The sequence below is a fragment of the Chenopodium quinoa genome, unplaced genomic scaffold (assembly GCF_001683475.1).
Source record: "Chenopodium quinoa cultivar QQ74 unplaced genomic scaffold, ASM168347v1, whole genome shotgun sequence".
Classification (NCBI taxonomy): domain Eukaryota; kingdom Viridiplantae; phylum Streptophyta; class Magnoliopsida; order Caryophyllales; family Amaranthaceae; genus Chenopodium; species Chenopodium quinoa.
Genome location: NW_018742651.1, coordinates 2,489,757 through 2,561,845, shown reverse-complemented (window position 1 = coordinate 2,561,845; position 72,089 = coordinate 2,489,757). Strand labels below are relative to the sequence as shown.

The 72,089-nt window shown below is 38.0% G+C and overlaps 2 protein-coding genes across 2 annotated transcripts; both read left to right on the top strand.

The window, feature by feature from the left end:
• Positions 1 to 50,039: 50,039 nt before the first annotated feature.
• On the top strand, positions 50,040 to 51,041 carry LOC110722030. The gene has a single exon (XM_021901251.1). It carries the CDS (start codon positions 50,040 to 50,042, stop codon positions 51,039 to 51,041), a length of 1,002 nt encoding a protein of 333 aa, XP_021756943.1.
• A 6,910-nt stretch (positions 51,042 to 57,951) lies between these two features.
• On the top strand, positions 57,952 to 58,953 carry LOC110722028. Its single transcript, XM_021901250.1, has one exon. The coding sequence runs from the start codon at positions 57,952 to 57,954 to the stop codon at positions 58,951 to 58,953; it is 1,002 nt and encodes a 333-aa protein (XP_021756942.1).
• The last annotated feature ends 13,136 nt before the right edge of the window (positions 58,954 to 72,089 follow it).

The following is a 72,089-nucleotide window of genomic DNA, read 5'->3' as shown; positions in this document are numbered from 1 at the left end:
ATATATCCTCAATAAATATGGAATTATGGACCCAGACCGTGATTACTACAAAAGTCGCCTGTTCTTGGGAACCTTTACACCAAGGCTTTCGAACAGATTGTAAAATCGTTGAGCCTCCTCGTCGGCTCTCTTTTTCAACTGTCGAGCCCGCTCGTCGGTCTCCTTCTTCAACCGTTGAGCCTCCTCTAAGCTTATAATGATACCCGATGCTGCAGCCAATGGTCCACCAAGCCCTGCTCCGTAATCAAGCACATAAGCATTAGTCAAATCATCTTGTCTGACAGGAAAGGCGGCCGAGAAGGAAAAGGCCATGAATAACATAACCATAACCATCTTGGCTATCAACCCTAAACAATTGCTAAGCTTTCTCATTTTAGGCTCCAACTAGATGGATACAGTTGACTCTATGTCTCGATTGGTTGGATCAATAACCCTCCCACATATAAAGTACATGTGTGGATTAAGTCGTACGCGGTAGTATACGTTAATAAGAGATTGTGGGAGGGCACTTCCTATAAAATAATACTTTGTAAGTTAAGAAATGTGAAAATATTTTATCAACTTAGCTAAAGTCAAACCATGCACTAGGCAGAAAGATAGAAAAATAATACTCCTTCTATTTTACAATGTTAGTTCCATTTAGAATATTTGATTATTAAAGTGAGAGGGAATTTTTTAAATTTTTCTTAACATATAAGAACAACTATAGTCATATAAGATCACGGATCGGATTCGGTCGGACCCTACTATGTCCGAATCCGATCCGATTAACAAACGAATCCTATATTTACATCCGAGTCCGCCTCCGAATCCGGATCATCTGCATCCGAATCCACTCCAATCGGAGTCTTGAAACTCCAAATCCAAATTCGAATTCGGGAAATTTCAAGGCATTTTGGTATTTTTTTTTTATGCTTTCATTCAACACAAGAAAATGGTGCTTAATTAAACATGAAGAAAAAAAAAATAAAAACTTTGACTGAAATTATTTATGATCGAATTTGTTAAATTTACAAACAAATATACTTCCTCCGTAACATATATACGAAGTATGTGTTTTGTAAAGAACATACAACTATTTTATAAAGAACATCACATATAGTTGTTTGTAATGAACATATAGTTGTTTTGTAAAGAACACATAGCTATTTTGTTAAAAAACAAAAAATATCCAACTTTATGTTCATTATGTATATATCTAAAGAAGACCTGTAATATTAATAAAGAACATAATATTATAATATAATAAAATTATTTCTATTCAACCACCATAATATAATTAAAGACAAAATTCAAAGATCATTTCAAAATAAACAACTAAAATTATATCACAAATAAAAGTACATTATACTGACAATCAAAGAACATGAAGATAAAGTTTATTATTTACCAACATGTTATGTCCTTTACAATTCTATAACATGTTATTTTCACTTTAACATTTCTATAGGATGGTCTTTCCGCTTTTTTTTTTCTTTTTTTTTGGAAGGGATGCACCATGCGGATCGTGCATCCGCCTGCAAGAACCACACATTACATTTTTGATAGCTCATAACTTACAAACATGTCGACTATTTCATTAATTAAATTAAAATAACAGTTTAAAATTAAATAATATAAACATGCTAAAAAATAAATTTAATTAAAACTAGAGTTTGATTCACATTAAATTACATAAGATATTAAGATGAACAAGTTGTATCTTTATAATTATAAATCTCTTACAATATAATTTTAGTTTTATTATACGATATTACCTGTCGTTACGGTTTTATACATTATTGTACAACTTAAAAGTTATAACCACTTGAATTGTTCAAAACAACTGCCAGGGATCATTATTTACATTATAATAAGTAAATCACATTGCAAAGATCAGAATATAAAAACTGAATTCAAGATAAATTAATATCAATAGGTTTGAAATAGTTTCATTTCAATAAAAATAATTTAAATTTAGTAAAAATAATTTAAGTTCAGTAAAAATAATTTAATTTTAGTAAAGAAGAATTATAATATAAAATCAGTAAAAAAAAATTTAGTTTAGTAAAAATAATTTTAGTTCAATAAAATTAATTTAAGTTTAGTAAAAATAATTTAAATTTAGCAAAAATAACGTTAAGTGACGGAGCCTTAGAGTCCTCTAGCTAGTAAGAATACTACAAGTCCATGATTTTGACTATGATTTCGTTTCTAAGATAATCACATTTATCTTCTTTAACAACAAAATCTATTGTAATTAAGTACAATTTTATTTCCTAAAATATTTTCTTAAATAACATAATCCAGATGGATTAAGATTTACATTTTAAAAGATTATCACTTAGCTAAACAACATATTTATGGAAACTACTTGGCCATCAATTAACTCATTAGTCCTATTCTTCCCAAATTCTTCATATATTCCTATATATATATCATATCAATCATTATCATACAATTTAATTTTTTTTACTCTGCAAAAATTATTCACGTACCCTAGCCACATTCGTTCGTTCCTCGTAAGCATTTTCCTTCTTTCTTTTTCATTGATTGATCAATCTTTATAAAGTAAATTTCATATTGCGAAGCCTAAAACCCTACAAAATGCTTATCAACAAGAATGATGATTGGAAGCAAGCCGATAAACGGACTTATGCTATGGCTTTTTCCATACCAAGTACTTCTCAAGAAGAACAACCAAAAGCCAAGAAACAGTTGAGTAATAATTCTATTATCTCCACAAAATTAACCCTTTCAAAAAGCGAAAGTGAACGAGTATCTATTGATGATGATGGTATTTTATTAGCATCAATTATTGACCATATGAAGCGCGTCTTGATGTATGAAGAAGTTACTGATGCCAAGATAATTATGGAGAAGAAACTCACAAAAGACGACATTAAAGGTAATCAAGGACGATTAGCCATTCCAAGAAATAGTCTCATTGAGTCGTTTCTAACAAATCACGAGGAAGAACACATTAGTTTAAAGGTGGATGGAATTAAAAACTCGAATATAAATGTGAAGGTAATTGTTGGAAAGTCGGAGTATGAAATACTACTAACTAAATGGAATTACAATCAAAGCGAGAAGCAAAAGGCGGAATATAGGGAGCCCGGATATAAGTATGTTTTAAAGAACGGACGAAGTGGTGAGTGGTGTAAACTTAAGAATGATCATGGGCTAAAAGAAGGTGATGCCATTGTTCTTGCAACATTTCGGCATGATAACTTTGTTCACTTTGTGATTATCAAAGGAACACCCGTCAAGATGTTTGGAAAAATAATAGGGTATCGATACTCGATGGATTAAGTTTGTCTAAGATCAATTAAGCGTCTTGTGTATGGAGATTAGAGAAGTATTAAAAAGTTAATCCTAGCTAATTAATTAGATAGTGTGTTGTGCTACCTTTTAATTACTCGTATTGAGAAGTAATAATTTCAATTCTAGATGTTTTAATTTGATTATTAATTATTAGGGCATGCATGCTGTAATTTTAAGACACTGTTTTTAGTTGGCCAATTGACCATATTGGTATAAAAGTTAACACCCTTATGACAGATTGGTATAAAAGTTATTGTCGGCGACATATTGGTATAAAAATTAACATGTGGTGACATATTGGTATGCGTATGATACACGCGCTTAATTTTAGTGCTAATAACTTTTAAGATTTTTTGTAAATTACCACCCTAAAATTTAACATGTGTTGAAATAACCACCCATTTTTATTGAAATTGAAAATAACCACCCATATTTTACAAAACTGTAGGTTTTACCACCCCTACTTATACTCTGGCCAGTTTTTCGATCATGTGCCCCACAATTTCATTACGAAAAACCCTAATTTTCAAATCAAGTTAAATTGAAGGAATCAAACAACGACTACAACATTAAATTCCTAATAAAACACATTCCATACAAAAAATATCGTATAGCTTGAATTCTACTTCACTAAACATTGCAAAATAACTATAAAAATAAAAATAAAAATTAATTGCGATCTGCTGTACAAATTGGTGTAAAAAAATTTAAGTGCGTTCTTCAAAGGATTCGCTTGTCAATTTGCAAAACTTGGAGTAAAAATTGGTAGAATTTGTGGAAAAAATGAAGAATTTTAAGTTTCACTACTAAAAATTAAGGTTTTTGCGACCGCCTCTAACGGTCGCAGAAAATAGCAAAAACGGTCGCAATTCATAATTGCGACCGTCAACGGTTGTAAAGGGGGTGTCGTTATTTACTTGGTCGCAAAAAAACAAAATTGCGACCGGTTGACGGTCGCAGATTTTTTGCGACCGTTTTTAATATTTTCAACAACCGTTAGGAGAACGGTCGCAAATATTAATAATTGCGACCGTTTTAATCGACGGTCGCAAAATTGGATTTTACTGACCGCTTAAAGCCGTCGCTAAAAGTTTTCAAAAAAAAAAAGCACCCACAACCAGCATGTACTTCACAGCCAGCCTGTACTTCACAGGGAGCCCCATCACCAATGTCCACCTAAAACACTACTAGCCACCACCGATACACCACCCAACCACCTCGAAAGCACTAGCCCACCCCAACTCACCTTTCCACTCCCATAACTCCACCAGCCACCCTCATAAATCTCACCCAATAGAAAAAAAATAAAATTGAAAAAAAAACGTTCTTAGCAAAATAAATTATACCAAAAATCAAACAAAACCAAAAAAAAAATCAAACAATAGCAAACAAAAAATCAAACAAAACCCACAAAATTAACTAAATAAAAAATTCGAACATTCTTCAAAAAAAAAATAAATTCGAACAAGCAAAAAAAATCGAAGGACATTCGAACACACAAAACCCACAGAAATCCAGAAAACAAAGGGGAAAAAAAACAAGAAAATCAACCCCTAAAATATGAAATTTTTTACAAAGTATACGAAAACTAAAATCAAACTCAAAATCAACAAAATTCGAACATCAACGAAATTGAAAATCAAACCCAATATCAACGAAATTCGAACAATATATGAACAAAAGTCATGAAAATCGAAACAAATTAACAAAAAATATAATCAAACCCAAATAACAGAAAATCGAATAATATATGTAAAAATTCATGAAAATTCGAAAAAAATTAACAATAAATCAGAATCAAACCCAAATCAAAGAAATTCGAATACAAACTCCAACAAAAATCACAAAAATCGATTAAAACACGAAACAAAACCACAAAAAATAGAAAATAAACAAAAATAAACAAAAATTTCAGGAAAACCAACATACCTTTCCCAATATTTCTTCCTCTTTGGGTTTATATGTTCAAATTCGACCATAAAAACTCCAGATCTGGATCTTTTATGGGCGAATTTGACCATGAAACCCATAATTCGTTTGTTGAAGATAAACCCTTTTCCATAACTTGTTTGTTGACAAAAAATCCGAACACCCAAACTCAAGATCTGAAAAGAATGAAGAAAAAAAGTAAAAAAGAGGGTCGTGAGATCGAAGGAAAGATGAAGGAAAGAAGGAAGAAGGAAAGAGAAGGAGGAAAGAAAGAAGAAGGAGGAGGAACGTGAGATTGAGAAAGGAAAAAGTAGAAAGAGAAAGGAGAGAGAAGAAAGAGGAGGACGTGAGATGTGAGCGGCTATCAACATATTAGGGTTCGAAGTAGAGCTCTTTTATACCCTTTTTTTAAAAAAAAATAAAAAAACACTTTTGCGACCGGTATAGCGGTCGTAATTTAGCGACCGTTTGAGAAGCGGTCATAATTGTCGCATTTTGCGACCGGCATAGCGGTCATAATTTTGCGACCGTTTGAGAAATGGTCGTAATTTTGCGACCGTTTGAGAAACGGTCGTAATTGTCGAATTTTGCGACCGGTATAGCGGTCGTAATTTTGCGACCGTTTGAGAAACGGTCGTAATTGTTGCATTTTGTGATCGCCACTAACGGTCGTAACGAAATTAATTTAATTTTGAATTATTTTCACATGACTTTTATTTTTAAAATATATTTAAATACCTTTGCGATCGTTTTATAACCCAAAAACAGTCGCAAATTTGCGACCGCCTTAAAAACGGTTGCAAATTTGCGACACCTTAAAAACGGTCGCAAATAACATATTTTGCGACCGTTTTCATGACGGTCGTAGAAAAACGGCCGCAAAACGGCCGAATTTTAGTAGTGTTTTGGGAGTAGTTTATGAAACAAGAGAGGAAATAATTCGAGAAAGAACTTTTATAAAAATAAAAAACAGTCGTTATGTGGGGCCCATGCTCGAAAAACTGGTCAGAATATAGGTCGGGTGGTAAAACCTATATTTTTTGTAAAATATGGGTGGTTATTTTTAATTTCAAAAAAAAAATGGGTGGTTATTTTAATACATGATACATTTTGGAGTGGTAATTTACAAAAAATCCTTTTTTATTTGACATTTTTTCTTTTTTGTACTTTTCTCTACTTTTTATATTAATTTTAAAAAAAATTATGAAGTAAAAATCCAAAAAAAAAAAAAAAAAAAAAAGAAGTTGAAAGCCCAAAAGTGATGAGAAAGAAGTTAGGGGAAAACCAATAGGAAAGCTTGAGCAAAGGGATATAAGCTTCAATGTATTGAGGGCGTTGGTCATTGAAGCATCACAAGGGTAGATTCTTCTTTTTTAACACTCATATATATATATATATTCTTATTATATTGTTGATTATATATATATATATATATATATATATATATATATATATATATATATATATATATATATATATATATATATATATATTCTTATTATATTGTTGATTTACAAAGTTGTGGGTATAATTAAACAAATGAAGTAATAATGAAAGTTAGCGTCTACTAGTAATTGGTTTTGAAATTAAATAACTAATATTGAGATTTTGTTTATTGTTTATTAGTTCTTTGGGGTTTTATCGTTTAATTGATTTATCAAAGTTATTGTATTGGAAGAGAAGAGGGAAAAATTATTATTTGGTTATTATGATAATAAATAAGATTGCAAAAGTAATTAAAACAAAATTTTGAAGTATACAACACGCTCTATCATCCGAAGAAAAAATAGGGGTAAATGTCACAATTTGTTAATTTATATACCATCATGTCGCCACATGTTAATTTTTATACCAATATGTCGTCGGCAATAACTTATATACCAATATGTCATAAGGGTGTTAACTTATATACCAATATGATCAATTGGCCCTTTTTAGTTAATACATGAGATTGTTCACAAATTTCTTGTTATTAACCATTCATGTGATTATTTTAGTTTCCTTAACTAACCCTATTGTTTATAAAAGGATGCATGTTTTCTGTAATAAACTTGTATTTGTTTCATTCAAAAGATGTAATCACTTGTTATTACATGCATTTAGGGTGATTCACCCGATTTTCACTGATCTTAACTTATCTTAACTTACATGAACTTATATCTAAACAACTGAACTTAACTGAACTTATTAGACCTCATCAAAACTTATTTTAGTTGTAATTTGTAATTGAGTAACCATTATTTGAACTTATTAAACCTAAACCGAACTCACTTGAACTTAACTGAACTTATCAAATAAGTGAAAATAAGGTGAACAGAACATACCCTTAATTGATGAAAATTTTGAAAGAATTATTGTACCTCGATATTGTAGGTAAAATTATCAAATTGATTTGCAGGTAAAACTCAAATAATCACTTGTATTTTTAGAGAGTACTTGAACATATGGCTGTTTCTAGAGTTGTTCATAGAGTCCAATGCATCCGATCTCTACTAGGTTAAAGTAGTATTTAATATAGATTGATAATTGCTTAGTTATACTTGTACTTCGAATAATTGAATTGTTCTTTCTTGCTGTTGTCTTGATCACGTACCTTTAAAATATCGAGGCATCGATCTAAACTTTCAAATTACAAAGTTATAATAATAATGTGTGTATTACAAGGTTGTAGTCTAAAATTGAACCCTTCATTTGAGGAGGTTATCTGGTTAGAAAAGTTTCTCGATAGCCTTGTTAGTAGGATTGAGCACTATACTACATAGGTTCCAAGTATCAATTGTACACATTTAGTTAGAGTTCATCAATACAAGTATATCATTTGTTTAGGGTAAAGTTAGTTCTTACTCCATTTGGGTTTAATTATCATTGATTACGGAGTACGTAAGTTAATATAGTAAAGTGACAATTACATCAGGAAGATATAACTTAAATTGATAAAGCTTAGTTAATTACATCGTAAAGAAGTGAAAAATTGACATTTACAGCATGGAGTAAAAAATTAACCTTAAACAACCAATTGGTAATCTTGTTGTATGTCAGAATAATGACGACAAAAAATTTAGTCATAATTATAAAATTTATTTGTCATTAACATTAAATTATCAGAATCAATAATTACGACAAGTAATCTAGTCGTGTATATGTGTACAATAGCGACAAGTTTTGTACCACGTGTCCACGTCGCAAAAACTTAATTAGGATAGAAACTTCCAAAATAATACCAAAACAGTGAAACACAAAACACCACAATTATAAAAGAAAAAATTAAAACTAATAATCCCACCTTTGTCATTTTCACTTAAAATAATCCCACCTTTTCGAAATCTGGAAACAATCCCACCTTTATCTTCCATCTGCTCAAAACAGTAGAAGTAAAAAGAAGCAACTCAAGCCATCACCGCATTAGTTATTACTACTATTAAATTTGGGTCGCATACTAACATATACTATAGCTTCTACACTCAATATACAGAGTTTTCTGAGCTTTCTTGTTTTCTTGAATTTATAAAGCTTAAACCAGTCTCAAATGTTATTGAATTTCATCACCAAAACTACACAACGGAGTTGAGTATTCTAGAACCCTTTCTCTTTGTGGTATAAAAATACTACATACAACAATTACCAGAACAATATAACACAGATCAGGAAAAAATGTTGCAATCAGAAGCCAGAAGGCAATGGAACAAACAAAACAGCAACCAACAAATCAAACCACCCCCCCCCCCCAACCCCAAAAAAAAACAAAAAGAAAAATATAAATATATGTATATATGTATACAGAAGAATTTGCATACAGCCGGTGTACAATATTTTTACTGTACATCAGCCTATTTGCACGTGTGAACAGTTTTTTTTTTTTTTTTTTTCAGAATTCTAATTACTTCTCCTCACAAGCATTGAACACAACAACAATGGAGGAGAGAGAAAATGAAAAGATGAATTGCGAGAAAAAAAAATAGGAGATGATCTTACCTTCAATCTTCGATCATCAATGCCGAAAACATTTAATTTCTCAAATTGTAAATACCTAATTCAAGATTTTCTGCTATACAAATTCAACCACCATTAATTGAAAATCCGGAGAACGTGAAGAATACAACGAGTTTCGTCCTAAATCGCACAACCGTAGAAGATGAAGCAGATAATTTTGTTGATGAATTCGATCAATGAAAAACGAATACAAGGTAACTTGTATCTCAAAATTTATACGTATTCAGTTTATTTTTTATATCAATTTGGTACTATATTGGGATTTTTGCTTTGGCTTGTTTTTTTTAAGTGAAAATGTTGTATAATTTTACTATGATTCTTCCACTGCTCTTTAGTGGAGTATGGTTAATACCAAAACTCTAAGATCCCTAATGTTGACTCCTTGAAGTTTTGGTCAATTGCGTGGGCAGCTTGGGAATTCAGATTTTCAATAGTGTTTGATAGTCCTTGGAATAGCTGTGTAGTTGGGGCTATGGGTTTTTTTAGATTAGTTGAAGACTACAGGAAACATACGACCTTGTTGACAGGTAGTATACCAAGGAGGGTGGGTGTGGCTTCGCGGAGTTACTCTACTAGTTATTTTAGAATTAAATAAAAGTTATCTAAATGTAAAAGAAAGTTACTTTGATTTAAATAAAAGTGACCTTAATTAAGGATAAATTGACCATACTCAAGGCAAAAGTAACCCTAATTAAGGATAAAATGACTCTATTTTAGAGCAAAAGTGACCCTACTCAAGGGCAAAAGTGACCCTACTCAAGGGCAAAAGTGACTTTAATCAAGGACCAAAGTGACCCTACTCAAGAGCAAAAGTGACCCTAACGAAGGAAAAAAAGTGATCCTAACTCAGTACAAAAGTGACTCTAATTAAAGTGAGCTCCCTCGAATAAAAATGGTTATATGTGGTTGTTTGGGTGTACATGGTTTTTGAATGCTTGTGCAAGTGTTTGATTTCAAGGTTATTAGCTCAAATGGTAGAGCAATGTGCAATAGTTGTACTACTTATACATGATGTGGGTTCAAGTCCTACATAGCCATAAGCTAGATAACAATGACCTTATTGATTAATGATAAAGTGACTCTTATCAAGGGCAAAAGTGACCTTACTAGAGAAAAAAGGTGACCTTAACTGAATAATGTCTTTAATCAAGGCCAACGTGACTTTTTTTTTTGAAAAAAAATAAATTAAAGTGACTTTAATATAGAGAAAAAGTGACTCAAATTATAGATAAAGTGACCCTAACCAAGTAAAAAAAAGTGACCCTTTTTCGAGTGAAAAAGTGACCCTTTTTCGAGTGAAAAAGTGACCTTACTTGAAAGAAAAAGTGACCCAAAATGAGTACAAAAGTGACTTAGCTTTAATTAAGCTCAAAAGTTACCCTAACCAATAGGGCTATGCTCAATAATTAGAAGTTTTAACAACAAACAATGGTGACACAGGAAATAAACAAGTGTTAAGGATAGAGTTACCTACTCAAGGACAAAAGTAACTCTTATCAAGGGTAAAAGTGACCCTAATTAAGGATAAAGTGAGTCCAAGGACAAAAGTAACCTAATCAAGAGCAAAAATGACCATAAAAATGACCCTAACTAAGTACAAGAGTGACTCTAATTAAAATGATAGTGTTATGCCCATCAGAAATTACAACGACCAATAGTACACCAACAATGGTGATACACGACATAACCAATAATAAACAAGTGTAATGTATACTACTAGAAATAGGCTAAATAGCGACGGATCGGTTCCAACGGACTATATTTTCCATCGCAAAATTTAAAAATTCCGACGAAATATATTTCGTCGCAATATATCGATGGATTTCACTTGTTTCGACGATATTCCGTCGTAATTATTCCGACGGAAATAGTTTCCGTCGTGATTTTCTTTTCCCGACGAAATATTTCGTCGAAAATAGTTTTGCGACGGAAATTTCCGTCGGAAGATGGAATTACGACGGAAATAATTTCCGTCGGAAAATAAAAGCTTTTTTTAAAAAAATACCCAAATTGATTTAACCTAAAAAAATAAGGGGAAAGAACGTTGAAACGCACAGAAGAAAGAGAAGGAGAGAGAAAGAGAGAGGGAAAGAGAAAAAGGGGACCACACACCATCGCCGTCTGTCACGCATCCGCCGTCGTTTGTCACGCATCCGCCACCGTTTATCACGCATCCGTCGCCGACGAAGACCAAAACGCCGCAGACAATGTAATAGAGAAAGAGGACGAGAAGGAGAAAGAGAAAGACAACGACGGTCGAAGGGGCGACTTGTTTTCCATCGAGCCTTCGTTGACACTGCTAGTTGTTGTCGGCGCCGCGTCTAGGTCAGTTTACAACTTTTTTTTTTTTATTTTCGTTTTTTTAATGACATTCAAATCTGACTTTCAGCCTTGACCACCACAACCGCAGCCTCCGGCCTCCGGCCTCCTCCCTTCCCTCGCCGTGGCTGAAGTAGTATAGGAAGGCAATTTTCATCTCTTTCTGGTAAGTTGTCCTTTCCCCCACTTTTTTTTTGTTTAATAATAAACCCTTATTTATTTAATTTAATTATTTTTTTTAATATTTTGTATGTAGGATTTGTACAATTAGATGGTTTAATTGTCAAAAAGAAGTGCAGATCTAAAGGTTAGTCACATTACAAACCCTAATATAATGTATGTATGTTAGTTTGGTTTGGTTTTGTTTAACATAACTTAGTTTAGTTAAGTTTATTCTAATATAATGTGTTTTAGTTTAGTTTAGTTACTTGTTTTTGTAAGTATGTTAGTTTAGTTTAGTTTACTTTTTTGTAAGTATGTTAGTTTAGTTTAGTTTATTTTAATATAATGTGGTTTAATTTAGTTTAGTTTTACTAAAGTATATTAGATTAGTTTAATATTATGAAACTTTAGTTAGGTTTTGTTCGTTTTGTTTAATATGATGTATGTTAGATTACTTTAGTTCATTATAATCTAGTTTAGTTTTGTTTAGTTTAATATAATGTTTCTTACTTAAGTTTAATTTTATATAATGAATGTTACTAGATTTAATATTATGATATGTTAGTTTTGTATGGTTTTGTTTGGTTTGATTTGTTTATATTAATGTTATGGTTTTATGATATGTTTGTTTATGTTAAGTTTAATTATGATATATTTGTATAATATTTTGTATGTTAGTTTAGTTTTAATATCTTTAAATAAATCATTTGCATAATCATATGCCTAGATACCCGTTCAAGGCATACACATTAGGAGTATGTCTTGAATAGTCCCTGGTTGGGACTGTCCTTGTACGTTTATTCTCACTAAGGTGGTGAATGTATTCCTTTTTTTTAATCCTTGCTTGTCATTTCTCTACAATGTTCTCTAAGTACATATATAGGTGTTTCTAATCGCCTATATCGTGTACTTGGAGAACTGTAGGGAAATGCTGCCGGATTTTCCATAGAATTGAAATCCTGGCATACATTCACTAATGAGATTGAACGTCCAAGGATGGGTTAGGTTGGAGTGATAAGGACCCTTGTAAATCATTTCTCTTCTCATTTGCATTTCCATAACACTTTGATCTATAATGAATATATATTGTGCTTTGTGACTAATGTGATTAATGACATATGTGTTAGTTGTGTAGAACTTGTAATCATGAAACGAAAAGAACGTAGCTGGATGTACGAAAGGAAGGTTGGGAATTCTATTAATCCTGAGTTCTTGAAGGGGGTAAATGAATTCCTTAAATATGTGGAAGATCATCCCGAGAGTAGCAACCCGAATGAAGTTAGGTGTCCATGTTTTAAATGCAAAAACAAACGTCTTTGGGATGCGGATACGGTTAAACTTCATTTGTATCGCAGTGGTTTTTTACCTAATTACTATGAGTGGATGTGTCATGGGGAAGGGTTTCCAGGAACTCGTGGAAGGCAGTCAAATGAATATCGTGAAATGGTTTGGATGCATTTGGTCAGTCTCAAGATCAAGGGCATTCCGAAGAGGCGGTTGTTTCATTAGAGGATGAGCCTCAAGCACAAGCTAAGCCATTTTTTGATTTGTTAAGGGCTTCTGAACAACCGTTATACGAAGGGAGTTCATTGTCTGTGTTAGAGATGACTTCTAAAATCACTAGCCTAAAGTGCGAGTATAATTTGCCGCACAGATGTGTTGATGGATTTGCTTCTTTGGTTAATGAAGCAATTACTAACAACAACCACATGTCCGAGACATTCTATGAGGTTAAGAAAATTGTTAAGGGGTTAGAGCTACCCCATGAAAAGATTCATACATGCCCGAAAGGATGTATGTTGTTTTGGAAAGATGATGCTCAATTATCTACATGTAGGGTGTGTGGCAGCGACCGATACAAGAAGACTTCTAAAGGTAGCTTAGTGCCTTTGAATGTTTTATTTTATTTCCCTATCACACCTAGGTTGCAAAGGCTTTTTGCAACTAAAAACATTTCCGAGGAAATGACATGACATGCTAAAAATCCTCGAGTTCAAGTCACAATGGCACACCCTAGCGACAGTGAAGCGTGGAAACACCTTGATAGTTGCTTTCCTGAGTTTGCCTCTAATCCTCGTAATGTTCGACTTGGCCTATGTACGGATGGATTTGCTATACATGGTCAGTTTGGGGGACAATATTCTTGTTGGCCTGTCATTTTGACCCCTTATAACTTGCCTCCGTCAATGTGCATGAAAAGACAGTTCATGTTTCTTTCGTTACTCGTTCCTGGTCCTAAAAACCCTAAGGGAAACTTGGATATTTACATGCAACTGCTCATACACGAGTTGAAACAGTTGTGGGAAGTTGGGGAAAATACTTACTGTAGGGAATAATTTCAAGCCTTTAAAAATCCCACTAGCTTGAACCCCACTGTGATCATACACTAAAGTACGGTGGCGTCCAAAAGGGAAGAAGATAGAGCAAAAGAGTCGCCAACAAGTTATTAAGGAACTTGTAAACCGTTCACGAGGTGAAGGTTACACCCCTTAACTATCCAAGAGATCGTCAACTCTATAAGGTCATGAACCAAAATAGGGTTCGGGGATGATGGTACAAATCCAACCTAAAAGAGATTGAACCTGCCCTAATAATAGGCCTCTACTTTATTCTGCTCGTATTCATGTGCGCTTTCTGATTAACATGCAATCAATAGGATTAACCCTAAACTTGTTTAATCTATGTTGGTTGAACATTAATGCACAAATAAACTGTTATTGGCGATCACTTAAATTATAATCACAATTAACCTAACAAGATTATTAATTATCTTATTAAGCGTGATTGCAAATACCAATTCCCTTTAACCTGCAATAAAGGTGATCAAGCAATAACAATATAAAATAATATGCATATCAAGAAACAGTAAATAATCATAATAATAATAATCATAAACATTATAAATGTTATAAAGAACATAGGAAGCATCATACTTTTAATCATACTTAATATTAAAGATACCCTAGACATGATACTAGGAATCATAAATAACAATCTAAGCATGATATCTACATCATAAATCAATTAAACCAATAAAATACTTACTTGGATGCCTCGTACCTCTTTCTAATTACAAAATTCACAAGTTAGTAACTTCAAGGAAAATAATAATCAAAACAATTAAATTAAATAATTGAAAGAGAGATTTGGGACCAAACCCTCAGAAATTAAAACCTTTCACGTCTAAGGCGAAGGCAACTTCGAATATGGCTAGGTGTTTCTAGATCTTGTGAATGCAGAATTTTGTGTGAAAAAGTAAGGTTTAGAAAAGAAAGAGTGAATGAATGTTAAGAATTATTGATAATTGATGAAGATGATGAAAAGAATTGATGAACGGTTTGTTAATGAAGAGAGTTTATTGATGGTCAATGAATATTGATCATTGGTAATTGAAAAAGTGATTTTTGATGATTGAAACCGGAGTTTTTGATACGATATTTATAGAGAAAAACATCCAAAAAAGATAATTTATCAAAACAGAGTCTGAAGATCGCAAAACCACCTTGGCGCCAGCCTGGCTCATTGGCGCCAGGACCAGTGACTAGAGTCAGGCGCCAATGGCTGGCGTCTGGCGCCAATCCTGGTTCCAGGCGCCAAGGCCTGGGGTTGGACGCCAAACCGGATTTTAACACGTTTTCGAAAATCTGATAATTTTACCGTACTGGAAGATAAAATAATATAATTTCAGTCGAAAATGCTATTTGATCTAATTAAAACTCTAAAGAATCCTAATTGAATAAAGAATGATAAAACCTTCTAGAATGTTCTAGAAGACCAAAACCATTCATAATTACATTAGGAATGATAAATCATATTAGGCCCTCCCCTAGATCATTGGGCCGTACTTAAAGCTCAAACCGGGCCCAGTTTAATAAATTGGCCATAACTTCCTCAATATTCATCGGAATTGGGCTTATAATATATCGTTGGAAAGGTCTTTGCAAGCCTCATCCAACTACACCATTATTGGACCCATATCATGGACCAACCAAACTGGATTGGCTGTTTTCTTAAAAAAAAGTTTTCAAAAACAGGGAGAAGAGAAAAGAAAAGAAATAAAACTTTCCGCAACACTAGACCTTTCCACACTTTCGTTTCATTCGATTATGATTCGACGTGAAAGGCACTCATCACTGGGTTTGGTTTTGGGGACACAAATGGGTGTCTACAGAAGCCCCCACTTTGACTGAGTTTGGAGAAACGCAAGTTTCGAAAACGAAAGTCAAAGTATCGATAGGGACGGAGAATGATTCAGAAGGTTCTGCGATCCTAAATCACTCTTATAACGCCGATACCTGCAAACTAGCGTTAGTTAAACAGATAAAAGAGTTAAGAAACGCGTATCTTACACCGTCGAGCACACGTCTCTAAAAGTAACTGATTGTTGCTGTTGCTGTTGTTTTGACGACTTTCTGCAAGCTAGAGAATGACATCTCGCTTGAAAACCTCTATGCCCGTAACTGCTTCCAAATTAGAAGATTGCTTCGGCTGAAACTATCCCCCTCTGCATTGATAATATTCCACGTCCAAGAGAATACCATCAAAGATTATTTCTCTTGAAACAATCCTCAGTTTTTTTGTGACAACCCTCCACAATCTAGGGAACGCCGTGGATCAATGTTGCTACATCTTGAGCCTTTTCTTGAATCATAGTGGCAACCTTTCCAATCATAGCAAAAGTCGTCGAAGACTGCCCATCTCGTGCTATCTTCTCAAATCTCGGGTGACAACCTTCACAATCTTAGCGAATGCCGTCGAAGACCGCCCATCTCGTGTTATCTTCTCAATTCTTGGGTGACAACCTCCACAATCTTAGCGAATGCTGTCGAAGACCGCCCATCTCGTGCTATCTTCTCAAATCTTGGGTGACAACCTCCACAATCTTAGCGAATGCCGTCGAAGACCGCCCATCTCGTGCCATCTTCTCAAATCTTTGGTGACAACTTCCACAATCTTAGCGAACGCTGTCGAAAATAACTTTACTTGAAGTCATCCTCATTTGATGCGATAATTTCCTAAAGGAAAATACCGAAGATCCAGGCCTGTCGATCCTTAAAAGTTCGCCTGAACTTTGCTTGTGTTATGCATGTATGTCGGCGCTCTTTGCTCTTGAACCTGTATGTCGGTGCCCTATGCTCTTGAACCTATATGTCGGTGCTTTTTGCTAATGAGCCAATGCTTAGGCGCTTTAAGCTAAGTGAGACGATCTTTTCATCAGGCCGATCACTTTATGTAATCAAGCCGATTACTTAATCATGTCAAATTGCTTATAGGGGCTAACTGACGTACCAAGGAACCCGAAATATATTGCAGAAGGCTAGCACAACCCCAATAGGTGGCTGGCTGCTTTAGCGTCGCTGAAAATCAATCAACGCCAAACATATGGCATTAGCGCCAGGCGCTGGAATTGGCGTCTGGCGCCAAGCACAGAAAGTGACGCCAATGCCTAGGGACTGGCGCCATCACGGATTCTTCTTTAAATTTAATTTTCTGTTTTATTTCTTGCTCTGTTCGTTGCGAACGCAGCAATAGGGTCTTTTCTGTTCTGCTGCACCTGTATTTATTTAGACTATAGAACTTTGCCAATCTCTTTAATCATCTTAGGGTTGACCTAAGGCTTAACGTTGCTTGACTCATTGACTTGACACGACTCAAGGCATAAACTTGATTTATGTGATCGACCGACTCGAGGTTGACTCGACTCAAAGTGAAATGACACGTGTGACTCAAATCAAAGTGATATAGCACGACATGACTCAATGTGTACATGACTCGTGTGTGCATTGTAATGTGATCGTGCGACTCGAAAATGCAAAAAAGCAAAAATTTTCCGTCAATTTTGTGGAGGGTACCGACTTTCTCCCAAAAAAGAAAGACGTGAAAAAGAAAATCAAAAGTTTGAAGATGCATGTTGAATGAGCTTAGTCAAATGTCATTCGATACTATCTCTCAAGGTTCAAGGATTAATCCATCCTAGGCTATCTCAATGGTTGACTCCATGATGAAAGTATTTGGGTAACTTAGGCACGGAGGCTAAGCACTTCATACTTCGTGATGCAATGATAATTATGATTGATTTTGACGAAGCATGCTTCAACGTTAAGATTTCATGACAAAGGGCTCCTAAGGGAAAGACTATTTGGTCATGTATCTGTGCAGTGTGTGATAGTGACACTAAAGCTAGGCCGCAAGAGCTAAGTGTGTGGGAAAAATATATTGAAAAGAGTCAAATGGTGGTGACTCTTAGGCTAGGAAAGCTAAAGATGTAAGGACCAAGCCCCCAAGTCTAGCTCTAAGTGAAAAGGGATGAGCATTGGAGATTCCTTGATATGATCATGGTGCAAGTGTGTGAATGTGAGTATGAATGCATGTTTATTACGGCTGCACCTCGATGTGAAGTTGCCTACGTATCCGTTAGGAATCAGGCCGAACGTAGCTCTAGCCAAACCTCGCACAAGTGTGTGTATACCTCAAAAAGGTCTTTTAAGGGTTGTAACGTGGTTAGGCTAAAGGCTAAAGAAGAAGGGGATAAAGGCTCAAGACCCTAGATAAGCCCCCAAGGTGTGCAACCTCGCTTTTGAATCTTTGTATTTATGCTTGAGTTTCTACTCTTTTTAGCTCTTTTTGCTTTAGCATTTATTTTATTTTTATAAGTGCGGACAATCCTGATCATGCGGTCTATCACTCACTTGGCATTCATGTTTCTCAGGCACGGTACCGAGCACTCGATAAGTGACGCAATCTAAGACGTGTTCTTATCGAAGATATTTTCATATCAAAGACATTGGAACACTTGCCCTTTTGTACACTTGTTTTCGTTTTTTATTATTGCTTATTTTTTGCTATTGCTTTATTTTGAATTTGCTCAAGCTTTCTTTAGAATTGCATAAGTTTCACGCCATCCCATCCCAAGGTTAGGTAGATGTAGGTTGGAAAAAGAAGGGTCTATCGTTTGACGAGGCTCAAAGTGGTTTATGAAGAAAGGATGTGTAAATTGAAAGGTGAAATGAGATATGACGTGGCGACAAGGGGTGCCTCAAATCATTAGTATACCTTGTGCTTAATTCAACATGGATTTTTTTTTTTTGTGCAATGTAATGAAATGATCATATACAAGGAATTAAATGCTCATTTTATTAAGGGAAAAAGGAAAAATCTACAAAATTATTCTAAAGGAAAAGAAAAGGTGCCTATGCTAGACTTATTGGGGAAAGAAAAGATGAAAAAGAAATAGAAAAAAGAGGTCACGAAATCTTGTCGTTGCAACTCGCCTCTTGTCTTGTGTCATTTGCTTCATCATCACCCAGTCTTCTTGTTAACTGGAGGCATGGGAAGATTGTTATTATCAATAAAATGTTGGATAGCCTCCTTTAGCTTCCAACAGCTCTCAGTAGTATGACCCCTACCTTGATGGTACTTGCAGTGTTCGTCTGGATTCCAACTAGGCAATCTCTTTTCAAGTGCGGGATCTTGGATAGGTCCAATGGGAGTAATGAGTCCTTTGGCATGGAGTCGATCGAAGGCAGTATCGTAGCTCATCCCAATGGGGGTGAAGTCTTTCCTTAGTTGCTTCTTAGATCCTTGGTTATCTATGGCTAAAACTTCACTGAGATCAAAGGTACTAACATTGTTACTAGAGTGAGCGTTTTCGGAAGAAGAAGGATTGTCGTTCTTCTTTCCTTTCCAGCCACCGTGGTTACTATTGTTAGTAGCTTTTTGCTTTGCAAGGTCATCTTCAATTTCAATTCCGATGTCATAAACGGCCTTGAAAGTATTCAAATTGTGTTGATATTTTAGGTGCTTCGAATACTTTTCTTGGAGATTCTTGATAAACATCCTCACAGATTCCTTTTCGGTGGGGACTTCAATCATCTTAGCGGAAGTTTCCCTCCACTTATTAAAGAAAGAAGTAAAGCCTTCATGTTCGTTTTGTCTTAGCATCTCAAGTTGTCTATGATTGGTTTCAACTTGGATATTGCACTTGTACCTATCAACGAAAGCGTTTACTATCGATTCCCAGGTAGAGGTTTTCTCCTTGTCAAGGGAGAAGAACCATTGTTGGCAAACGGTTTCAAGAGATAGTGGGAACAGAGAGCGAAAAACCTTCTTATCGATACCCTTAATGGTCATTATAGTTTCAAAAGCTCTTAGATGGAAGTAAGGGTTATCTGTTGCCTTGAATTTTGGGATGTCGTTGGCATTGAACTTCTGCGGAAGAAGATCTTTGTCCACCGAGACCCCTTGTGATGTAAGCTCTTGAAACTTTTAATCGCTAGACAACTTGCTTAGGCTCTCTTGCATGAGGTCCATTCGTTGTAACTTCACGGGATCATCAACCTTGAGGGTGAGTAGCTTCAGTGTTTAAGTCATGGTAACCAATTGGTTCCTAATCTCATTGACTTCTTCTTGAGTTGCCATTATCTTCTTAGCCTTTCTCTTTTGACGAATCAGTTTATCAAAAAGCGAGACTTGAACAAAGAGGTTGTCCTTGATTAATCGCCCTTCTCTCCTTGACCAAGTATTGTGAAAAGGAATTTGGGAATATTTATTGTTAATTATTTGACTCAAACTTTATTCAACATGCAATGGATGGAGGAAGTGAAGAAAAATCGGAATAGAATGTGAAGAGGATTTAGATGGAGGGATATGAAGGGTTAGGAGTAGAATGTACCCTAACTCAAATGACGGAAAAGACCGACTTATGCATGAACCTAAGACATGGCCATGGTGATGTGTACTCAAAGTGTGTGCTAAGACTAGTGAGTGTAGGTGACGTATTAAGACTCGTGTCATGACCATGTGGCTAGACTATGTGACCAAGACTCGATTAATGACCTGACAAGGTGTTATTGACCGCGAAAACAACCGAATTAATTAGCAAACTGGTTAATTAGACATTAGGTGATGACTCGACAAATAATCCTAACTGTTGGCCAAGCAACAGAACTGGCGTCACAATATGGTGGTTGGCGCCAGACTTTTTAGTAAATGTCTGGCGCTACACACCATACAGTGGCGCTACAGCTCAGATTTTGGCACCAATATTGAAGCCTCGGTCTGGGACTGTTTTCGGTATTATTAGTCAACTTGGGTATGCCTAAAGTCGTACTAGGTCAATTCTGATTAAAAGAAAGAAAAAAAAACTTTATTGACTCAAATTAATTAATTAATTAATTAATTAGGCAAATTTCTTTAAGTCATTAATTATAATCTCAACACAAATCAACAAACGGTTAAGAGGAATATAGAATATATATGCACAACAAATAATGCACAATTAGTCAGGTAGGCACAATATGATGCAATGAGTTTGCAACCTAACCATGGCTCTAGTTCTCTAAAGTTTAGGATATGGTTTGGTCAAATAGGGTCCATGGTTAATTGTCCAGATGCACCGCGTAGAAGCCTAACCGTGAAGGGTTAATGCGTGTGGATAGAACACCGCGAGTTTTTAGAAAAAACTCGCTTCCATTGTTTGGTGAATTCAACCTCTCAGATGTACCCTTTGTTGCCAGGAGCGTTCAATCGGGTAGATAGAGCATGAGTTCCCAGAGGGTTATGTCCATATGTAGAACATATATGGGTTTCAAGCCTTTAAAAATCCCACTAGCTTGAACCCCACTGTGATCATACACTAAAGTACGGTGGCGTCCAAAAGGGAAGAAGATAGAGCAAAAGAGTCGCCAACAAGTTTTTAAGGAACTTGTAAACCATCACGAGGTGAAGGTTACACCCCTTAACGATCCAAGAGATCGTCAACTCCATAAGGTCATGAACCAAATAAGGGTCCGGGGATGAAGGTACAAATCCAACCTAAAAGAGATTGAACCTGCCCTAATAATAGGCCTTTACTTTATTCTGCTCGTATTCATGTGCGCTTTCTGACTAACATACAATCAATAGATTTAACCCTAAACCTGTTTAATCTATGTTGGTTGAATTTTAATGCACAAATAAACTATTATTGGCGATCACTTGAATTATAATCACATTAACCTAACAAGATTATTAATTATCTTATTAAGCGCGATTATAAGTACCAATTCCCTTTAACCTGCAATAAAGGTGATCAAGCAATAACAATATAAAATAATATGCATATCAAGCAACAGTAAATAATCATAATAATAATAATCATAAACATTATAAATGTTAGAAAGAACATAGGAAGCATCATACTTTTAATCATACTTAATATTAAAGATACCCTAGACATGATACTAGGAATCATAAATAACAATCTAAGCATGATATCTACATCATAAATCAATTAAACCAATAAAAATACTTACTTGGATGCCTCGTACCTCTTTCTAATTACAAAATGCACACATTAGTAACTTCAAGGAAAATAATAATCAAAACAATTAAATTAAATAATTGAAAGAGAGATTTGGGACCAAACCCTCAGAAATTAAAACCTTTCACGTCTAGGGCGAAGGCAACTTTGAATATGGCTAGGTGTTTCTAGATCTTGTGAATGCGGAATTTTGTGTGAAAAGTAAGGTTTAGAAAAGAAAGAGTGAATGAATGTTAAGAATTATTGATAATTGATGAAGATGATGAAAAGAATTGATGAACGGTTTGTTAATGAGGAGAGTTGATTAATGGTCAATGAATATTGATCATTGGTAATTGAAAAAGTGATTGTTGATGATTGAAACCGGAGTTTTTGATACGATATTTATAGAGAAAAACATCCAAAAAAGATAATTTATCAAAACAGAGTCTGAAGATCGCAAAACCACCTTGGCGCCAGCCTTGGCTCATTGGCGCCAGGACCAGCGGCTAGCGCCAGGCGCCAATGGTTGGCGTCTGGCGCCAATCCTGGTTCTAGGCGCCAAGGCCTGGGGTTGGACGCCAAACCGGATTTTAACACGTTTTTGAAAATCTGATAATTTTACCGTACTGGAAGATAAAATAATATAATTTCAATCGAAAATGTTATTTGATCTAATTAAAACTCTAAAGAATCCTAATTGAATTAAGAATTATAAAACCTTCTAGAATTTTCTAGAAGAACAAAACCATTCCTAATTACATTAGGAATGATAAATCATATTAGGCCCTCCCCTAGATCATTGGGCCGTACTTAAAGCTCAAATCGGGCCCAGTTTAATAAATTGGCCATAACTTCCTCAATATTCATCGGAATTGGGCTTATAATATATCGTTGGAAAGGTCTTTGCAATCCCCATCCAACTACACCACTATTGGACCCATATCATGGACCAACCAAACTGGATTGGCTGATTTCTTAAAATAAAGTTTTCAAAAACAGGGAGAAGAGAAAAGCAAAGAAATAAAACTTTCCGCAACACTAGACCTTTCCACACTTTCGTTTCATTCGATTATGATTCGACGTGAAAGGCACTCATCACTGGGTTTGGTTTTGGGGAGACACAAATGGGTGTCTACACTTACGATATTTCGAGAAAACTCAATTTTAATCTTCGAGCAGCCATCCTATGGACCGTTAGTGACTTCCCGGCTTATGGTATGTTATCTGGTTGGACCACAGCCGGTAAGAAGGCTTGTCCGTATTGCATGGAGAAAAGCAAAGCATTTTGGCTCGAACATGGTGGTAAGGTTTCTTGGTTTGATTGCCATCGTCAATTCCTTCCGACAAATCATCCTTTTCGAAATAGTAAAACTGCATTTTGTAAAAACAAAGTCGAAAAAGGTTCACCACCTCACATCATGTCAGGAGAGGAACTTTGGGAATGTGTGAAAAACCTCCCGAAGGCAACAGATGGCTCCGAGGCACTGAAACGTCTGAAGAATGCAAAAAAGGGTGGTTCAAGCAAAGCACTCTATGGGACCTTCCATATTGGAAACATCTGCTTGTTCGTCACAACTTAGATATCATGCACGTTGAAAAGAACTTTTTTGATCAGTTGATTCACACTATAATGGACGTGAAAAAGCTATATTGTGACACGCCATCAGCTTGGAATGACATTGCCAAGTACTGTAAACAGCCCCAGCTACATCTTCAAGAGGATGATAGAGGAAAAGAAATTCATGCCAAAGGCTCCATTTTCTCTTGACAAAGCTCAAAGAAAGATTTTGTGTGAGTGGGTCAAACAGTTGCGGTTTCCTGATGGTTACGCTTCCAATTTGAGCAGATGCGTTGATTTGCAAGCAGGTAAGTTACATGGAATGAAAAGCCACGATTGTCACGTGTTCATGGAGAGGTTGTTTCCCACTTCTTTGAGAGAATTTCTCCCTAGACATATATGGAATGCAATTATAGAGATAAGCCAATTCTTTTGTGATTTATGTTGCTACACAATTACAGTTAGCGACATTGAGCGATTGGAAAAAAACATCGCTGAGATCCTGTGCAAGCTTGAGAAGGTTTTCCCTCCATCTTTCTTCAACTCCATGGAGCATTTACCAATTCATTTGCCGTATGGGGGCAAGTTATGTGGACCTGTTCAATATCGGTGGATGTATCCTTTCAAAAGGTAAATTAAAGGCCCTTTCTCAACTCTTACTTTCATCTCTTTCATTGCTTAGGGTTACTTATACTTCTAAGGCTATATAAAAATAATTACAGGTTCCTCAATCACGTGAAACGAAAAATTGGTAATAAGGCTCGTGTTAAAGGTTCCATATGCAACACTTATCTCACTGAAGAAATATCAAACTTCTACTCCAATTACTTTCAACCCTCAGTTGACACAAAAACACGAGATCTAGGTCGAAATTTGAATGCTAATGTGGAATCCATGGCTAACAACGATGAAATCCCAGAGCTGCTCACGGTGGATAAGGATCGTGTGTCAAATGCGGGTACAACTCGGTATTTAGATGACAAGGAACTCGAAAGTGCTCATTTGTTCGTTTTAAGAAATACCGGCATTTTGGGTGAATACGAAAGGTATATATGTTTAGGATAAACTTTTGAAAAACCCTTAATGGCCTGTTTGGGAACCATAATTTCATTTGAAATTCTTGATTTGGCCCAATTACATTGTTTGGATTAACTCTAAATTTGGAAATTGGATTTGGCCCAAATCCAAGTTTATTAAAACTTAAGTTAATTTTGATTGAATTGAAATTCCAACTATAAAGCCGTCATTCCAAATTCCAACATTCAGTAAAAAAAAAATATAAAAAAAAAATAAAATAAAAAAGCCCTACTCTTTCTCCTATGCCTAATTTCCCAAATTCTCTCTCCTAAGGGCTGGGTATTCTATTTTCTCTCTCCTCCATTGATGAAGATCGTGACTTCTCTACTATCAAGAAAAATGTTCTTCCCCATTAAAGTAACTAGTGAGCTTCCTTTCCTTCGTCAACGTGTTCTGTTAATTCTCAATTGAAGCGATGTGTGAGCTTTCTCTGGCATTGATGCGTACCTTAATCCTCCATTGTAGCGGCGTTTGAGCTTTCTTCGCCATTGAAGCGTACCTTGAATCCTCCATTAAAGTGTACCTTAATCCTTCATTAAAGTGTACCTTAATCCTCCTTTGTAGTGGCTTTTGAATTTCTCTACTCTTACCCTCTTTTTTATCTGTGTGATAAGCTTTCGATTTTCTCAGAATTTTTTGTTGTTTAATTTTATCAATTTGATAAAATTAGGGTTTCGATTTTCCCCTAATTTTTGGTTTCTTAATTTTGTCAATTTGATGAAATTAGGGTTTTGATTTCCCCCTAATTTTTTATTGTTTAATTTTGTTCTTCGCTCGTCTTTATCTCGTGCTAAAATTTATATTTTGGGGAAAAAAAAAAGCAAAACAGAATTCTGGAAATTAATGGTGAAAAAAAAGAAAAAAAAAACAAAGATTAGAAAAAGGATCTGAATTTCTTTGTTTCCCCAAACAAGTTTTTGGAATTTGAAATTCCAAATTTGAAACTCTTAATTTGCCAAACAAGAAACATGGAAATAAATTCTTGAAATTGAAATTCTGGAATTGAAATCAATGATTTCAAATGAAATGCGAGTATCCAAACACAACCTAAATTTAATATAATTACTGCAATGATTAACCATGTGTCATTAATATATTAGGCAGTTTGAGGACTACATTCGTAGTACTCGAACTTATTTGCGTTGAGAAGATGTCATGGAGAAATGCGAAAGTGAATTCCCTGATTGGTTTCATCACAAGGTGATAATACTTTTCGAACATTGCATATCGATTAACTTGTGATAATACAATATATTTCATTTCAATTAGTGTGACATTTGTATTCGTAACGGTTATTGGTGAGGGAACAAAAACCAAGTTCTGATGTGTTGCGAGCATTGTCTATGAGGCCTTTCAAGCGTGTTCAAACTTGGAACCAAATATTTGTCGGTGGCTTTAATTTCCACACACAGTCCTATGGCAAACACAAATCTACGATGAATTATGGGGTGTGTGTCTTAAGTGAGGACGGTGGAGAGTACTTTGGCATTTTAAACGACATAATTGAACTTGTCTACACCGGTCCCGAATTAGAGTACAAGACTATTTTGTTTATGTAATTGGATGGATTGTGGTAAAGGAATGAACATTCATGAACAATACAAGCTTGCTGAAGTAAATCATACTAAGAAATATCCCAAGTATGATCCATTTGTCTTATCTTACCAAGTGTCTCAACTGTATTATGCATCTTACCCTAGCCTTAAACATGATCAGGTTCAATGGTGGGCTGTATTTAGAACTCAAGCAAGGTCGGTGATTGATGCTCCGGTGGATTTAGAGTTTTTGCAGGCTCCTTCACCACAAGTACATGCAACGCTTTGTCCACCAACTGACATTCCAGACTATGAACTTGATAGTGATGATGATGATGACGATGGCTTTGTTATCTCAAGAGATGATGATGAAGAAGAGGATAGCATTGACTCTAGTGATAGTGACGAAGAAGAGGACATCGATGTATTTTTAGATGACACTTGTGATAGTAATAATGATAGTGATAATGATAGTGGTAATAGTGATAAGAGTGATGAAGAGGAGAATATGTAGTTACTCCTTTAACTATTGTCTTCGAATTTTTAGTTTTTAATGACTACTCGGACTTGTAATATTGCATTACATATTTTGTCTCATTTTATTTTTTTATGTAATATGGATCTAATTTATGAAATTACAATGCGCGATCATGGTACTAACAATTTTTTCAGGTGGTCATCATGGGAGGAGGGAATAAAGGAGAAACGTCTAAGAGGAGAAAGACTAAGGGGAAATCTCAGGTTGTACGTGATGACGAGGATGAGTCAATGGAGGAAGAGGAGGCACATGATTTGGGGGGCTCTCAAGAAATCATCAATCGGAGACAGATTCACAGGCATGTACAGGGGCAACAGGAGCAACAACAACAAGAGCTACAAGACCCGCAACCTAATGACTTGCCGGAGTTGGACCCTTCCACACTTTGGTGCGTATGTATTTGTAATGAAATATCCTTAAATTCGTATTTATTTTGATAAAGTGAATTTGTATTACTTTTACCATGTTTTGTTCACTTTTTGTTGATTATATACTTACATGAATGTCTATCCTTTATTATAGGTTTGATGATAAGCCGGTGAAGAATGTGCTCTCCGACACGCTAACCGGCTACTATGTTGAGCCTTGGAAGAATTATGGAGAAGTTGATGAAGATTCGAGAGAGCACTTTTGGAGCTTGTTCTGCGTATGATAACCTTAACCTAACATAATACATGTTTTATAAATTATATTGATGGAGATGAATTTCTAATAAAGACATTTTCTTGATTTGCAGAAAAAATTCAAGTGGGCACCTGAGTTAAACAACCATGTGAAGCAAACTTTCGAATTCAAGTTTGCAAATCGCCTACGTGACACGTTCTACCACATCACAAAGAGGTTGAATGGTGTCAAACCAAAATGGCTTAATAAAGATGTCCACGAAGCCTTCGTTGCCACTGATCCAGAATATAAGAAGCGGTCGGAACAAAACAAGAAGAACATAAGGGGCGGATCCATGGAAAATGTCGTTGAACCGACCCACTTTCAAGGTTCAATGTCAGCTGTTGTAGACACTCATTTGTGTCTCCCAAAAACCAAACCCAGTGATGAGTACCTTTCACGTTGAATCATAATCGAATGAAGCGAAAGTGTGGAAAGTTTAGTGTTGCGGATAGTTTTAATTTCTTTTCTCTTCTCTCTGTTTTTGAAAACTTATTTTAAAAAAACAGTCAATCCAGTTTGGATGGTCCATCATATGGGTTCAATAGTAGTGTACTTGGATGGGGCTTGCAAAGACCTTTCCAACAATATATTATAAGCCCAATTCCGATGAATATTGAGGAAGTTATGGCCAATTTACCAAACTGGGCCCGGTTTGAACCTTATATACGGCCCAATGATCTTGGGGAGGGCCTAATATAATTTATCATTCCTAATGAAATTAGGAATGGTTTTAGTCTTCTAGATTCTTCTAAAAGGTTCTTTTCATTCCTAATTCAATTAGCATTGATAAATTGACTTTTGTTAACTTTTCAGAGTTTTAATTAAAATCAAATAACATTTTTGAGGAAATTATATGATTTTATCCTCTAGTACGGCAAACTTATCTGATTTTCGAAAACGCGTTAAAAACAGGATTGGCGCCGGACTCCAGGCATTGGCGCCTGGAACGAGGCCTGGCGCCTGGCGCTAGTGTTGGTGCCTTGCACTAGTTAGCCAGGGTTTGCGCCAACTCTGTTTTTTGTGCGTCAGACTCTGTTTTGTTAATTTTATCTTTTTGGTTGATTTTCTCTATAAATAACGTATTAAAACTCCGTTTTCATTCACCAATTCTCACGAATATTCACCAACATTCAGTTTTCATTCGCAATCATTAATTCTCTAGTTCTCTAATTCATTCATCTCTTCATCTTTCTCTTTTTCTAAACTTTTATTTTCATACAAAATTCCGCATTCATTAGATTTAGAAACACCTATACATATTCGAAGTTGCCTTCGCCCTAGACGTGAAAGGTTTAATTTCTGAGGGTTTGGTCCCAAATCTCTCTTTCAATTATTTAATTTAATTGTTTTGTTTATTATTTTCCTTGAAGTTACTAACGTGTGTATTTTGTTATTAGAAAGAGGTATGAGGCATCAAAGTAAATGCTTTAATGGTTTTTATTGATTTTATGATATAGAAATCATGTTTATATTGTTATTATGATGTTCCTAGTATCATGTTTAGGGAAAAGGTTATAATATCAAATATGCTTATTATGACTCCTGCGATGCTTCTTATGTTCTTTCTAATATTTATGATTGTTAGTATCATGTTAGGGTTAAAGATTTGATCTTGATTGCTTAGTGACGTGCTAGGGTTTGTTATTAATCTTGTTAGTATCATGCCTAGGATCTTGCTATTTTTATTATGCTTTAATATTAACATGAACATGATTATGATTATAATTGTTATAATTTATTATTTTTATATTTATTATTATTATGTTGCTTGATATTTATTGTTATTGCTTGATCACGCCTTTTATGCATGTTTAAAGGGAATTTGGTATTTGTAATCAAACTTAATAAGATAATTAATAATCTTGTTTAGGGTTAATTTGATTATAATTTTAAGTGATCGCCATAATAGATTTATTTGTGCATTAAATTCAACCAACATAGATAAACAGGTTTAGGGTTAATCCTATTGATTGCATGTTAATTAAAAAGCGCACATGAATACGATCAGAATAAAGTAGAGGCCTATTATTAGGGCAGGTTCAATCTCTTTTAGGTTGGATTTGTACCTTCATCCCCGAACCTTTATTTGGTTCAAGACCTTATGGATTGACGATCTCTTGGATCGTTAAGGGGTGTAACCTTCACCTCGTGAACGGTTTACAAGTTCCTAAAACTTGTTGACGACTCTTTTGCTCTATCTTCTTTCCTTTTGAACGCCACCGTACTTTAGTGTATGATCACAGTGGGGTTCAAGCTAGGGGTTTAACGCTTGAAATTTATTCCCTACAGTTTTTGGCGACTCCACTTGGGAGGATTTCTAATTTAATTCCTGAATTTGTTTCGGCAATGATTTAGAATGAGTGGATGAGCCTCGAAAAGTTCTATGTATTTCATGTGCGTAATTTTGATTAACATTATTGTCATATGCATAAAAAAGATCTCATTGGAAAGACCATCTGTAATGAGTTAAAAACATAGGATTTTACACGTAGGGAATTTGAGGAGTATGTTTCACAACTAGGACCGAAATAACACCGCATGAAACTGGAAAATTTTATCGAGCACAGAAAGCTGCTGAGGCATGTGGGAAGTAGCGCCAATGACCAGAGCATTGGCGCCAGCATTTAAGCCGTAGCGCCAGACGCCAGTATTGGCGCCAGGCGCTACATTTTAAAAGCTGGTGCCAGTCTCTGATTGCTGGCGCCAACCCCTCCTAATACCGAGCCAGAAATATGCGTTCTAATTTCGACCGGTTTTTCGTATTGTTTGCTCGATCCTACTTCCTGATTGAATTTTTTCTCACTTTTCTAAAACCCATATGTGTTCTACATATGGACATACCCTCTGGGAATTCATGCTCCATCTACCCGATTGAACGCTCTGTGCAACTAAACAAAGGGTACATCCGAGATGTTGAATTCACCAAACCATGGAAGCGAGTTTTTTTTCACCACCTCACATCATGTCAGGAGAGGAACTTTGGGAATGTGTTAAAAACCTCCCGAAGGCAACAGATGGCCCCGAGGCACTGAAACGTCTCAAGAATGCAAAAAAAGGGTGGTTCAAGCAAAGCACTCTATGGGTCCTTCCATATTGGAAACATCTGCTTGTTCGTCACAACTTAGATATCATGCACGTTGAAAAGAACTTTTTTGATCAGTTGATTCACACTATAATGGACGTGAAAAAGCTATCTTGTGACACGCCATCAGCTTGGAATGACATTGCCAAGTACTGTAAACTGCCCCAACTACATCTTCAAGAGGATGATAGAGGAAAAGAATTCATGCCAAAGGCTCCATTTGCTCTTGACAAGGCTCAGAGAAAGATTTTGTGTGAGTGGGTCAAACAGTTGCGGTTTCCTGATGGTTACGCTTCCAATTTGAGCAGATGCGTTGATTTGCAAGCAGGTAAGTTACATGGAATGAAAAGCCACGATTGTCACGTGTTCATGGAGAGGTTGTTGCCCACTTCTTTGAGAGAATTTCTCCCTAGCCATATATGGAATGCAATTATAGAGATAAGCCAATTCTTTCGTGATTTATGTTGCTACAGAATTACAGTTAGCGACATTGAGCGATTGGAAAAAAACATCGTTGAGATCCTGTGCAAGCTTGAGAAGGTTTTCCCTCCATCTTTCTTCAACTCCATGGAGCATTTACCAATTCATTTGCCATATGGGGGCAAGTTATGTGGTATTCTTGAGATGTTGAATTCATGCTCCATCCACTCGCGCCAACCCTTCACGGTTAGGCTTCCGCGCGGTGCATCCGGACAATTAACAATGGACCCTCTATTGACTAAACCATATCCCGAACTTTAGAGAACTAGAGCCATGGTTAGGTTGCAAACTCATTGCATCATATTGTGCCTACTTGACTAATTGTGCATTATTTATTGTGCATACTCTCTGTGATTTTTCCTAACCGTTTGTTTGACTTGTGTTAAGACTAAATAAACTGATTAATGACTAAAGGACTTTGTTTAATTAATTACTTTGAGCTAATAAATAAACATAAAATCGAGTCATGGTTCCTTTAAGTCAACCCGGATTTTTATTCCCGTATACTGCACAAACGTCAACTTGTTTTGGTCATAGCCGGAGTTCTAGGAAGAACTACGAGTCGTACACCTATGGATCTGTAGCCCTGAGCTTTATCTTTAATTTGGCGTTGGTTTCATCTAAATCAGAGTCACATATCAAAAGTTATGACTAAAGTACCACAGTCTGTCCAGTTTAATGCATATACGTGAAGTCTTAACATAGTCTTTGCTTGATTCTAGTCACATAGTCTAGCCACATTGTCATGACAAGAGTCTTAACATGTCACCTACACTCACTAGTCTTAGCACACACTTTGAGTACACATCACCATGACCATGTCTTAGGTTCATGCATGAGTCGGTTCTTTTTCCGTCATTTTAGTTGGGGGTACATTCTATTCCTAATTCTTCATATCCCTCCACCTCCATCATCTTTTTCTTTTTTCACATTCTATTCCAATCTTTCTTCACTTCCTCCATCCATTGCATGTTGAATGAAGTTTGAGTCAAATAATTAACAATAAATATCCCGAAATTCCTTTTCCGCAGTACTTGGTCGAGGAGAGAAGGGCGATTGATCAAGGAAAACCTCTTTGTTCAAGTCTCACTTTTTGATAAACCGATTCGTCAAAAGAGGAAGGCTAAAAGGATAATGGCAAGTCAAGAAGAAGTCAATGAGCTTAGGAATCAATTAGTTACCGTGACTGAGACAATGAAGCTACTCATACTCAAGATCAATGATCCCGTGAAGCAAAAACAGATGGACCTCATGCAAGAGAGTCTAAGCAAGCTATCTAGTGACTATAAATTTCAGGGCATGAGTTCACAAGGGGTCTCGCTGGACAAGAAACTTCTTCCACATAAGTTCAACGCCACTGACATCCCTAAATTCAAGGCAACAGATAACCCTTATTTCCATCTGAGAGCTTTCGAAACTATAATGAACATTAAGGGTATCGAAAAGAAGGTTTTCCCCTATCTGTTCCCACTATCTCTCGAAACCGTTTGTCAACAATGGTTCTCTTCTCTCGAGAAAGAGAAAACCTCTTCTTGGGAATCGATAGCAAACGCTTTCATAGATAGATATAAGTGCAACATCCAAGACGAGACGGACCATAGACAACTTGAGATGTTAAAACAAAAAGAAAACGAAGGGTTCATGTCTTTCTTCAATAAATGGAGAGAAACTTCTGCTAATATGGTCAAGGCTCCTACCGAAAAAGAATCCGTGAGAATGTTTATCAAGAATCTCCAAGGGAAGTATTCAAAGCACTTAAAATATCAACACAATTTGAATACTTTCAAGGCTTTGTATAATATAGGCATTGACATTGAAGATGACCTTTTGAAAGATAATAGTGCGAGAGGAAAAAAGAACGACCACCCTTCTTCTTCCTCTCCCATTAATGAAGTACATGCCACGAAGCCTCAAAACCACGAATCCAAAGATCAAAATGAGTGTTCACTCCACTTGGCATGAGTTATGAAACAACTTTCGAGAAGCTATATCACAAAGGACTAGTCATGTCCATAGAGCCCATCAAAGATCCAGTTCCAGAAGCCAGGCCACCTAAGTGGGACCCTAATAAGCACTGCAAATATCACCAAGGAAAGGGTCACGACACTAAGGAGTGTTGGAAACTCAAAGAAGCTATTCAAGAATTGATCGATAACAATGAAACTTCTGAGATTCTAGCCATCGAAGATGACCAAGCATCCTTCGATCCATCACTTCTTATCACACCTGTAGGTGAGCCCATGATCGAGACAGCTTATATGACCTCTCTCGATGAAGTGGCCATAATTGAGGAGGATGAAAGTCTTTTCTTAGATAATACCAGGGAAGACTCGCCAAGTCTAAAAGAGGACGTTCGAAAATTGCAAAATGTCGTTGCCCTGCTCTTAAATGTGGTAGAAGGACTAGAAAATCGGGTAATGGTCATCGAACAAAATTCTCGCCAAGGGATTAATGAAGAACTCAATGCTCCTAAGCCACAGGCAAAACGGACCATTGAAGAATACACACCAATAGGAATGACTTACAATAAAGCTTTTGACTGTCTTCACGATCAAGGTCAAGACCCTCCACCTGAAAAACGTTTTCCCAATTGGGATCCAAATTCCTATTGTCGATACCATGGAGGTCGCGGTCACAATACTGAAAAGTGACTCGCCCTCAAGGATCGTGTTCAAGACTTCATTGATTCAAATATCCTTCATGTTCCTCCACGCGACAAGAAGGCCAAGATTAGTAATGATAGTAACAGTGGCTATAAAGGGAAGAAGAACGACTATCCTTCTTCTTCCATAAACACCTACTCTAGTAATAGTGTTGGTACTTTCGACCTTAGTGAGATCCTAGCCATGGATAATCGACTAAGAAAGGATTTCACCCCTATTGCAGTTAGCTACGATGGGCTTTCAATCGACTCCATGCCAAGGGAATCATTACTCCCATTGGACCTATTCAAGATCCCCCACTTAAGAAAAGATTGCCTAGTTGGAATCCAAACAAACACTGCAAGTATCATCAAGGTAGGGGTCATGCTACTGAGATCTGTTGGAAGCTAAAGGAGGCTATCCAACATTTGATTGATAATAACAAGCTTCCCATGACCCCAATTAACAAGAAGAGCGAGTGATGATAAAGGGAATAACATAAGAGGCGAGCTTCAACGACGAGATTTCGTGACCTCTTTTTTCTATTTCTTTTTTATTTACTCTTTTTCCAATAAGTCTAGCATAGGCACCTTTTCTTTTCCCTTAGATGAATTTTGTAGATTCTTTTCCTTTTTTTTTAATAAAATGAGCATTTATTTCCTTATATATGATCATTTCATTGCATTGCATTAAATATATAAAAAAAAAAAAATCCATGTCGAATTAAGCACAAGGTATACCAATGATTTAAGGCACCCCTTGTAGCCACATCATATCTCCTTTCACCCTTCAAATTTACAATCCTTTCTTCATAGACCGCTATGAGCCTCGTCTAACGATAGACCCTTCATTTTTTCAACCCACATCTACCTAACCTTGGGATGTGATGGTGTGTAACTTATGCAATTCTAAAAAAGGCTTGAGTTAATTCAAAAGATTAAAATAGCAAAAATAAGAAAAAATAATAAAAGTGTACAAAAGGGTAAGTGTTCCAATGTCTTTGACAGTACATGAACATGTCTTTGATATGAACACGTCTCAGATTGTGTCTCTTATCGAGTGCTCGGTACCGTGCCTGAGAAACATGAATGCCAAGTGAGTGATAGACCGCATGATCGGGATTGCCCACACTTATAAAAATGAAATAAATGCTAAAGAAAAAAAAGAGAGCTAAAAAAAAGAGTAGAAACTCAAGAATACAAATATAAAGATTCAACAGCGAGGTTGCACACCTTGGGGGCTTATCTAGGGTCTTGAGCCTTTATCCCTTTCTTCTTCAAACCTTTAGCATAACCACGTTACAATCCTTAAAAAAGACCTTTTTGAGGTATACACACTTGTGCGAGGTTCGGCTAGAGCTACGTTCGGCCAGATTCCTAACGGATACGTAGGCAACCTCACATCGAGGTGCGACCGTAATATACATGCATTCATATTCACATTCACACACTTACACCATGATCATTTCAAGGGATTTCCTATGCTCATCCCTATTCACTTAGAGCTAGACTTGGGGGCTTGATCCCCACATCATTAGCTTACCTAGCCTAAGAGTCACCATTATTTGACTCTTTTCAATATATTTTCCCACACACTTAGCCCTTGTGGCCTAGCTTTAGTGTCACTTTCACACACCGCACAGGTACATGACTAAATATACTTTCCCTTAGGAACCCTTTGTCATGAAATCTTAACATAATGCTCAAGTATGCCTTGTCACATCACTCATCAATCATAATTGTCATTGCACATTGAAGTATGAAGTGCTTAGCCTCCGTGTCTAAGTTACCCAAAATACTTTCATTATCGAGTCAACTAGGATAGTCTAAGATGTTACAATCCTTGAGAGATAGTATCAAATGACATTTGACTAAGCTCATTCAACATGCATCTTCAAATCTTCGACTCTTTTTTCGCATCTTTCTTTTTCGGGAGAAAGTCGGTAACCTCCACAAAAATGACGGAAATTTTTTGAAATTTTTGCTTTTTTGCATTTTTCGAGTCGCATAATCATAATACTATGCACACACGGGTCATGAATCACACGTGTCATTTCACTTCGAGTCGAGTCAACCTCGAGTCAATCACAGCGAGTCAAGTTTATGCCTTGAGTCATGTCAATTCAATGTGTCAAGCGACATTAAACCTTAGGTCAACCCTAAAATGAATAAAGATATTAGCAAAGTTCTATAGTCAAAAAATAAATACAGGTGCAGCAGAATAGGGAAGACCCTACCCTAGCGCCAGACGAAAACATCTAGCGTCTGGCAATAACTTTTAGCGCCTGGCGCTAGATCACAGCGTCTGGTGACAGATTCAATTCTTGGCGCCAGATATATTTCAGCAGCGACAGAGCTTGAAGCCTCTCAGAAAGGTGATTTCGACCTCATACAGCAATTTCGGGTTGCTTGGTACGCTAGTTAGCCCCTATAAGCAATTTGACATGATTAAGTAGTCAGTTTGATTATAATCACAATAAGTGGTCGACCTGATGAAAGATCGTCTCACTTAGCTTAAAGCACCTAAGAATTTGCTCATCACGGAAACACCGACATACTGGTTTTAGCGGAAGCAAAGTTCAGGCGAGCTTTAGAGATCGACAAGTGTTGGTCTTCGAAAATTTTTCTTCGGAATATTATCGCAGCAAAACATTCAATCATCGAAGCTATTTTGTTCAGAGACGCGTGAACATCTCCATCAAAGCTCTTTGCTCTAGAGACGCGTGGGCATATCATCAAAAGCTCTTTGTTCAGAGACGCGTGGGCATATTATTCAAGCTCTATTGTCCAGAGACGCGTGGACATTCCTTTAAAAAGCTCTTTTGCTCCAAAGACGCGTGGACATATCATCAAAGCTCTTTTGTTCAGAGACGCGTGGACAACCCTTTTCAAGCTCTTTCGCTCAGAGACACGTGGGCATCCTATTATCAAACTCTTCCTTCAGAGATGCGTGGACACATCATTCAGAAGATCATATCAAAACGAAGCTCTTTGTTCAGAGGCGCGTGAACATATCAAATGGAAGCTCTTTGTTTAGAGACGAGTGAACATCGAAACAACAAGGTGGCGTTCCCTAGATTGTGGAGAGTTGTCACAAACAACTGAGGATTGTTTCGAGAGAAGCAATCTTCGATAGTATTCCCTTGGATATGGAATATTATCATAGCAGAGGAGGATCGTTTCAGGCGAAGCAGTCTTCTATATTAGAGGAGTTACAGGCGTAGCGGTTTTCAAGTGGGATGGCATTCTCTAGCTTGCAGGAGGTCATCAATACAGCAATGCGGCAACGAATTGGTTACTTTCGGAGACGTGTGCTCGACGGTGCAAGATACGCGTTTCTTAACTCTGTTATCTGTTTAACTAACGCTAGTTTTGCAGGTATCGGCGTTACAAGAGTGATTTAGGATCGCAGAACGTTCTGAATCATTCTCTGTCCCTATCCTACTTTGACTTTTGTTTTCGAAACTTACGTTTCTCCAAACTCAGTCAAAGTGGGGGCTTCTGTAGACACCCATTTGTGTCTCCCCAAAACCAAACCCAGTGATGAGTACCTTTCACGTTAAATCATAATCGAATGAAGCGAAAGTGTGGAAAGTTTAGTGTTGCGGATAGTTTTAATTTCTTTTCTCTTCTCTCTGTTTTTGAAAACTTATTTTAAAAAAACAGCCAATCCAGTTTGGATGGTCCATAATATGGGTTCAATAGTAGTGTAGTTGGATGGGGCTTGCAAAGACCTTTCCAACAATATATTATAAGCCCAATTCCGATGAATATTGAGGAAGTTATGGCCAATTTACCAAACTGGGCCTGGTTTGAACCTTATATACGGCCCAATGATCTTGGGGAGGGCCTAATATAATTTATCATTCCTAATGCAATTAGGAATGGTTTTAGTCTTCTAGATTCTTCTAAAAGGTTCTTTTCATTCCTAATTCAATTAGCATTGATAAATTGACTTTTGTTGACTTTTCAGAGTTTTAATTAAAATCAAATAGCATTTTTGATGAAATTATATGATTTTATCCTCTAGTACGGCAAACTTAACTGATTTTCAAAAACGCGTTAAAAACAGGCTTGGCGCCTGACTCCAGGCATTGGCGCCTGGAACCAGGCCTGGCGCCTGGAGCTAGCCATTAGCGCCTGGCGCTAGTGTTGGTGCCTTGCGCCAGTTAGCCAGGGTTTGCGCCAGCTCTGTTTTTTGTGCGTCAGAATCTGTTTTGTTAATTTTATCTTTTTGGTTGATTTTCTATATAAATAACGTATTAAAAACTCCGTTTTCATTTACCAATTCTCACGAATATTCACCTACAATCAGTTTTCATTCGCAATCATTAATTCTCTAGTTCTCTAATTCATTCTTCTCTTCATCTTTCTCTTTTTCTAAACTTTTCTTTTCATACAAAATTCCGCATTCATTAGATCTGGAAACACCTAGCCATATTCAAAGTTGCCTTCGCCCTAGACGTGAAATGTTTAATTTCCGAGGGTTTGGTCCCAAATCTCTCTTTCAATTATTTAATTTAATTGTTTTGTTTATTATTTTCCTTGAAGTTACTAACGTGTGTATTTTGTTATTAGAAAGAGGTACGAGGCATCAAAGTAAGTGCTTTAATGGTTTTTATTGATGTTATGATATAGAAATCATGTTTATATTGTAATTATGACATTCCTAGTATCATGTTTAGGGAAAAGGTTATAATATCAAATATGCTTATTATGATTCCTGCGATGCTTCCTATGTTCTTTCTAATATTTATGATTGTTAAATTAGTATCATGTTAGGGTTAAAGATTTGATCTTGATTGCTTAGTGACATGGTAGGGTTTGTTATTAATCTTGTTAGTATCATGCCTAGGATCTTGCTATTTTTATTATGCTTTAATATTAACATGAACATGATTATGATTATAATTGTTATAATTTATTATTTTTATGTTTATTATTATTATTATGTTGCTTGATATTTATTGTTATTGCTTGATCACGCCTTTTATGCATGTTTAAAGGGAATTTGGTACTTGTAACCACACTTAAGAAGATAATTAATAATCTTGTTTAGGGTTAATTTGATTATAATTTCAAGTGATCGCCAATAATAGATTTATTTGTGCATTAAATTCAACCAACATAGATAAACAGGTTTAGGGTTAATCCTATTGATTGCATGTTAATTAAAAAGCGCACATGAATACGATCAGAATAAAGTAGAGGCCTATTATTAGGGCAGGTTCAATCTCTTTTAGGTTGGATTTGTACCTTCATCCCCCAACCCTTATTTGGTTCAAGACCTTATGGAGTTGACGATCTCTTGGATCGTTAAGGGGTGTAACCTTCACCTCGTGAACGGTTTACAAGTTCCTAAAACTTGTTGGCGACTCTTTTGCCCTATCTTCTTCCCTTTTGGACGCCACCGTACTTTATTGTATGATCACAGTGGGGTTCAAGCAAGGGGTTTAACGCTTGAAATTTATTCCCTACAGCTGTACAGCATGCTAAAAGAATGGTAAGGTTCCTAAAATATGTCCAGTAACAATTAAGTCATTTGTGTATTAATGAACTTTTGTGGGCTAACATGTTTTCATTGATTTTCTGCATGTATATTTAAAGGCAGTACAAAACCAAGGCCAATCACCAAATGCCTATGATCTTTTCTTGAAGACACACTTCAAGGAAGTGCCTGGAAAAGGCCAAGTGGCTACCAACACCAAAGCCAAAGGATTGCGGTAAAAACTTATTATATGAGTTGATATATGGCAAATTAGCAAAGTAGAACTCATTATATGCTTATTTGAATGAATTTGGATGAATAAGGGTCGTAAAGTGACTTGTGTGCTTATTTTTCTTAATTTCTATCCATAGGCACCTAAAAGTAATTGATATTGGAATGTTAGAAGAAAGGACGAGTTCATTTGATTGAAAACATAGAAAATAGGCATGGTTTAAGCCATATAGGCCAAATTTGCTTGAATTTGGATGAATAAGGGTCATAAAGTGACTTATGTGCTTATTTTTATTAATTTCTATCCATAAGCACCTAAAAGTAATTGATATTGGAATGGTAGAAGAAAGAACGAGTTCATTTGATTGAAAACATAGAAAATAGGCATGGTTTAAGCCATATAGGCCAAATTTGCTTTAATTTGGATGAATAAGGGTCGTAAAGTGACTTATGTGCTTATTTTTCTTAATTTCTATCCATAGGAACCTAAAAGTAATTGATATTGGAATGGTAGAAGAAGGAACGAGTTCATTTGATTGAAAACATAGAAAATAGGCATGGTTTAAGCCATATAGGCCAAATTTGCTTGAATTTGGATGAATAAGGGTCATAAAGTGACTTATGTACTTATTTTTCGTGATTTCTATCCATAGGCACCTAAAATTATTTGATATTAGAATTTTAGAAGAAATAACTAGTCCATTTGATTGAAAACACCTTAAATTTCAGTCATATAGGCCAAATTAGCTTGAATAATCAAGAATAAGAAACCTTACCTCATATTGTTGATTATTTTTTTAACAATTTTTTTTATTATCTTCAATATTTTGTAGGAGACCTACCAGAAGAAGCTCGAAGAAACAAGGAGTCAGGGGATTCAGAAGAGTCCCAATGAGTTGTACTGGGAGACGGTGGGTGGGCGCAATAAGAAGGGTCGTGTGAAGGGACTTGGCCAAAGTGCAGAGCTCTACTATGGCAACCGGATGGGTCGAGTTTCCCGTTCTTTACAGCAATACACGCCGTCTAACATTTCTCAGATGCAAGACCAGATGGAACACAGGGTGCAAGCTCTCCAAACTCAAATGGAAGCCGAGATGCAAAGCCGAATTGACTCCCGAATGGCTGAAATAGAGAGGAGATACAAGGAGAGTATGGATGAGATGATGAGTCGTTTCACCAACAACGACTCATGTTCCACCATTCATCCTCAGCATCGAGACCCAAGGGACGACCTGGGTAGTGGTGGAGCAGGCCAGGGTACCCAGGCGATTGCGTAGCTTAGCTTTAGTCTAGTAAAGATTCACTCTAACATAGCTTTTTTTTGGTATGGATACCAAATTATGGACTATCTTTTGTTCTAGGACATAATTATTTTATATATATATATATATATATATATATATATATATATATATATATGTAAATAAATATAATTTCGTAGGCCGGTAATTAATTTTTTTTTAAACAACAAATTCAGGTTTTGAAATGCATTTTTTTTTTGTCGATTTATTATAAACAAAATTCAGGTTTGGAAATGCATTTTTTAACATAAACTTCTGGCGGGTTGGAAGGTCTTTCCGACGGAATATTTCCTCGCAAACTACAATTGTCGACGGAATTTTTCCTCGCAAACTACAAATTCCGACGGAATTTTTCCTCGGAAAAAAAAAAATTCCGACGGAATTTTTTCTCGCAAACTAGAAATTCCGATGGAATTTTTCCTCGGAATCCAAAGAATTCCGACGGAATTTTCCGTCGGAAAATGTATTTTGCGACGAAAAATTCCGTAGGAAAATATATTTTTCGACAGAAAATTCCGCCGGAATTTTTACTTTGCGACGGATGTTTTTGCGTCGGGAAATTGCGACGGCCTTCAGTTAGAGTCAATTTCAATTCTGACAAAGTTATTTCCGTCGTAATTTCCGTCGGAGATGAGGTTTACGACGAAAATTCCGTCGGAAAATGACTAATTTCCTACAAAGTGTTTTCCGACTGATGTTTCCAGAAACCTTATTTGCGACGGATATTGGATAAGTTCCGACGAATTTGTTCCGTCGTAATTTTGCTGTTTTCTTGTAGTGTAGGCTATGTGGGGCTTGAACCCACACCATGTACGCTATTGTACATTGCTCTACCTGTTGAGCTAATAGCCTTGAAAAGAACAATGAATAAGTTTCTTTTCCCATAAGTTGCATTTGTTTACAAATTTACAAATTAGTATGTGAATGGAATAGGTATAATTGTTGTTGTATAAGTGGGCAGTACAATCAAGCCCTCAATCTGTAGAAAATTAAGGACAACAAGTTCCAAACATTATCTGACTACAAATCAGAATTTTTTTTGGGTAAGTAATTAGTACATGTATGGAACATGTAAAAAACCCCGTCCCATAAAGAGTGTATTCAGATGCACTTCAAGCCGCAATGCATGAAATGCTACATAGCTGCTCAATAAGCTTTGTATCAACAGATAAAGTGTTCTTTAGGTCATGCAATAACTGTAAACACAACTTTCTTAAAAAGAAATTATAAGAGAACCACATATCTATAATTTATGAGCTTGGTGAGGCCTGAAACCCCATTTTCTATAGATTTAGACGCCATTTCCATCCAACAAGTAGTAATAGGATACATAAAATTCATAGAGAACAAGAAACAAATACGAGGGATAAAAGTGACTCCATAATTATTTTCTGAAGGTCATAGTCTCTTACACAAAAGATATTAAGAAGGTAAAGATGGCACAAGAGGCTTCCTGGCTTTTATATCCCCTTAGCTTTTAAATGTGTGCTCCAAGGAGAATAAGTGGGCAACATTTATGTTTTTTGATGACAAAATGCTATTGTGTTTGACTCTCTATTTGCCATCAGTTCATTTCAGGTGTCCGTGTATTACAATTGTACTGAACTTCATCCAAATGTGGGCATTATATAGTTTGGTTCAGTTTTTTTTTTTAATGTAACTCAAACCAATTCAATAAGAACCGCTTGCAAAGTTATTAGCCTCAAGCTATTGTGTTAGCTACCTGGTGGCAAGGTTTTAGAATTGTACTTACAAAAGTTACTCATATACTGACAAAAGTTACCAATAGTTTTACAAAAGTGACACTCTATTATCAAAAGAGTAGTTCTATAATCACATGTTATCCATATACTCACAAAAGTGACCCATATAATCACAAAAGTGACCCATATACTCATACAAGTTGCATATAGTCATACACAAGTAGCATAACAGTGATGAACTATAGAAACATTATCTTTATTTATCAAGTGCTCCACCATGATCAAACTATTTCAATCCTAGTCTAAACTATTCCATGACTAGAAAACAAACTATATCAGTTAACAACACAATTCATTAGCCGATCATCATTAGCAAAATTTTTTTTTAAAAAACCTACAAATTATAATTAACAAAAATAGAAAAAATATTGAAATACATCATGAAATCACAGTTAAAAAAACATGCAAAATAAAAAATAATGAAGATCAACATCAACTAAAAACAAATTTGTAAAAAAAATAAATTAGAAATCGAACCTGCGCTGAGATCAACATCATCTAACTCTAAATTTTTACTCTTCTTCACCATTGCAGAATTTACCAGTAAATAAGCACTACAAAAGATCGCAAGAACGAAATCAAAAAACCTAAAAATTGAAAATCAAATCCACTAATAACTAACAAAAATACACAAAAAGTTAAGTAACAAACCTAAATTATGCGACAAATAGATTCGCAAGTGAAAGAAAAGGTAGAAAATCAGATCTAATTGCAAAAAATTGAAGAAAAAATAAATCAGATCAAAATGGAAGAGAGAGAAAATAGAGGAAGAGAGAGAAAGTAAAGTATCAGGAAGAGAGAGAAAAATAAAAATGTGTTGTCTTAGGTTTTTGCCAATTGGCCACACGTGTAAATGAAATAACAAATTTCAGAGGAAGTACAAATGGAGGGTTGTGAGACAAATGCAAATGTCTCACAACCATTAAAATAACATAAAAGTAAAAAGAAGAGAGAGATAGGAGGAGAGAGATAGGAAGAGTGAAAAATGTGGTGTGGGCCCTACAAAAAATTTTCAGAAATGGTTTCTCGTGCAAAAACGACAAAAAAAAAACTGGGACCATAACTACTGAGAGTATATTTTGTACCACTGAGGATTTTTATAAGTACCACTAAAACCGCATTGAGTACCACTGGGAGTGTATTTTGTACCACTGAGCTGTAATGGTATTATTTGACAGTCTAATTAGACATTTGAACCTTTTTATAAATACAACTAAAATTATATTTTATACCACTGAAAGTGTATTTTGTATCACTGAATCTAAAAGGGCAAAATTTAAATCCCGCATGAAATGACCAATTTACCCCTGCGAGATACTTCTACATCTCTCTCAACCCTCCGTTTATATAACCTCCAAATTTCATTCCTTGCTGCCGCCACACAATACATTATTGTAAATCTGTTTTTTTTTAAACATTTGTGAATATAAGTTCAGAAAGATTCCGATCAAGTATGGATAATTTGACTAGCTCTCAGGTCAAAAATGACTTTTAACATGATAATCCTTCAATAATCAATAAGAAGCCTTTGTACATGATAAAAAGTCATAGTTAAGATTTACCTCTCAGATTCTCGTGTGATGCAACAAACTTCAGGCAAACAGATTTCAAACAGGAAAAGACCTTTTCAACTGCGAGTCATCAGATTCCACCTTTTGATGGAACATTTCTATTCCATATAAAAGTAGCCAATGAGCTTCAAAGAAAGAATCAAGATACTGTAAATTTTTAAAGCTATCTTACTGAAGTTTCAAAATTGAACAACTTATAGTGCACCCAAAAAGAAAGTGAAAGAAAATAGTACAATACTCAAAAATACTTCCCTTAATGTTTAGATGTAAGCAACCATAACCAACCCCCATCCCAAAAAAAGAAAAAAAAAAAAAAAAGGAAACGAAGTATATTCTAAACTCAAAATTGTAAAGTAAACAGATAACCAAAACTAAACAATAAGTGACCAAATCACCAAGCCCAGTCACCATTTTAGGAAAAAACTCAGACAATAATTGTTTTGATTGTTTTTCTTGATTTCTAGTTTTTTATAATTCTATTTTAATAGATTTTTTTTTTCTATTTCTGGGTTATTTTTTCGATTTCAATTTTGATTGTGTTTTTTTCGATTTTGATTTTGTTTTTCAATTTCATTTTGATTTATGGGTTAATTTTCTGTTAAAATAATTGATTATTTTGGGTTAATGCCTGCGGTTTTGGGGTTTTTATTTTCGTGATTTTTAGGTTTTTTTTTCCATTTCAATTCTCTTTTAATTGGTTTTTTTTTTTCTCAATCTCTGGGTTTATTTTATTTTCGATTTCAATTTGGTTTTAATCAAAATTTAATCAATTTCGATTTTGATTTTTTTTTTTTCAAATTTCAATTTTTTTTATTTCAATTTTTTTTTGTTTTCTGGGTTTTTTCGAACACCGGATTTTTTTCGATTTTAATTTTTTTCGATTTCTAATTTTTTTTCTGGGTTTTTTCGATTTCAATTTTTTTTGTTTTCCGGGTTTATTCAAATACTGGGTTTTTTTCGATTTCAAATTTTTTTTCTGGGTTTTTTCGATTTCAATTTTTTTCGTTTACTAGGTTTATTCGAATACTAGGTTTTTTCGATTTCAAGTTTTTTTCTTGGGTTTTTTCGATTTCAATTTTTTTTTTTGGGTTTGAATTTTTGGGATTAAATTTCTGGATTTTTTTTTAGAAGCTTAATTATATTAATCGATTGGAAATTTTGCATTAAACCACCTTTTATAACCACTTTTTTGCAGGTAACCACCTTATAATTTTTTTTTCGCAAAAACACACCTTAATCTGAATTTTTTTTGCAAGGCCACACCTTTCCCCGGAAAATAGAATTTGACCTTATTTTCCGGGGTTGACTCGACCACGTGATTTGCACATGACCCCCCAAAACCACTAATTCTCCCTTTTCCCCCCGGCCCAGCCCCCTCCACCTTCAAGTGGTTGGAGACCACCTCCCCCATTTGTCGCCAGCGACCGCATTCCCGTCCTTAAACCCACCCTTCAAGCCCTAAACCCAATTCCCAAACCCATTCCCGTACCTTTGTGAAGCGCAACATCTATGGAGGTTGACGAACGGAGGATGGAGTTTGGGTCTAGGTCAATAAATCGAACGACGGCGCTTTAGGTGGAAGAGGAGGAGAGAGAATTCGTGGGTGGCGGTTTAAGAAAGTGGGTAGTGGTAGGTGGAACTCAGGGTTCGAATGGTGAGAGTGAAGGATGTGATGGTGGTTATGTGGAAGAGGAGGAGAGAGAATTCGTGGGTTGGGGGAAAGGGAAGGGAGCAGGATCACCGGCACCGGGGTATGGAGGTGGTCGCCGGTGCCGGCAGCAAGCAGGGTTGGCAGCGGGTGGGGAAAATTGGTTGGCCGGGTTTTGGGTTGGCTGTGGAAAGTAGTTGGCCGCCTGAAAATTGGTTAGTGCATGGTTTTAGGGTGTCACGTGCGAGGCACGTGGTCGGGTCAACCCCGGAATACAAGGTCAAACTCTGTTTTTCGGCCAAAGGTGTGGCCTTGCAAAAAAAAAAAATTGGATTAAGGTGTGATTTTGCAAAAAAAAATTTATAAGGTGGTGTCCTGCAAAAATATGGTTATAAAAGGTGGTTTAATGCAAAATTTCCTAATCGATTTTTTTTTTGTTTTAAATGGTGCAGGTATGTTATTTAGATCTGAAATCGAAGAAGCAAGATACAAGAATATTGATTTAGATGTGATGGGGGGTTTTTTTTTTTTTATTTATATTGTAATTTTTTTTAATTTATATTGTAATTTTTTTTTGTATTTATATGTTGTAATCGAACTATTTTATTGATCTATATTGTAATATTTTTTATTATATATTGCAAATAGTCGATGATATTGATTGATATTCACTTTATGTTGTGATGTTGTTATTTATTTTAGTCTATTTAATTTTTAAGTGGAAAAAACAAATATATATATATATATATATCATACCTTTATTAGCATCGTAATACATTATATTTTATTTCTTTAAATTATTAATTACTCCATCCGTGTGTTTTTTAAGTGTTACAGTTTGATCGACACATAGTTTTAGGCAATTTAGTTGACATAAATAAAATAAAAGGTAAGTGGGCTTGGAGCATTAAAAAATTGTAAAAGAAAGATAGTATGGTTAATAGTTTGTTGAAAAGTAATGAATGTGAGAAGAAAGATATAATAAAAAAAGTAGTCGTGGGTTTGGGTGTGTACCATGAGAGGACAGAGACATAATATTTTAATGTAGCCTTTTGCCAAAAAAAAAAGTGTAACACTTAAAAAAACGCGGCCGGAAATGGGAAGTGTAACACTTAAAAAAAACACGGAGGGAGTACAAAACTTCATATATGTTGTGGCTGACCACACTATGTGGCCGGGGTCCCGAGGTTACTTATCTAAGCTAGCTAGGGGGTTATTCGGTCGGTCAAATTATATTTTATTATGGTTACTCGGTCATGAGTTACTCAATCGGTCAGAGGTAATCTAGTTATTGGTTTGATTTACGTCAGTTATCTACACTGAAAACGCGCTAATTTTAAATATGATAATTTTGTACTTCATACTACACAAAGTATGAATAATATCATTACTCCATATTGTTATTTTATATATTTATTTGTTCTACTAGTAATTTTCATTGAGAAATTTAAAATTATTATTCTTAGGAGAATCTTCCTACTAATAGTTAATTCTTTGACAAAAATATCATTATTTTTCTTTTTTTCTATTAATTTCCAAGTATTTATGTATTACATATTTATATTTTCCGCTATAAAAAAATGTATGAAATACACAAAGCTTTATGTTTTTTTAATCTTTATCATCTCTCTTTTTTTTTTTTTTTAACAATCTCTTATCTTATTATAAAATTTGAGCTTAGATTTTTCATAATGCTTAAGCTGGTTTCTGCCTAATTTCTAATATATACGAAGAACAAAAGAATAATGATAACAATCAATATACTTTACAATTAGCAATTAGACCCCTCCACTAGAATTTAAGAAATACATAGAAATGGAGAGCGAACGGAGAGCGAAAGAACTTTCGAGCGAAGAGAAAGAACAAATGTCTAGATCCAATAAAAAATTCAAAAGAACCCCTGAGAATTCTTCAAATAATCATGTTGATTATCAAATGCATGATATGGAGAATGAAATAGTCCCTGAGACGGCTGAAATGATGGTGGAGAAACCACCATTGGAACCAAGACCTTCATATAGGGTCATGACTGGGAAGGGTAATAGTGTGGCCAGGGGCGGACCCACCTTTAGTCATAGTGGGTCCGGTGACACAGTATTTTTTTTAAAAAATAAAATATCAAAGAGACCCCTTATTATAGATAGGGGGTCTCTTTGATGCTGCTAGTGGTAACAACAAACAATATTAAAGAGACGCTTATTAAGATAGGAGATCTCTTTGATGCTGCTATTGCTACAAAAGGCTTGGTGTGTTTTTTTATATATTAAAGAGACCTGTTATTTATATAAGAGGTCTCTTTGATGCTGCTATTGCATTTCACAATTTTTTTGCGTTACTTTCTTTTTCATTAAAGAGACCAGTTATTTATATATATAAGTTTATATATATAAGTTTTGGATTGAAATTAATTATGAACAAGACATGGAAAAAAAAATTGTACTTTCACAAATGATCAATAATTGATGGTGACACACTATCTCAGAAATCCTGAATCCGCCACTGAGTGTGGCTGGTAATAGCTCCGAAGAAGCTCACATGGTAGAGGATTGGGAATCGGATGATGATGTTCCTCTGGACTGAGATTCTGATGATGAAGCGTGCCCTAATTTTTTACTCACAAAAGAGGAGAAGAGAAGGCTACGTTTGCCTTGGAAAAATGCTCTTATTATCAAACTATTTGATAAAAAGTTCAGCTATGAGGTTTTCATCAAAAGATTGAGAATCAAATGGTGCCTTAAGGGGATATATCATTAACTGATGTTGGGTTTGATTACTATGTAGTCAGATTCACCAATATGGAAGATCATCATCATGTGCTCACTCAAGGGCCTTGGATTATAGGAGACAGCTATCTCACAATCCGGAAATGGGTACCAAACTTTGTGGCAAACGAAGCTCCCATCAAATTCTTGACTGCTTGGGTTCGTATTCCACAATTATCATTGGAATACTTTAATAAGAAATTCTTGCATGCTATTGGTTCTAAGATTGGAAGAGTTATTAGTATTGATAAGAACACTGAGAATATAAGTCGAGGTCAATATGTTAGATTTAGCATTGAGGTTGATTTATCCAAGCCACTACTATCAAAGTTTAGACTTAATGGGAGAGTTTGGAGAGTCCAATATGAAGGTCTAAAGCAAATTTGCTTTAAATGTGGAAAATTGGGACATAAAGAAAGTGTTTGTGCTTTTGAAATAGTCATTGATGACAATGGTGAAAGATCTCTTCAGCGCATTGCTAAGCCTACTCCTAAACAAAATCTGGGGATTAAACCAGAAGAGAAGGACCAATTTGGTTCATGCATGCTCGTCCAAAGAAATAATAGAAAGTTTACTCCTAACCCTAAGGGAGATGGTCAACAGAAGGTGAATGAACCCAACAAGTCTAAAGGAGTGAATAATGGGGTTAAGACCCAAGCAGGAATAAAAGTGGTTCAGCAAAAGCCTGTAGTCAGTGCTAATGGTTCAGCTGGTTCAAGCAAGCAAGGTCAAGGTAAAGGATCAAGGTTCAATGTTTTGAGTCAAGATAAAGATATGGAAACAGAAGAGGATATATTGAGCCTAATGCTACGGCTGCAATTAAGGAAGGATCAGTTGAGAATTCGACTATGGATTGAGATTCGGTTATCAAGGGGGCAACTTTTTTAGGAGATGATAGCAATGAGATGCATAAGGAAAATTCCTTGGGAACCAATGGGCAACTCGGTATGGAGATAGACTTGGAAAGGGAATCAACAATTGATTTGGGGATATCTTTGAAAAAAAATTCAAATAGTGGGAAACAAGTTTTGGACAACACTTTGGCTAAACATAAAGAAGTTTTTGATAGAATTTTAGGTAATCCTAATCAAAGTCCTTTTTCTAATAAAAGTCATGACTTAATTACCAAAACTAATAAGGAAAATATCGAACCAGATATTCCCAAGTCTGGCGAAAAAGATTTTCTTATTTCCCCTGTAGTTTCCCCTGTTGGTTCGAACTCTGATTCTCATTTTAACGAGGGTGAATTCTCAATTGCATCCCATACTCCATCCCCGTTGAGATATCAGCAGAATTTGAATTCTAACATTATTCATGCATCCCCTTCGAGTCCCAATATCTCTGGAGACTCGAATTCCTCCATCTTACGTGGCGTTAATGGACTTCCCGATGGATGGTCCAACAGTAGTCACAGCTCACCCCTCAGCAAACAGAGTGGAGATGCAAGTGAATTCGTTCCTGCCACCGCGACACAATCCTCTAGAGATGTTGGTGACAGTGGTGCTCCCAATTGTAACGGACGGACCTATGAGGGCGTTGAGAGACGCTTTCCTAGGTCTTCTGCCTAACATTCCTTTGAATGTTTATGATCGCTTCCCCCTATTTCCGATGTTTAATATGTCGATAAAGGTTATGGTGTGGAATATTCAGGGTGTTGGAAGTAAGTTAGCGGCGATTCGGGAATTAATTTGAATCAATGATCCGACTATTATGGCACTTGTGGAAACTCATATCAGCGGTGAACAAGCACAAAAAATTTGTGACAAGATTGGCTTCTCTGGTCAATCTAGAGTAGATGCTCAAGGTTTTGCGGGGGGTATTTGGCTTTTATGGAAAGAAGAAATAATTGAAGTGACTGTACTAGACAATCACTCTCAACATATTACTGTAGAAATAAAAAAAAGAGATGAGGATCCTTGGATTTTTTCGGCTATTTATGCTAGCCTAGATTCGACAAGCAGAAAAGAACTATGGAGAGAATTGGAGAATATTAGTAGAGCATTCACAAGACCTTGGATGTTGGCGGGAGACTTCAATGATACTATGAGTATGAGTGAGAGAATAGGAGTTGGAGGTTCGGAGATGGAAAGACGGTGTAAGGATTTTTCAGATTGGGTGAATGACAATCACCTCATCGACCTTGGAAGCTCAGGCCCTGTTCATACTTGGAGTCGTGGTCTGTTAGAAGCTACTTACAAAGCAGCTAGATTGGATAGGGCGTTGGTTAAGGAAGAGTTGCGCTTGAGATTCGATGAAGGTGTTGTGCGCAACTTAACTCGAATAACATCGGACCATTGCCCAATTTTAATTAATCTCAATGGCTTCACTCCTATTCCCAAGGCGTTGAAACCATTCCGATTTCAAGCTGCTTGGCTCAAGCATGAAACTTTCGAGGAATTTGTATGTGACAAATGGAATAATAGTGAGACTCTCATTCCTTTCTTAAAAACCTTTGCCGGGGAGTTAAGTACCTGGAACAAAGAGAAGTTTCACAATATTTTTCGCAAAAAATCTGAACAATTTGCTAGGCTTAAGGGAATTCAGCGTGCCATGGCTAGAGGTGCTCCTATCCATTTGCTGATAGAAGCTGATTTGAAAAAAAAAATGAATGATGTGCTAGAGCAAGAGGAACTCTTATGGTTCCAAAAGTTGAGAACAGAAGCTATTTGCGATGGAGATCGTAATACCCTTACTTTCACTTATCCACCATAATTAGAAGGAGAAGAAATCGAATCGAGACTTTTCAGGATAGTGAGGGTAATTGGATTAGTGACCCGGCTGAAGTGAAGAATCTAGTTATGAATTACTGGAAAGATTTATTCTCGGAAGAAGTTACTTTAGGTGATAACAAAGGCAATAACTCAGATCTTCTACTTGATTATTTCCCACAAATCGAAAAGTCGGACTGGGAAATCTTGACCAGACCCTTTGCCAGTTGCGAGATTCAAGCAGCGTTGATGCATATGGATCCCTATAAAGCGCCGGGGCCAGACGACTTCCAACCAATTTTTTACCAAAGATTTTGGGAAAAAGTGCAGTCGAGTGTTAATAAAGCCATTATGGATATTTTGGAGGGGCGCAATTTTCCAGCAAGTCTCAATGAAGCTTTCCTAGTGCTTATACCGAAGGTCGAAATCCCTCAAAAAGCTAAGCAATTTCGACCAATTGGACTCTGTAATATCATTTACAAAGTGGTGACTAAAGTTCTTGTCAATCGATTGAAGCCCCTACTTCCTCAATTGATCTCTCCGACTCATTGTAGCTTTGTTCCAAACAGACAAATTACTGATAACATTGTCATAGTCCAAGAGATGCTACACACTATGCGAAGAAAGAAAAGGAAAAGAGGGTACATGGCAGTTAAGATAGACTTTGAAAAGGCCTATGATCGTCTTCGTTGGTCTTTTATCAGAGAATCCCTGCTGGAACTTAGGTTGCCTCAACAAATCATTGATCTTATCATGTTGTGCATTACTTCGACAAATTTGAGCATTTTGTGGAATGGTGAACCGACTGATTTCTTCTCCCCTTCAAGAGGGATCTGTCAAGGTGACCCTTTATCTCCATATCTTTATGTCATCTGTATGGAGAGACTGTGCATCTTATAGATCGAGAATGTAGATTGGGAAGTTGGATTCCAGCTAGAGCTAGTATAGGAGGCCCCCCTATTTCAAACCTGGCTTTCGTAGATGACTTGATCTTATTTTGTGAAGCTAGCCTAGACCAAGCAAGATGTATGAAAAAATGTTTGGACACCTTCTGTGAGGCATCTGGTAGTAAGATTAGTCTTGAAAAAAGTCGAGTGTATTTTTCCAACAATACTAGCTTTGATGTGTGAGAGTCAGTATGTGCGGAGTTGGGGATGGAAAACACGGATGACTTTGGAAAATAATTAGGCGTTCCAACCATTAATGGCCGAGTAACAAAGGAAAATTACCATTTTTTGGTAGATAAAATTAATGCCAAACTTGCTGGGTGGAAGTCGAAAGTGCTTTCGATGGCTGGTCGATTAACTCTAGCGCAATCATCATTGTCTACTACTCCATACTATGCTATGCAAACAACTCGAGTGACTAGAGGAATTTGTGATAAAATTGATAGCAAGATACGTGGTTTCTTGTGGGGTAGCACTGAGACAAAGAAAAAAATGCACTTGGTATCTTGGGACACGGTGGCTACTCCTAAGAATGAGGGAGGTCTTGGTTTACGTTTGATGAGACAAGTGAATGCTGCCTTTTTGTCTAAACTTGGGTGGAGAGTCTTAGTTGAACCAAATTCTCTCTGGGCTCGTGTAACCAGGCACAAATACTGCAAGGGTAGGTGCGATGTTGAGATGTTTAAACACAAAGTCGATTCTTCCAATGTGTGGAGAGGGATGGTGGATAATATTGATGTTTTGCGAAAGGGGATCGATATAGCCGTAGGGAATTGAAAATCCACTCCCTTTTGGTATCAACGATGGGCTACTAAGATCCCTCTGATAGAGTCGGTGATAGCTACCCCTCCAAGCTCAATCCTTGAATGTAAAGTGGAGGAGATGTGGGATCCTGCCATTGGATGGAAATTTGAACGCTGTGCTGAGTATCTTCCAGCCAATATCCTCCAAGAAATTAGCTCACACGAGTTAATTGATGATGATGAGGCGCCTAATGGAGGTTTCTCATTGAAGTCAGCTCTTAATATCATTCGTACTTATGGTGTCAAGCCCCAAGATACTACTAGGTGGAATGATATTTGGAAACTGAAATCTCCTCAAAGAATTCGGTTATTCATGTGGCTTGCGTTTAAGGATAAACTCATGACAAATGCCAATCGATTTCTTCGACACCTTACTACAGACCCTCGGTGCTACTTGTGTGGATATGTTGAGGAAAATACAAATCACATTCTGAGAGAATGTCCAGCAGCTAGAGTAGTATGGCGTAAAATGGGAAGCACTTATGATGGTGAGTGGAATAATCTGAATTTTCAGAATTAGATTATGCACAATCTAAGTCCAAACAAAGTGGACGATGGTAATGACTGGAACATAACCTTCGCTACTACTTGTTGATGGATTTGGCGATGGAGGAACGAAAGATCTTTTGAAAGAGACGCGGTGATTCCCCTAGATCAATGTAGCTTCATAATGGCTAGAGTTGGAGATATTCATAGAGCATTTGAGAAAGATTTACTAGGCTCCAACTTGAAGAAACGTAAGAGGACAGAAGTCTTGCTTCGATGGATTGCCCCTCGAGAAGATTGGGTGCGATTGAATACAGATGTGGCTTCTCGGGGAAACCCAGGCCCAGCAGAGGCAGGGGGTATAATTAGGGGACATCGAGGTGAGCTTTTTGAATGCTTTGCTGCTAATTGTGGTATTTGTTCAAACACTAAAGCTGAGCTAATTGCGGTCATGAGGGGCCTTGTTTTAGCTTGGAATAGAGGACATCGAAAGATCCAAGTTACGGTGGACTCGGAGGTTATTGTTCGTATGTTGGTGGATCCTATCCCCGCCAACTCTCCTTATATTCATTTGTTACGTAAATGTAAGACCTTGATTGCTAAAAGAGATTGGGAGCTTCCAATTAGTCACTGCTACAGAAAAGCTAATCGAGCTACTGATTGGTTAGCTAATTACGGAGTAACGGCTACAGAAAAAATAGTCATCTTTGAGGCGGTCCCGGAGGATCTTCGAACCGTTTTATTGGAGGACTTGAGGGGAGTCACAAGGGCTAGGATGGTTCCAACCGAAGCTACTTGAAGTGCAATAAAGGCTGCTTTGTGATGCTGGTCTTAGCGGCCTAGTTCCCTTTATTTTTTTGTTTCTCTTTTACTCTGTTTCTTCTGTTTTCTGTTTCTTAGTTTCGTTCTGTTCTTTTTCTTTGTAGTTCTTGTTCTAAGGTTTTCCTTTCTCTTTTGGGGCTTGCCCCTCATATGCACCAAAAAAAAAAAAAAAAAAAAAAAAAAAAAAAAACAACAATCAATATAGCCAACATTATAAACCTGAATTTATATATGCATTTTATAATGTACCGAGTAAAAAAAATTGTTTAATTTAAATTTCATCCGTTTTTAATTTTATCTCCGGTAGTTTCATATTATTACATTTTGATAGGAAAAAAAATTGACCAAATATCATTAAAAAAAAGTTTAATATTCCTATCCATTGGGTTTCATTCATATTCATGATTTTGAAAAACTTATTTGGTTAACAAAAGGAAAATGATACCTATTAGCTCGAGATTCCTAAAGGCTCGGCTTGGTTTGTTTGGCAACATATAAATACAAGTTACAACTAGACTTTAGTATTTAGTCCATTTAAAAAAATTAACCAAGGCTCAAATTGTGCCCATAGTCATCTATATATATATATATATATATATATATATATATATATATGAAAACCCAAGACAAGAATTATAAACATGCCACGTGTCATCATTTTTGCCACGTGTCGTCATGAATTGATAAATGATGTAGGGTCATGTGATTCATGTCATATTAAAACTAATCATCAATTTTCCCTCACAAAAAAAAAATCAATGTTCATAAACGCTAATTTTTTAATCCTCATTCTTTCGTTTGCTCATCTACACTTTGAAGAAATTTATAATGGTAGATAAAACTTCATTTAACAAATAAATTAAACTAATATAAAGTATAAAAGTTAGGTTACTGCATATTTCATAATGAATTTTGTTAATGTTCAATAAAACTTATAAAAAAATGATTTTTTTTTAAATATTATAAAACCATCAATAGATTTCCCTTTAATCTATTAAAGGTTTTTTTTAAAACAATTTACTATAGTTTCTTATATATATAAAAAAAATAACCCGGGGCATTGCCCGGGCCTCAAAAGTTGTATCTAAAACAATAAAAGTTTTCTTTTATACCTCTCATATTCTATCACTTGCTCCTAACTTTCAATGTAGGACTACTTTTTTCTCTTCTTCTTCTTTTTTAGTTATTCAATTTAAATAACAAAAATCATCAATGAAAGCTCCAACATTTAACGAGAACACTAAAGTTTTGAAGATTAATATTTGTTGTCCCAACATGTTAAAAATGAAGAAAAGTTTACGTTAAAAATTAATTAATTAAAAATATTTTTGAAAAAACTCTCGAGCTTGCTCACGATGCGAGCTTACAAGCCGATCTAATGATAACTCGCTCAACGAGTCGTTAAGATCTTGAGTCAAATCCGAGCTCTAGTCGAGCTCACTCTAGCCGAGCTTATGCCGAGCATTGAGCCGATCGAGTCTTGAGCAATTTATGAACATATTTGGCTCATTAGGGCATGTTCACATTTACTTGATTTCAGTTCAGCCCAATTAGTTTAATTCAACTCCAATCAGTTTAGTTCAATTCAGTTCAGCTCTTAATTTCCTTCTCTCATAAAATATTCATTTCAGCTCCAATAAGTTCAATTAAGTTCAGCTTAGTTCAGTAAAAGTAAACATGCCCTTAGTAAAATATAAAGGTAAAAATACCTCGTATACGTGGACCAATCCCATAGTGACACGTGGCCCAGTTATAGGGTGACACGTGTCACCATGGGAGGATGCCACGCAATTCAGAGCCCTTAAGGTCTCAGGCCAATCTCGTAGCGACACGTGGCCCAGTCAGAGGGTGACACGTGTCGTCAAGAGAAGATGCCATGTGTTTAGGGCATGTGTTCCCTCTTTAATCAGCACACCAAAATGCCCTAACAATGTCAGGGCCCAAATCCCGAGAGATACCAATGAAAGCCGTAAAACGGCGCCCCCAGGGCAACACGTGGCATTCACTGATTGCGCAGCCAATCACGCCACGCCAATCTAGGGTACAAACCCTAAAAAGGGGCACGAGCCCCACCCCTATAAATACCCCAATCATTTATGATGGGGGGGATTCTTTCAAGATATTGATATACACAACATAGCATTAAAAAGCTCCAACTTCTCTCTACATTTTCTCTCTCTAGCCTTTTCCGTTTTGATCACTAACTTGATCGTCGGAGGAGAATATTCCGTTTACCGGAATATTCGTTATTTTGCAGGTGGGACCGTCTCGTTGCCAGGAGAGCGTTACCAGTATCCGAGGAAATCCAAAAATCACCCGAAACATTTGGCGCCGTCTGTGGGGATACTCGTACGCTATGGTGATAGACGGTCAGACACCTAATCCAGGAGAGGATGGACATGTAGAGGATTTAATTCCTACAATCCGTACTAGCGATCCTCTGATAGCCACATTTCAAGAAGCTGATGACCCTCCTGTTACCGCAGCCTCTCTTAAGGCCGCGCTTAACAAACTCAGAAAAGAGATTGAAAACAATGGATCCTCTACCTCTAGGCAACCGCCCAGGAGAGAGGAGTAAAGGGCTCCAAAGAAGACGCACAGCAAAGCGGTCCATGCAACGGACGCTGGAAACACTCCTTTTCGAAGGCCGACTAGAAGGTTCCCGAGAGTGCCACGGACTAATTTCTCTGACTTGCTGGCGAAAACGCAGTCGGCTGGGGGGAGGGGTAGACAGCCTCAAAGAGAGGAGCCTGAGCCGTCCAGACGATAGAAGGACGCAAGAGATTACCTTCGGCATAAGCAGCGGGAGCGCGCCGCCTACTCAGACACGGCCTCAACCCCAACTATGCCGGATGATTTCTCACATCATTCTCTTTCCCAACATACCAACACGGCCACCACCAGCGGAAGTCAGGCGGTCCGCACCCCAACTCCTATTCCAGTCTTTCATGCTCCAACTCCTATTATAGCCCAATCACTGCAATATCAGCCTCCTCAGGGGTTCAATGGCTTGATTCAGCCAAACCCCCAGGCATACGGACAATATGGGCCATACAAACAAGTTTACGGACAGGCTCCCTATCTGGCTGGACCGTCCGTGCAACCGCAACCCATCGATTGGCAGATGCACCTACTTACCCTGGGAGATAAGCTGCCCCCGTTTTCGCAAGATATCTTAAATGCCTCTCAGCCACCAAAGGTGAAGAGTGTACTTGTGGGAGCCTATGATGGCACGGGCAACCCAGAAGAACACATCACCTCGTACAGGAATCTGATGTACTTGCAAAGCGTAGATGACGCTACTTGGTGCAAATGTTTCCCGCAGGATTGGTTCAACAGTTTGTCGGGCGGATGTATAAATTGTTTTACTACTCTTAGTTTGTTGTTCGTGGGAAATTTTTCATACAACATACCGCCTCGAAAGACTAGCCTCAACTTGGCGACAATCGTCCAAGGAAAAAATGAGGGCTTACGCTCGTACGTCCAACGATTTAATCAAGAAAAAGCCCAAATTCATAATCTGCCGGACGAAATGGCTTACTCTGAATTTCTCCGAGGATTAAGGCACAATGGTTTTAAATTTGACTTGGTAAGGAAAAAGATTCGGACATACGCAGGTGTTCTGTGGGAAGCCGAAGCTTACATTAAGGCGACGGACTTTTGTTCGCTCACAAAAATGGAAGCGTCGGCCAAGGGGGCTGAGAAAAAACCTTCTCAGCAAGACTCCGCCGGCCAAAAGAAAGAAGGAAAAAAGAGAAAAAAAGTCTGGGTGGCTGATGCCCAGCCACAGAAGTCCAAGAAGGTCAAGGCGTACGAGCCTCAGTTTGAATTCAATAAGGATTGCTATTCTATCCTGATGGAAATCAAGGATAAGTTTGAATTTGAGAAGCCACAGCCGCTGAGAGGCCCGACTCAGTATAGGAACAAGAACAAGTATTGTCATTACCACAAGGATGTGGGACATGACACGAACGATTGCATCAATTTGAAGAGACTGCTGGACAAGCTAGCTGAGAAGGGCATGCTAAATTCGTGTGTGATGAAGTCCAAATTCACTTACACACGGATAAACAACACGTCCGAGCAAAGACAGAAGAACGATAAGAACAAAGATAAGGAAGATGACGGCAACATCACTGATTCAGGTTTTGTGGCTGTGATATCAGGAGGATTTGCCTCAGGTGGCCCCACTATGAGAGGGATCAAGCAGGACACCCGCAACCTAGGTAAGGTGATGCAAATGGACTCAGTGAAGGCCGAACCTTTCCCCGAAGTAATCATCAGTGAAGCCGATCGGGGGGAGGTCAAAGCCTTGCACAATGATCCCATGGTATTCATTATGAAGATAGCCAACTTGAAGGTCGGACGAATATTGATTGACACGGGTAGCGCGGCTGATATCATCAGCCTGGCCGCCTTGAAGAATCTAAGCTTCCCAGAGGATGCTCTCCAGGACATCACTCACCCGTTGGTTGGATTTGGGGGGAATGTCATTCACCCAGTGGGGCGAATAGACTTACCTGTCCGATTTGGGCAAAAAGGGGAAGGAAGAGATATGGTTGTCCGCTTCTTGGTTGTGAAAGAACTGACTGGATATAATGTCATACTCGGTCGTCCTACACTTAATGCAGAAAAAGCAGTCATTGTGCCTCACCTAATGCTGCTAAAGTTTGAGAGGACGGACGGGAAAATAGGCACAATCCAAGGAAGTCAGAAGATGGCAAAAGAATGTAATCAGTTGGCAGTTAAGCCTACAACGCGCGGACCAAAATCGTCCGAGCCAAAAGAAGAAGGAACCTCACTCCCAACACAGCAGGTCGGCCAGAAGCGTAAGGCAGCCAAGATAGAGCAAGCATAGCAATTAATGACTGTCGGTCGGCCAGAGGACTTACGACCTCGGCCGGCCGGCAGCCACCAAGATATAGTGCTTGACCCCGATCAACCAGGTCGGACGGTTAGTGTGGGCACTATAGCTTTGGGTGTGCTTGGGGATGAGTTAATTCAATTATTGAGAGAGTTCAAGGATATATTTGCATTTGATGCCGGCGAGATGCCAGGTATAAGCCCTGACCTGGCCGTGCATAAATTGGATGTAAACCCGGCCGTTAAACCTGTCCACCAGAAGAAAAGGAATCATTGAGAAGAGAGGAATCAGGCGGCCGCAGCAGAAGTTAAAAAGCTTTTGGACTCCGGTTTCATTCGGCAAAGTTATTACCCAGAATGGGTGGCTAATGTGGTCCTTGTGAAGAAGCCGAATGGAACTTGGAGAATGTGTGTGGATTACACCGATCTAAACAAGGCATGCCCTAAGGATAGCTTTCCCCTACCCCAAAATCAACCGCCTGGTTGATTCGATGGTTGGGCATGCCCTGATGAGTTTTATGGACGCATACTCCGGATTCCATCAAATTCCATTATGGGAAGAAGACCACGAGAAAACAGCATTCGTGACTGAGCAGGGGTTGTATTGTTACAAAGTTATGTCATTCGGCCTTAAGAATGCCCCAGCTACCTTTCAACGACTTGTTAATACAGTCTATAGAGATCAGCTCGGCCGGAATATGGAGGCGTACATTGATGACATGATTGTCAAGTCAAAAGAGCCGGCCGACCATTTGAAGGATCTACGAGAAACTTTTACCGAACTCAGGCGGCATAAGATGATGTTAAATCCAAAGAAATGTGTCTTTGGTGTTGAGTCCGGTAAATTTCTCGGATTTTTAATTGATCAGCGTGGAATTGAGGCCAACCCTGAAAAAATCAAAGCCGTCATGGACATGAAGTCACCAAGGACAATAAAAGAAGTCCAAAGATTGACCGGCTGTTTGGCCGCACTTAGTAGATTTCTGTCAAGATCAGGGGATAAGTGCCGCTATTTCTTTCAAACCATAAAGAAGAAAGCTATGTTTGAGTGGACATAGGAGGCCGAGGAAGTCTTCGTACAGCTAAAAGGCCATCTACATACATTGCCTCGGCTTGTCAGTCCAGTTAAGAGCAAGAAGCTATTCATCTATCTTGCCATCTTTGAACACTCCTTAAGTGTCGTCCTACTTGCTGAACGGGACGGCCGCCAGATCCTTGTCTACTTTATTAGCCACGTGCTACATAACGCTGAGCTAAGGTATCCCCCCATTGAAATATTTGGCTTGGCATTATACATGGCATCGAAAAAGCTGCGGCCATACTTCTTGGCACATTCAATTGTGGTCTACACAGACCAACCTTTGAAGAAGCCATTTACAACTCTAGAGGCAAGCGGTCGTATGCTTAAATGGGCCTTGGAAATGAGAGGCTTAGATATTACATTTGAGCCAAGAAAAGCAATCAAGGGGCAAGCCTTTGCTGATTTTTTAGCTGAAATGACTCAGCCAGATCTTCAGACGGCCGGAGATCAAATCTGGAAAGTGTTTGTGGATGGTAGCGCGACAGCTACTGGATGCGGTGCAGGTGTTATATGCCAGTCTCCTAAGGGAGATAAGTTTGAGTACGCCCTGAGATTTTAGTTTCAAGCCTCTAATAACGAGGCCGAGTACAAAGCCCTCTTGGCCGGCCTAAGAATGTGTAAGGCGGCAGGAGCGAAAAAAATTGATGTATGCTCGGACTCCCTACTTGTAGTCGGCCAGGTGCATGGAGACTTCGAGGCGAGGGAGCCGACCATGATAAAATACTTGAAGATTGTAAAAGAGGAGGCTAAGAGCCTAGATCATTTTACTCTACAGAAGGTCCCTCGTTCGTCCAATCATCAAGCGGACGCCCTCTCTAAGCTAGCATCCTCAGCATCATGTGATACTCCCAGGTCAGTGTTTTGGGAAGTAAAGAAAAGAGGAGTATTGACGTTGAACCAGTACATGCCATTGATAGAAGCTCCACTTGGATGGACGGGATCATATCTTACCTAAAGGACGGATTACTCCCGGCCGATCCTAAAGAGAGCTGGCTGATGAAAAAGAGAGCGGCCTTATTTGAAATTAAGCAAGGAGAGTTTTTCAAAAAGGCATTTGTAAAGTCGTACCTGAAATGCATCACTCCTGAGAAAGGGCATGATGTCTTGGATGATCTTCACCAGGGGCAGTGCGGTTCTCACATTGGAGGACGAGCTTTGGCTGAAAAGGCTGCCCGCCTGGGTTACTACTGGTCGAGCTTAAATTCGGATGCAATGGAAATGGTAAAGAAGTGTGACAAGCGCCAGAGGTTCGCAACATTAATTCACCGACCCGCCAACAGTCTTTCGGCCATCAGTAGTCCACTCCCCTTTGCCAAATGGGGGATGGACATTTTAGGACCATACACACCAGCGTCCGGCCAAAGGCGGTATGTGTTTGTAGCAGTAGATTACTTCACAAAATGGGTAGAGGCCGAGGCCGTCCAGGGCATCAAATGGACGGATGTTTCCGCCTTCATATGGAAGAGTATCATTACACACTTTGGCGTTCCTCAGTTTATGGTGTTTGACAACGGACCTGATAACTTGTTATTTGATACGATTTTAGAGTGATTTCGAACCTTGTTTACTTGGTATATTGGCATTTTGGTTCACTTTTACTGTATTTTTGTTCAACTTTTGTGTATCCCTTGCTTCACGGGTTGTTAGTATTTTTGTTGGGTTTTTAGGTTCAAAGGCGACCATTTGAGGCATTTGGATGATAAACCGAGGTTAGAAGCCGAAACAATGGAGCAAAACCAAAGAAAAGTGAAGATAAAGGCCTTAGAGAGTCTGCACGGATGTGCAAAGTATGGCACACCCGTGCAGAAGAGTTCCAGCACGACCAGAAGCTACTGCCTACTGCTTTCAAGGCCTGCACGTCCGTGCAGAACTCAGCATGCCCGTGCAGGTTATTCAACACGTCCATGCATGATCCTGCACGTCCGTGCAGGTTGCTCAGCCAAAACAGTACCTTCTGCCTCCCAGGTGCACGCCCGTGCCAATATCGGCACGTCAATGCAGGATACCCTGACTAAAACAGTACCTTCTGCCTCCCAGGTGCACGCCCGTGCCAATCTCAGCACGTCCGTGCAGGTATAGCAGCACGTCCGTGCCAACCTCAGCACGCCCGTGCTGACCTGTAGCCGTGCCCGACTCTTGTTTTCTCCGTCCTTTTTATTTGGGGGTCTTTATAAATAACCTTGGAAGCTCATTTGTACGGAATCCATGTTTTTAGTGCCTCTTCTTAGTTTGCAATTGTAGAAACACAAATATTCTCAAATCATTAGCTAGATTATAATTATTAGCTTGGAAATTTGATTCTCAATCATTGTAGAGGACAAGTTCCACCATTGATATTCAAGTTGAAGCTTCTAGTAACATTTTCTCACTCTTCTCTTCCATTTTAATTGCTTTGATTGTTAATCATCTTGCTTAATTCTTGTATGCTTAGATTGTTATTTAGCTTAATTTTTGGTTAACTCTTGTTCATGAGTTACTTGAAATCCTTAATTGCTTTAATCTCCATGGATTGTGAGTAGTCTAATTTTCTAGGGTTTGGGTAAAACCCTCAATGTAGTCACTAATTACTTGTTGCATGTGTTAATTTGGTAATTGTTCGGTGTTAATTAGTTGAGCTTAAGTGGTTTAATTGCTTAGTTCTTGTATATGGCCATTGCTAGAACTATTATCTAAGCTTTCTCAACGAAGGATCGACAGATGAACTTGAGTTAGCTCCCTTATGCTTAATTGACTTGAAATACCATGAGAATAGGAATTTCCAGTCAAGGGAATGTTTTTGTCATCGTGATTATGCTTTAATACTAGTTTTATGCTTTTTAACCACGAGAGTAGGTTGTATTCATAATTCGAGTAATCCCTCTAGCTTGAGAGAGTAGTTGGGTGCTTTAGATGACTTCCCCTATATTATCCCCTTTATTTACCGTTGTTTGCTACTTGCTAATTGTGATTTGTGACGAAATTGAGTGGTATATCCCAAGCCCTAGAACTCTCTAAATATTGTTAATCTCCCCCTAGCTTTAGTTGACTTGAACTAGCACTTGTTACATAAAACCAAACCAATTTCGACTTCATTTAGCTTATTTATGCGGTAGTATTTCGGTGGTTGATTCAACGCCTCTCTTGGGTTCGACCCTTTCTCACCCTTTCTATTAGCTAGTGAGACTAAGATAGGACTTTATCTTTGGTAGGCTCGACGACGGCCTATCAAGACCACAGTTCGAAACGCCTCAACTAAAAGAATGGTTGGAAGACCAAGGCATAGCTCACTGCTTTGCTTCAGTCGGCCGACCGCAAGCAAATGGTCAGGTAGAGGCATACAACAAATTGATCTCCAATGGAATTAAGCGCAAGCTTGAAAGAGCAGGCGGCTTATGGGCTGATGAGTTAGTCAATGTGTTGTGGTCCATACGAACCACGGCCAAGAGTTCCACAGGAGAAACTCCCTTCATCTTAGTCTATGGTGCCGAGGCGGCCCTTCCAATTGAAATGTATGAGCCCACCCTTAGGGTGATGCTATATGATGAAGCAGCCAATTAGGAAGCCATGAAGACCGCCCTAGATTTCCTTCCTGAAGCTAGGGGCAACGCGGCACTTAGACACGAAATCTATCATCTACGGATGACAAGGGCGTACAATCGCCGAGTGTCAAAGTGGCCGATAAACTTGGGAGATCTGGTCCTAAGGAAGATGGAGGTTGTGGGACGAGAAAATGAGGATGGGAAGCTGACCCCAAATTGGGAGGGGCGGTATCGAGTCAGGGAAGAGGTCCGAGATGGGACTTACCGTCTTGAAGCCATGAACGGCCGACCCATTCCGCGTACATGGAACACTGACAATCTGAAGAGATATTATGTTTAAGTACTTAGCCAAAAGCTGTGTATACAGCTAGGTCTGTTGACCGAGCAATGTAAGTCGTACGGCCACAACAATGTAATTTTGACAAATTAATGAAAAGTCAAACATTGTTATAATTATTTTTCCATTTAGTTTATGCTTATTTGCACAGTCATAACTTATACGGATAGGCCGCGTGAAATTTGCGAGTAGGTTGCTTGAAACATAGCAACTCGGTCGCAGAACAAAAGTAAATTAATTAAAATAAGAACGTGCAACTTGATCCCGAGTCATATGAATACGTCCGCCCTTAATTAAGGCGGACGGAAAAGGTAAGGTACCCTGTGAAACCCATATAATGGGGCAAGGGCATACCTAGGCTTTCCAGCCCAGCCGAACATGAAAATTTTAAGTTGAGATCATACTTGGAATTTGCTGAGTGCGTCCGAGCGATAGTTTCAACGGACAAACTCACATAAAGCCAATTGAACGGCCAATTAATGTGTTGATTCGGCGTACCACCTAGTCCAAGGGCAATCATTATTATGATTTGATTAACTTGTTAGAAGTCATACCATCTAGGGTATAAACTCTATCAAGTCAATCAAACCACCCAAAATATGGACTAGGCGAACGCCGAATAAAGGGGCATACCCCACAATTGTACGTAGATACAAAAATACGCGTACATAAAATCGCTCAAACGTGAAAAAGTATGCGTACAAAAATGCAAAAACTTAAGTGTAAAATTTGCAAAGTATGAAGCAAAACCTGAAAGCTGAATTTATAAAAGACCACTCAAAGGGCGACAAAGTGCTTTACATAAAAATCGCTCAAAAAGGCGGCGGATACAGAGCAAAAATAAAATAATTAACAAAGGCAGAAAAAAGCTGAAATCACGGGGTGGCCGGAGTAGAAGTTGGCCTCTGGCCTGGGCCGGGCTCCTGAGCAGTGGCAAGGGACGTTTCATCAGCAGGCGCCTCCTTGCTCTCAGCCTCACCATCTTTGCTGGCCACCACTACTTCGTCTTCCTCCTCTTCTGAGGTAGTTGGCGTGACATCAAGCTCGGGTGAAGGTTGTTCGGCCTTCCTAGACTCTTCTTTGAGGCAGAAAAAGTTAAGACGCTTGGTGAAGCGTTCCTGATAAAAGGCCGCCTCTCCCCCGTCCACCATAAGCTCAAAAGCTTCAAAGAAGTGGCTCTTCAGCCTGTCTTCAACATTTTGCTCAATGCGGACTACCTCGTCCGCACTGGGGGCTCGAGGTTTTGCAATTGGAGAGTTAAGTCCTCAACGGACTTCTTTAAATTTCCACCTCGGCTCTCAGGGCGTCCGCCTCGTCCAAGGCTTCCTTCAAGTGTTTTCGGGCTAAGTCCACATCACTTTGAAGCTTCTCGGAGGCCTCGAACCCTTCCCTCCAGCGCTAGCCGTCCAGCAGGGCCTGATCCCTCTCCTGTCTCATGGCATCTCTGGCCATGGACTCTTGCTGAAGGGCCTCGCCCAGCTACACCAAATCTTCTGCCTGTCGCGCCGCCTTGTCGGACAGCGCGTTGATTTGGGTTTCGAAATACCGGCGCTGGACGGCGGCTTCCCTAGTAATGGCATCCTAGGTCTTCTGAATCTGGGCCCAGGCATGCTTCAGCCGCTCATTCTCCTTGTCCTTCCATTCTATGAAGGCATTCAGCCGCAGGAAGAGCTGCGTACAGGGTAAATGTGTTAGCAAAGTAAGAGTGAAAAATTTTACTAAGTGCATTTGAGGATAAAAGTTACCTCAGCGCTGCAATTGATCTTGGGGCCGAGGAAGCCCTCATGTATCCCCCGCAGCTTATCTCGCTGCTCAGCAGGGACGGCCCGGGCCATGGCTTCCCGCATGGCCTTCCTGTCCGCCCCAGTAAGGGACTGGCTGGGCAGCCTCATTTGTAGCTCCTCTAAAATGTCTGTGTGCGGACGCAAAGAGTTTAATTTAAGCTTAGTAAAAAAAAAGAAGAAGAAACGAAGTATAAAATCCGAAATCACTCGGACTGACCGTCAGAGAAGCTTGGAGGGGTAGGAAGGTTGAAAGTGAATGGAGGGGGCAGCGCAGGCTCGTCACCCTCTTCCCCTGTCCGGCCAGGCTGATCGTCGTCCGACTGACTGGCTTCAAGCCAATCAGATTCATTGACTCTTTGGACGGGCGGAGTTCAATTCTGGGCCCGGTCGATTTTGCCGGGGTCGACTTACCCCCATCATCCGATTTCTCGGACCTAACATGACCCGGCGTGGCAGCCAGATCTATGGACTTGGAGGCCCCGCTATCACTCAGTCGGGGTTGTTCTCCTTTGGACTGCTTAGAGGCAGTCCGCGACGTCGTCTTGGTCGCAGAAGTGGAAGTGGTCTTGCACGCGACCGTCTTCCTTTGTTTGGACGCCTTGCCGTCCTTGTCCATCTTGGACGCAGGGGACGACTGCTTCCGTTTGGACCTAGGGGTTGGAGTGGCCAGCTGTAGAGGCAAAGGTCAGCAAAAAGGGAGCAAGATAATATAATTGATAGGCCATGCCAAGTTAGGAAGAAGATCTCTTCCGTAATACATACACGGCCGAACGAAAGAAATCAAGATGGATATGCTTACTTCTTTAGATTGCTCGTACAGCTTCTGGAAAGCCTTGTACCGAGCCAAGTCAATCTCCGTCATGTTAACCTCCTCTTTCTGCTCTAGGTCAAGCATCTTGTACGCCTCAGTTGAAAGTGAAAAGGAAAAACTCAAATAATCTGTATATGTATATGCGTCCGTGCGCCCACCTTGGGGCAGGTTCTTGTACAGGCCATAGGCGGACATAAATGTGGGATCCCGCAACCAGCTGGATAAAGGGACCCAGTTACTTGGAACGCGCTCAGTTTTGTCGTTCCTTCTCACCCGCTTGACTTTGAAATATTCAAGCTGGTACTCCTGGCTGGGGTGGACGGGTGGCTTATCAGGCTTGAGGTCCCCGCGTCCAAGTTGAATGGGCTCAACATTGAACCGATTCATCCGCAAGTTAAGCTCAACATCTTTGGTATTGATGCGGTAGAATCGGTGCTTCCAGTCACGCCACTTAGAGACGCGGTCCACCACCATCATATAGTCTCTAGTGGTGCTCAAGATGAACCAGCCGTCCATATCCGCGTCTAGCTTAGTCAATGAGTGCATCTCACAGAAAACTGCAAATTCTGGCTTGAAGCCTTTTTGCAGATGCACATCACCAAGTACCCAAAAATGTTCAACCAGCTGTTTGGCATCAGCTGGAAGAGGGCTATGTCATACTCGTCCAAAATCGTGCGGACGAAAGGATGGAGGGGGAAGCGGAGTCCTATGTCTAAGGCCGCCCTGTAGACGCTAAATGATCTTTGGCGCGGCCTCTCTTCCTCCCAAGCGGCCAGAGCGCGAGATTTCCTTGGAGGTTGGATCTCGAATCCCTCCCCAAGGTTGAGAAATGCCTTGTAATCCTCGAATTTGTAGTTCAGGTAGCCCAAGGCTGTGCTACCCACCGTACAGGCGAACGGATCCTTGAAGTTGTCAACATTGGCAACATCCTCCTCGATCGCCTCTTTGCCTCCAGCGGCCGCCGCTTCGCCCTCGGCCGCATTTTCAACCTCATCCTCTTCTCGCTGAGCAATGCTCCCAAACTCGGAAGACAACACTCTGTCCAGATCGGCTGCCTCCGCTGAGCTGCGGCTCCTTTATCTTTGGCATCGACCGCCAGAATTCCCGTAGGCGGGGCTCTACGAGGGGGCAAGTCGGACGGATCATTAATTGAGACCCCTGTTCTTGGTTTGTCCGACCTGCTATACCGGAGAAAGAGTTCTGAGGGAGTTGGGACGGACGTATCAACGTCCGCCCGAGAAGAGGAAGGAGGCCCTTCACAGAATAGCAACTCGGCCCCATCCATGACCGAGTTGGCATAATGGGGGAACCTCAACTCCGGAGTTCGCCCGGACGTTCCCCCCATAGCAGAAGCACCTTGAGTTCTTTGGCGCTCCTCGAACGAGGAAGTTACTTCCACGGCCGAGCAATGAGTGCCCGTGGAAGCGGTCGTAGGAGTGGAAGAAGGGGTCTCTAATTTGGCATTATTTGGGTCATATGGAGGCCTAGGGTTCACCAGACTTCCGTCTGGATTTCTGGCCGCATAAAGATCATGCGTCTGCCTTGTCCGTGCCATGTTCGACTGTAGGGACAGAGAAGAATGGGTGGATGTGAGTTGGTACGCACTAGAAATGGACTTACTCCATGAAGGAGACAACTCGTCTCCGTCCACTCTAGACTCTTGAGTCCCAGGCGAACGGCCGACCTCATGAGGAGAAACGGTTGAAGCTGAGTGTTGAGCCAGATTTTAAATAAACAAAGAAAAAAAATACAAAGAAAAGAAACCAGGCGGCCTACCTCTGTACGTGTTGAAAACTTGGAAGCCTTGAAAGTTGATCGGAAAACTCAACAAAAGTGGCCGGAAAACTCAAACGCACGGCGGACCTCTCGAAGATTTAAAGAAAAACTCACTCTCTCTCTAGAAGCTCTGACTTCTCTCTAGAGAATGTAAAGTTCCAAAGTGCCAAAATGAGGTCAAACCTCTTGTATATATAGGCAAAATTTATGGGGGTAAGACAGTAAATTCATCTTTCCCACCTAAACAAAGCTGAACGGTTATAATTTGAAAATATGACCTAGAATTTCGAGGGACAAGGAGCAACTCCATTAAATTAGGCGGAAAAGATGACGACCTAATAAACGGCGCGTCCAAAGGGAAGTTAGTAGAGCTAAAGCTCCCTTCGCAATGGCAAGACGGCCGCATCTCCTAAAAGAGAGACGGCCTACTTAAGATCAGAAAACTGACACAACCCCAATACACCTGTACGCACCAAGGCTATTTAAGATCAGAGGAGTCGGCCTGTAAGCGTACGAGCCACCCCCTCTGAGGGGCAAATGTTAAGGGTAAAAATACCTCGTATACGTGGACCAATCCCATAGTGACACGTGCCCCAGTTATAGGGTGACACTTGTCACCATGGAAAGATGCCACGCAATTCAGAGCCCTTAAGGTCTCAGGCCAATCTCGTAGCGACACGTGGCCTAGTCAGAGGGTGACATGTGTCGTCATGAGAAGATGCCATGTGTTTAGGGCATGTGTTCCCTCTTTAATCAGCACACCAAAAAGCCCTAACAACGTCAGGGCCCAAATCGCGAGAGATACCAATGAAAGCCGTAAAACGGCGCCCCAGGGCAACACGTGGCATTCACTGATTGCGCAGCCAATCACGCCACGCCAATCTAGGGTACAAACCCTAAAAAGGGGCACGAGCCTCACCCCTATAAATACCCCAATCATTTATGATGGGGGGGGAGGATTCTTTCAAGACATTGATATACACAACAGAGCATTAAAAAGCTCCAACTTCTCTCCACATTTTCTCTCTCTAGCCTTTTCCGTTCTGATCACTAACTTGATCGTCGGAAGCGAATATTCCGTTTACCGGAATATTCGTTATTTTGCAGGTGGGACCGTTTCGTTGTCAGGAGAGCGTGACCAGTATCCGAGGAAATCCAAAAATCACCCGAAACAGGGGTGTTCGCGGTGCGGTTTAGGATCCAAACCGTACCAAACTGCAAAAGTGTGGTTTGTACGTAATTTTTTCAATTCACACCAAACCGCACTTTTAAAAAAACTGCACCAAACCGCACCGCAAAATGCGGTTTGGTGCGGTACGGTTTAATCATATTTTATTAAAATTATAATTTGTCTTTTTAAAATAACACTTTTATTCTATTTTATATGTAGTAATTATTAGTTTATAATTCAAATATTAAACTCTTTTTATTAATAGTCAAATATTAGCTCATATACTTTATTTCTTTTATATATATATTTTTAAAAAATATAGTATAAAAATCGCAAACCGCATGAAAGTGCGGTTTGGTCTAAATATTTTTTGAAACCGTAAACCGCGGTTTGGTTATTTTAAAAAATCGCACCGCAATTTTCAAACCGCAAACCGCACCAAACCGCAAAATTACGCTTTGGTGCGGTCTAAACTGCACTTTGTACAACCCTAACTAGGTGAGTGAAATTAATTAAATATTGTAAAAGTTTTCCAAATTTGAAAATTGAGCAAATATTTAAAAACGGCCGAAAATGAAAAGTGGATGGGACTTATTATTTTCAGCTTAATTTAAGTTTAGTTCAATTCCTAATCTCTTTCTCTCGAAAACATTTCAATTCAGTTCATCAGTAAATCAGAACAGGCTCCAAGTATTTAAAAATGAAGGGAGTAATACATTATGCATGTATTTAAGGACTTAATATAATAGCATTATTATACTCCCTCTATCCCTATTTTTTGCATCATCAGACTTTTTACGGTGTTCGAGACGCGTGTTAAAACATATATATCTCAAGATCTATAAGTGTTAAAATTATAAAAACTTGATATTATTAAAATATACAACTCGACGAATGCAACAAGATATCACTTGACTATGTTATCTCTTATAGATTAATGGAAATTTATGGTCAAAATTATTAAAAGTTGACCCAAAAATTAGTTAGAGGGGAAAAAAAGAGGAACAGTGTAAGTATGTAATTATGTACGAGTATTAATGAATGAATCAAATAACATCGCACACCTTGGATTCTTCAAAGAAAAAAAATAAAAATTCACATTGCACATTTTCTTATCTTATAAAAATATTAAAAAAAAAAAAAAAAAAAAAAAAAAAAAAAAAAAAAAAAAGGTATGACTGGTATGTAATTTACCCTTTTAATTTATGATTTGTTGTAACAAAACTTTTAAACTTGGTTTGCTCGAGTAAAGGATATTGGGGAAACAATATGGAAACTGGATAGGACAGTTGTAGCCTGAGCCCGGCTGCCCGGGTATGGACCCAAACCCTGGCCCGGCCTGTGACTTCTACAAAAGTCGCCTGTTCTTGGGAAACTTTACACCAAGGCTTTCGAACAGATCGTAAAACCGTTGAGCCTCTTCGTCGACCTTCTTCTTCAACTCTTTAGCCTCCTTATATTATCGTCTAGCCTTGCGGTTGCTTTCACGGTACCAGGCGATTGCCATGCGGTTCCACCAAGCCCTGCTCCGTAATCAAGCACGTCAACATTAGCCAAATCATCTTTTTTGACAGTAAAGGCGGCAGAGAAGGAAAAGACCATGATTAACAAAACCATAACCACCTTGGCTATCAACCCTAAACAACTGCTAAACTTTCTCATTTTAAGCTCCAACTAGATGGATGCAGTTGACTCTATGTCTCGATTGGTTGGATCAATAACCCTCCCATCTATTAAGCATTGGCGGACCTAGTTAATGTCATGGTGAGTCATATGACTCACCAGTGAGGCAAAAAAAAAATCAATTTATTTTTAAAAAAAAAAACCATCACCCTTTCGGACGGTCCAAGATGCCAGTAGTCACAATGAAAGAAAAAGAGGAAGACAGTCATGAAAGCTTTCCTCTCGTGCTTCTGTAAAGAGAAGAACCCTATCGGCGTTAGACCGGGTTACGAAACTGACGGAAATGAAAGTAGATGTTTTGGGGGCAAGTTGAGTCTTGGAGGACTCAAAAGGATGGCTGCCATTGAGCCCCGGATGTAGGTGAGGTCTAGTGTCATAACCTTGATGGGGAATTATAGAAGCGTTGGAATAGGAAGGTTGATGGCCTTGATGGGGATACACGGCCAGCTTTGGAAAAGATAATAAGGGTTTGGTTGGTTATAAGAGAGGGAAGCAGGATAATGCTTCAAGTATGGGAGGAAAAGCTTAAAATTTAGATTTAGAAAGCTTTCACATTTGGAAAGGACTAGTCATTGGAAGTTCAGGCTTTTCAACGTGAAGTGTCTTCACCATGTTTTTTTTTTCTTTTTAATTTTCATGGATTATATATTAATAAATTTAAGTTCATAGTTTTCATTTAAATTTCACGGCTTATTTAATAAATTTTGGTTCATAGCTTACGGGCTAATACACACCCACGGGCGGATTTGGATGTTGTCCTGGTGAGTCATATCACTCACTAGTCTACCCAAAAATAAATTTATTTGAACATTTGGTTGTATTTTATACTTTTTGAATATTTGGTTGTATTTTTAGTATTATTATTTGATTGTTTGGTAAAAAAAATTTATTACATGTTTTATTATCAATTTTGACTCACCGGACGAAAATTCCTAGGTCCGCCACTGATATTAAGTCGTACGCGGTAGTG

Coding starts and splice junctions, on each gene's coding strand:
- LOC110722030 (XM_021901251.1), top strand. CDS start 50,040: ATGGCACTTGTGGAAACTCATATCAGCGGTGAACAAGCACAAAAAATT.
- LOC110722028 (XM_021901250.1), top strand. CDS start 57,952: ATGGAAATCAAGGATAAGTTTGAATTTGAGAAGCCACAGCCGCTGAGA.